Source organism: Annulohypoxylon maeteangense (assembly GCF_022496945.1).
Source record: "Annulohypoxylon maeteangense strain CBS 123835 unplaced genomic scaffold GGS22scaffold_26, whole genome shotgun sequence".
In the NCBI taxonomy this organism is placed as follows: Eukaryota; Fungi; Ascomycota; class Sordariomycetes; order Xylariales; family Hypoxylaceae; genus Annulohypoxylon; species Annulohypoxylon maeteangense.
Window position 1 is genome coordinate 1 of NW_025953273.1, and position 56,321 is coordinate 56,321.

Consider the following 56,321-nt stretch of genomic DNA (forward strand, 5'->3'; position numbering starts at 1 on the left):
ATATTATTATATATCGATATAATTATTATATAATTAAAAGCGTTATAAAATAAATATAATTATTATAATAATTTAAAATTAAATTTATTTTTAATATTAATAATAATATTAAAATTTAATATTATATTAAATTAACGAATTTAAAATACGTAATTAATTTTTTTAAATAAATTATATATTAAAATTCGAAAAAATCGAAATTAATAATTATATAATTATAATCGTAATTTCGTAATATAATAATAAATTTCGTAAATTAATAATAATTTAAATAATTATAATTATATAAAAAAAACTTAATTTTTTAAAATAATAAAAATACATTTAAAAACCTTAAAATAATAAATATTTAATTAATCGTAATAACTTTTTTTTTTTCCTTTTTTTTTTAAAAAAAAATATAAATTTAATAATAATTATTAATTTAATAATAATTACTAACTTAACATTTATTAAATTAATAATCGTTATAATAAAAAGTAAAGTTATTTTTAAAGTAATTATTTCCTTCGATATAACCCTTGCTAAGAAGTTACGATTGCCTTCGGAAGTAATACTATCCAATTAACAGCCAATCAAAAGGGTGACGGTAAGTTAACAATTACCAGTTGACATTATGTCCACCCCTAGTGACTATCCCTGTGACTATGACCAGATACCCCCCCCACACGTTAATGTACATACCTACTTTGTACGAGTCTACCTGCCTAGATATCTACCAACCAAAGGTACTTACCTAAGTAAGCACTCGCAACCGATCAATTATGCATACCGCGTAGGTATGTAGATATGTATGTGTATATGTACGAATAAAATCTGATGAAGAGTTTTTTTTTCACATTAGCTTATGCTAGAATCTCTACGGACATTATTACTCTGGTCCATAAGCACTCTATGCACATGACCCAAGTCGCAGTAAATGCAATAGAAACCCTTGTCATTATTGAACACCATCTCGTTTCCATTCAGAGATAGAAGAAAAAGAAAATAACCTGCAAATATTTATGCCCGAGACTCTACGACGAATGAAAAATACCATGTGCCATGCCGCCCTCTTGTAATCAATCAATACACGCAACACCTCAAGTACAGTCTCGCGAATATAACGCTAATTAGTACTCGGCCCAATTCCGTAAGCTGGTCGAGTAACCAGGAACTTTTATTCTTTATGGTACAGGTATGTCTTCAATGTTCATTAAACGAATCGGAACTTCGAGCCCGACTTGGACGTCGACGTTGCTGCCGCGGCCGATGTCATCGACGCCGTACCCGGACCAGAGTACCCAGGCGAGCCGGTCCCCGTCTCCGTGCGGTTCCTGGTGTCGTCATGCTTCTGATCCGGCCCAGGCTGTGCTAGAGGAATCGGGAGCTTCGCAAGATTCTTCTCCAGCGACGGTCCGATTTGCTTGCCTCCAACGGCAGGCGCGACGATCAGGGCTACGAAAAGGACAAGCATGACGAAGTAAAGGACAGCGTAGCGAATAACACGTCTTCTCCTGAGCTTCGACTGCTTCATCGAGTAGATAGGCGGTCGGATTTGTCGGCTAAGTTAACATGTTAGTAACTACTAGGACCAGAACTACGGGGTGAGTGAATAGCTTAACGTACCTTGGTCGGAGCCAGAACAGCATCATTGAATGTAGGGTGTCAACCTGGGGGATGAGGATAACTGGCAACATAATGAACAAGAGGATGTGGCCTAGAATAAAATCGGCGGCAAACATGCTCAGTTCCGTGATCTTGCAAAGATATTCACGCGCCGGCTGAGAGATCGAGTGCCAACCCATGGAGTACCACTTGCCCGTCCAGAACGCAATGTTAGACTGGTCCGTCTTGAACTCACGAGTGAGCGCTAGCGATACGATAAGCTTGAGGATAAACCTCTGCATCGCAATGGCTGTGATCATGCCCAAAAGCGTCTTCGTGAAATCGAAGCCCTCAAGGAAGAACATGACCTCGAAAAAGACCAGGAGAACAATGACGGCGACGGCGTGGGCAATTGCTGCCAGGACACTTCCAAACTTCTTGCAGCACATACTAAGTAGCGGACCCATACAGCAGGCCATACCAAAGAGAGCACCTAGTAGACCGGCGTTGATACCAACAGGCGCGAAAGCGACGACGGCCACACGGATAAGAGATGCGGTGGGCTTGGCACTGGAATCGTTAGCCTTGACGCCGGTTTGTGCGTTGATGAACAGGTAGGGGATAAGTGTTGTTGCCACGAAAAGAAGTGGTGCAATGATCTCTCCAAAAAGCAGGTTGGTGATGGCCGCGCGAGGCACGTCAGAAGACAATTTGCCGGACGGGTCTCCTAGAACCTTGCGCTTGTAGCCGGTAATTCTCGTACGCGACAGGCGACAGAAAGAGATCCATGACGATGAGTGACTGAGCGAGTTACCACGCGAGAGCCAGCGGAGGTAATCGCGGTAATCAATGAAGAAATCGTTCCACGCGAACTGGTGAGGATTGTAAAGGAATGGTGAGATGACCAAAGCGAGAAGCGAAACCCAGAAGTAGACCAGGGCAGCTTGCCACACCGTTAAGGTCGCGAATAGTAACATCATCAACAGACGAGCGCCGAAGTAGATGGAAGGACCGGCGAACCGAGAGTACAATACACCGAAGGGGATACGAGCCGTAGCAAAACCACGACCGGTACCAATGTAACGGGCACCGCCGAAAGACAAATCCTGTGTCACAGAGTTGGCGTAGATTTGACAGACGAACACCTCGAAGAATGGCGAGAAGGAGCAGAACTGCTTCGCTAGACGGGTGGCAGCACGTAGCACACCACGCTCGGTAAGTTCCTGGACAATCAGGGGTACGAAAGCCAAGAAGAAAACAACGAAGATAGAAATAACACAGCGGTATATCCAGTCCATGAGTGCATCCGTGTTCGCACATCCTGTAGGATACAACGGGTCCGTAATAGGGACGTTACGGTTGTAGTTGCAGGCAACGGTCTGGTTTCGAAGTGAGCCGATGTTGATAAGGACTATCATGAACATCTCGACAGACAACATAATGAAGATGTTGTTCAAGTGGAAACCAGCGTGGGCATAGTAGAATGATAGGAAACGGTCCAGTGGTAGCTGTGTGCCAAGGTAGTAGTACTCGCGAGATAACATCTGTTCACCCATACCAGTACCGATCTTGGTGGTGAAGTTCAGAATAGATCCAAAACCAAGATCACGACCCTTACCACACTGGTAGTATTCGCAGTGCTTGATACGTCCGCCGCGAAGGAGAGCATTCATACCAGCATAAATATCCTCGTTTAGATGTAGACCCTTCTGAGCTTTGGAAACACCACCACGGGTGTTCATGAATATACCGTTGAGGAAATCCGGGTGACCATAATGAAGCTTACCACCAATCTGGGATAGAGTTCTTGCGAAGAGCGTACCGAACGTTTGTTCCTTACCAGCAGCGACATCACCAAGAATACCGATGTTTTCAGAGAAAATGTACTCGCGAGCACCCAAAATAGCGACCGGAGCCTGGATCTCGTTCTTCACACCAGGCGTGTAGGGAGACACATTTTCAATCTTCATTTCCTCGAATTCGGCAAGGACAGACCGAATCTTTAAGCATTCTTCCAGGTAGTTGTCTTGGTTGGCATCGATAAGCTGTATGTATTCACCACGGTAGAAAATGATGGAATGGTTCTGGTTGTCTGACTTTCCATCACCAAGAACGGGGTTACCAGAAAGTTGAATGCGGAACTTGGGACGTCGCATCCCGTTCTCCATTAGTTCAGAGTGACCGTCAACCAAAGCAGAGTAGATACGAGGTTCTTCACCCTCAACTAGAGGCGGCTCTTCGTCTAGGTAGGCGATCTGTAAGTCGGGGTAGGCTCTAAGGAGGAATTCGGCATTTTCCATCTCTTCTTTCTTGAATTTGGCATATCGCTGCATGGAAACGACTAGCTTAAACTTGCGTCGAGCCATTCTCTCGAGTTCGCGCTCCAGCTTCTCGGAGCTGCCACCAAACATTTGGACGACTTCAGGATTCTCGACACGGTAAAGTAATTTGATAGCGCGGCTGTAGTTCATGAAACCGGAGATAGTACGGTAGAGAGTTTGCGAGCGAAGAGATGCCCAAATACGAGTTCGAAGAGTGTATTCAGGAGCAGAGGACTTGAAACCGATACAGTAGAATGGAAGGTCGTCGATTTTGCTCTTCGCCGTATCCTTTTCAGTCTTTTCTTCGTCTCCGTTGAATTGAGAGGTCTCATCGGCAAGAATTTTAGTGTCCTTGACAAAGCAGTCCCATTCGTGAGGGTGCAACTGCTTAAGGTATTCAAGCTGTGTGACACGAGAGTAAGGCTCGTCCTCGCGAATAATCTCTCGGAGAGTGAGTAGAATCTTCTCGCCATAATGAGGGATCAAAACAGTGAAGGTGGGCATGTTGTCAACAGGAAGAGGCTCGGGAATGGGCGTAGACAAGGACTGCGCGAAGAAAGAAATACGCCGCTCAGCTTCGCTGTGGTTCGGGAAAAATTCCGTCTTGAACGAATGGTCCTCCTGAGAGACGAAGAATGTCGGCGCACGCAAAGTACGCTTGCCCTCCTGCTCGGATGGGACCTGGTGGTACAGCAGTTTCTGAACATGGTCGATGGCTAGTAAATGCTCTCGGTACATAGATATAACGATGGCGTTCCAAATCTGCGAGATTAAGACCTTGGGCTTGTACTTGATTTCCATGTCCGTCGTGGCGAGAATCTTAGAGTAGATTCGCTTAGGAAGTCGCGAGAAAATGTTACGCCAGGGAGTCCAGATAGACGAACCAAGGTAAAATGATCTAGCGATAGAGAAGACAGTGTTAAGCAGGACGTACCACATGTACGTGTCGAGGAAGAAGAGGATCAAGTCGGTAAGGGTCATAAGAACCATGACAATAGTTGGCTGGTACGAGCACAATATGGCGCCGATCTGAGCATCTCCGAGACAAGAAGACACGTTCATGATTTGGAGGTAACGGACCGGATCTCGGAGCGACAGTGTGAGGTAAATGTACGATTCTCCAAATTTGGCGCCGAAAACCGCTGTCCAGAGAAAATACGAGAGAGCTCTATCATTGCCCTTCAGATGCGGCCAACTAGCAGTAAATGTCTGGCTAGCGACGTAACGGCGAGAGTTCTTCGTTAGATAGCTACCAAAGAGAGCACCAAGTGGCATAACCGCGAAGAAAATGAACGTAATCAGCGCAATGAAGAACCCAGCGATACCCAACGCTAACGCAGGGGTTGCATTCTGGTCCTTTGCAAAGCCGAAGACGTAAACACTAGGAGCAAGGTTGATTATGAAGACAACGATCAAGAAGAGCAGTCGCTTGCTAAGATGTTGAGCACCGGCCCATCGCCGTGGGACGTATGCCCACTCGGCACAGGTAGCTATGATTTGGATCAAGGAGGCGATGGCACCACCGGCACTCACGATGGCCCATTGTGCAGATGCTGGCGGCTGTTGGTTCACCTGCTGCTCGTAATCCTTACCAACCAGTAGCGTCGGAACGTTGTGTGCGGTGTAGAACCAGAACATGGTCAAGTGTATAACCCAAATACGATTGAAGTTAACAATCACGTGGAACCAGGACCGTGTCTCCTTGTAGGTCTTGAAGAAACACTTCTTCCAGTTCACCTCTTTCAGCTTGAGGTAACGCTCCGCTGGGGGAACATCAACCAATTTGCTCTTGTCGTTGAGAACGATGCGCTCAATGCCTTCGGGATACCAGAAGAGCTGGTTGCAGTCATCATAACCGATGATCTGGTTGTGATCACGTTCTCGGCGGACGTAGACCCCGTTATAGATCTCGTATCCTTGATCCCTACAGTATTGATATAGGGGTGTAATCACGTTGTTCAAGAAAGTGCCTTCTTCGACGGGCTCGACGAGGTTTTGGCAAGCGGGGGAGTTCAAGTAGTCGTCGGCACATTTAAAGATGAAGCAAAGACATTCGGCCATGAAACGGACCTGGTTTGCTTCACCCCAGCAGAGAAGAAACAGAGCAATTTGTCGAACCCTATCGTGCTGTGACATGCGGTTCATTCGTGTCTTCCATCGGTACTCAGCTGCTTCTAAGCTGTCGTCGCCTTCTAAGTCTTCGAGAACCTGATCCTCACTCTGATCACCCTTCTTGCCTTTGGACTTCTTTTTCGATTTGCGAGCTTTCTTGCCCATGTTCGCAAAGCCAACAGCATCGTCCAAATCGAGATGAGCCGCGAAGTACCACTTTCGATAGTTAGCGTTATCACCACCGATGTAATCGGCATGAAGAGAAAGCAGAGCTTGATTCGGTGTCATTCGAGAAGCTCGCGAATCAAGCAGCACCATCAGATGGTCATACATGTTTCGCATGCTATCTCTCTGAAATCCAAATTTGTTGGTAAGGTCCAGGAAAATGTCTTCGACTTCTTCCTTAGACAACGGAATCTGCGCGTCGGAAGTCCACGCTGGATATGGTTCGCGGGATCTTTGAATGCCTGGTACATTTCCGTAGTCCATTCCATAATTAGGAGTGGACGCGCCAGACGATCGGTTTCCGCCGTATGAGACCTGTGAGGACGGTGGCCTGTATCCTCGACCCTGTTGATCATAACCACTGTATCTCTCATCGCCGCGACCGTAGTAGTCCATATCAGTAGCACGAGCCATGTCGGATCTCATGGTGAAGTCGCTAAACGTCTCGGAATCCTCTTCGGAATCGCCCCGACGTCCGCCGTTGCCATTGTAGCCGCCGCCTTGGCCGTAGTGGTCATAGTAGCCATTCCCATCATCGTAGTAGTCTCCTCCTTGCTGGTACTGATCATGGTTATCATAGTAGCCGCCCTCTGCGGCGTAAGGGTTGTTGGCATCTGCATTATAGTAGCCACTTTACGTTAAGTTAGTAATCAGCTCAAAACCTGTCCAATATGTACTGCGCAAACTCACGATTCGTCGTAGTAGCCATCGTTTGCGTGGTGGCCCTGGCCCTGGGCTTGACCTTGTCCTTGGCCTTGACCTTGGTTTTGGCCTTGGCCATGTGCATCGTAGCCATTATTGTCGTAGTATTGACCATGTTGTTCATCTTGATAATAAGAATCGTGATTCTGCCCGTAGGCGTCGTTGTAGTCGTGATGACCACCTCCTGGATAGCCCGACATCTTGGGAATTCGGGACTAGGTAAAAGACGCGATCTGCGACAAGCAATTCAATTAGCACCAGAAGTACAAATTTAAATATGTTTGCATCGCGCACAAGGCGTAGGGAAGTGCCTAACAGATTAAAAATTGAAGATGCGAGGTATTACTTACAATTCAGAAACCCATTAGATTTTTATTCGTGGCGGTTAGCGAGCTTAATCAGGAGTGACTCTACTGTCAAGAGTGGGTTTGTCGTGATTAATATTATTAACTTGTAATATGGAGAATCAGTGTGGCCGGCCACAAGCAAGAGTTGGTCTTTGTGACAGGGTTGAGAGTAAAGAGTAGTGGGTAGTGAGTAGTGAGTAGTGAGAAGTCGACTGTTGTTTGTTGACTTGGAAAGGATTGGCCGGGCTGTGTATTGTCGTTTCTACGTTGGCTCCTAGCGCTACGCGGGATGGCGCAGGTGTCAGAAGTTGCGGGTGGGAAGTGCAAAGTTGTAAAAAAGTGAATGTTGACTTCCAAAAGTACTCCTAACAACGCGACCGGTAGGAGGGTAGGCGCTAATTGTAGTATCGATTTAGTGCCGTACTTAGCGTGCCGAGCCCCTGACAGGTTGGTGTGTAACTCGAGGTTGGGTCAAAAAACGCGTTTGATTGGATAATCTGACAAATTCCACAACCAAATTCTCTCCCTTTTTTCCTATTTCTTACGTGGCCAGTGACGGTGAGTTCCGATACCTCGGTGCCTCTACACCTCGTAATAATTCAGTCGATGGTTTTTTTTTATTCTCGAACGATTGACGGTGGAATATTTCTTCAAATTCGTTGGACGGGTACTTTGTTGGCGTCCTTTAACTTTTAGGTTTTCGCGGACCGTTAAAACGAGCGTGCGTTGACGATTCAACGGGAAAGCGGGAGCGAAACACAAAAGGGGTTGACCGAATTGTACGTGGAAGTAACGAAAGGATTCAACTCTCATAAAACTCTCTTCGATTCTCTTTTCCGAATTCTTTTCCTGCAAATCTTCACTCGTTTCCCCTGAGCACCAGAGACGAAGCGGCGAATTGGCACAAGAAAGAAACGAGGGAGAAAGGGGAAGCAAGAGAAGAAAGGAGAATTAAAAGTTCAATGGGTGAAAGCGAGTGTAAAACAAGTTTTGTCAAGGGCAGGAAGGGGGAAAGGGATTGGGAGTGATGGAACTTGGGATCGAGAATCAAGAAAAATGCCAGAAAGGAGAAATAAGGCCAGGGGGAATCGGGGCAAAGCTTAGCCCAGTCCCAACCAGCGATACCCGTGGTAAAGTGACACTCTCACCCCTTAAGCAAGGGTATGCTACAGTTGGCAACTTGGTACTGAGGTACCTACTTAAACCTAGCAGTTTACCTATTATACATAAGTACTCCGTACGTGTACATACTAGGTACATAAATACATTTAATCTGTTATCAGCACATCGAGCATTCAATATTAAGAGTGTACGAAGTATACATGCATGCATATTACAGTGTACAGAACTACTTCTGCGGGGCAAAATGTACTACCTGCATAGTGGTACGGTATCCGAAGTCTTCAATTCGTCACCGGCACATCCGGTGAAATCAACGACTAAACCGACTAGATTATTTGGGTACCTAAATAGCTAAAGCCCTCCCGGCTTTTTCAGCCCTTTTTTTTCTAACGCATAGTATCACAGTGCATTACAAAAAGGGAATGATCGAGATTGAAACCGGGGACATTACTACCTACGTACATAGCAAGCATAGAGAGAGACGAAAGATTGTAGGATGTGGCTGTGTACAGAGTTGGTGCTGGAGGCGAGAAGTGGACCTTGAAGTTTCCTGATTTCGCTTGGTAAAAGGTATCACACTATCAATTAAACTACAGGTTCGCATTGAAAACGCATTAGAAAAAAACTTATGGAGGAAGAATGACTGGTGGGGTGTGCAATTGCCCAAACGAGCCGTCTCTGATTCACCAGTAGCAAGACCGTGCCCTATTGGTTGGCATGGTCCAGCTCTGACAGGGATGATTAGGAGTAATTAATAGGAGTTGTAGGAGTAGGTACTAGGTACTAGGTAGGTAGGCTTGCTCAGACTTGTTCCAACCTCCTAGGTTAGTATCTCTAGCTGTAGGTACAGTGCTGATAGCACTGTATTTATACCCAGGCCGCGTAAGATATCTACCTACTAGGTACAATACAGAGTCCTCCAGGGCTACCTACATAATAGTAATAGTAGCCTTATTCTTTTCAATGTTCGATTTTCGTTATGTACCGCAGCAGAAGTAAAACCGCCGCGGACTTCAAAAATCTTGCAGCGCACCTACCTTGTATGTAGCCTGGAGTACGTCTTTTATCGAGCTGCCAAATTCTTGACAGAATCTTAGTTAAACACTTTGCACATTCCCACTTACATTAAGGTCGAAATGACAGTTGTCATCTGATGCTCGATTCTAGCTTCAGTTCTTTCCGGGCTGCAAGTGATGTAGGTGTGAATGTTTAAGTTTACCTGATCTTCTTTCTCCTATTTTATCTAGGTAGGTAAGTACTTGGTAGGTAGGTATTTTTACATATGCTTTACCGATCCGCCCGTTGTCTTTTTTTCCCACCTTCTCGTCAAACCTACTACTAGGTATAGTTATATCCGACGCTAATGCCGCACTTTGTACACATTGATCCCAAAATCAGTCCGCCTCCTTTTCCATACATACTATGGTACAAGTCTTAATAATTAAATACTAGCCTAAACCGACTTGGCCTTATCATCATCGATAATGCTGTCGATCAAGTCTTGAAGTATAAACCGGTTTCGAGGCTCATGATTAAAAAGCATAGGCTAGTTCCGTCACATCATGATACATATGCGTGGGCAATTTAAGGACCTTATCAATCATGAGCTGCTGTGGCATGAGCTATGGTATTGCACATAACTAATAGGGATGAGAAGAAAAGTTTCATCTCAACTCAATCTCCGCGGTAGAAAGAAAGAAAGAACATGGTAAGAAAGAGCCGAGTCAGTCTCTTTCTAGAAGAAGAGTGAGATTCGTATATAGTTTTAAGGCAAAGATCGTGTTATGTTCGTATTGCTGATCAATAGGTCGTTCTCAAGAAGCACTGTAACCCACCAAGCAGCTGAACTAGCCTTCCAAGACTTTTGCCACCAGTCCCCTCCTTGAATACGATGTAGTTTGGATGGCGTATGGCGAAAACAGCTAGACGATGCTACTGCGACGTAGTATGCAGGACACGTGCCGGCACCAACTTTGAGGATTCACTTCAATGTTCAACGAACCCTCGCATGTAATTGATGATGACATTGATACCTATTTTAAAGCACATACCTATTACTATTAGTATGAGGGTCCAATGTCGGTCATCTATACAAGAATATATACCTATGTAGAACAGACTTATCTGTTTGTGTATGTAGATAGGTATGTACCGAGTAGATTAGCAGATTAGAAAGTCGGGAGCATGCAAAGTTCAAGGTTCTATTGCCTCGTAATAGACGATCGATTGTGGTGGCGCCCAATGAAGAGACTAAGAGATGCACCTTCACTTTAGCGACTAGTCCTACTAGTCCAATAACCAACCCCGTCGTATGCAGGTACCGGCCATTGCCTCTTTTTGTGGCTTTCGATGACGAAATGGCCAAATCATATACGTGTACACACAGTACCAAGTATGTACATATATATAGTGCTACACACATACTGCGTATACACGTACATGTAGTGTAATTTGCTATGTCGCATGAAAAATTGCATCGAAAGAAACTATACACGCGTCCAGTTTTGCGATGGCCGGGTGGCTGGATGGATGGCTGGCTTCGGTTCCAACTAAGTGAGCTAATTAATGCTAGTGGTGAGCATTAAGCATTTCCTTCTATCCTCTCAGTCCTCTCTACCTCTTCACGATACCTACCTACATAGGTATCTTTGTACTGTTAAAATACGAGATTTAACCAGGTGCTAAACTCGTGGCTCTTGCCAAAAATTCTCGTCAATCGGCAACCTAATCCGAAGATATTAATAACTTATTATACTAGGCAGTGTGCTACATATGTAAGTATCAGGTACCTACTGTATATAATAGATTAACGTTTTACAGAGTAGAAAAGTTTTTCAGTCTGCTGGAAAATTGGCCGAACGAATAACTCACCACCAGAAGGCTATTAGGTAAAACCAGGAGATCCTAGTATAGATGAACTAGCAAGATTGAACTCAACCCAGATTTTATCTAGACTACTCGAATAGTCAATGACCAATCTATTCTAAGCTGCTTATTAGGACGTGGGTCAATCTTGAGATCCGGCGATGAACGGTAGCAGGGTAGGATTCAGCTGGCAAGTTTCAGGGGCACGCAGCACCAACGCCATCATCCTTGATTGGCTGCGCCTCTCTAGGGCACATAATAATAGTATGTACATATGTACAATACATAAGTCAAAGAAGGGGGTATTCGTATGGGGGGGGTATTCGGCAGCCCCATTTTTGTGGTGAGACCCTAATCATATATGGTATAGCGCGGTACAATTGGAGCTGAAAGATAAATTCTCAGCTATTCATTGGTTTATGAAACTTTTATTACTATTTTAGGTATAGCCTCTTCATAATAGCCAATCAGGTCCCACCAATATCCCCGCCAGGCTTAGTGCTTTTGCTCTTTTTTGCTTAGCGCGCATAATATCCTCGATTTGAATTAAATACTTATTTCGGTAACTGCTAACCTTCTTAGGTTTAGCGCATTTTGACTCGGACCTGGCCAATTAACTTGCGAGTACGTCATCCCGGATAAAGGTTTTTTGCAGTCCCGATCATGTCACGTGATACTTTTGGGAGTGGCGAACCAATCAACGAGCTTGATTGGGCGGAGATTGGCGTGCTAAAATAAAGTGTGGCCGAATAGTTTTATAGCAATCTATTGGCTCAACGCTTGCGCCAAGCCAAAATGGTTAAGGGTAAGGGCCAATTGTAATAAAGGTCCAAAAATCTAGATTTCCCGATTGGCATAGAATAATCAAAGCTAATTGGCTGTTACCTTTTTTGAGCTTTATAAGGCATAGCGTATTGAATTAAGCTTTTTAATTGGTTAAAGGTTTTTAAAAGAAAAAGGTACATCGAATAAAGTGGCCCGTGTGATGTATCGACTTCTCATTGGTTGAGGTCTCACCACAAAAATGGGGCTGCCGAATACCCCCCCCATACGAATACCCCCTTCTTTGACTTACATACTGTCTTTAAAACCGTGAATTCGGAATTCCGTTGTTCTACCAGGCCCGGATCCGTGAGTCCAAAAGCAAGGATGACAAATATGATGAATGAAATCAATCAACTCTGAGGTTCCCGTCCGTCTATTCAGATTAAAACTGCATACCTACATAGTAAATATGTACCTAAGTATGAGAAAGTATACATACATACCTATCTAGTCACCCACTCACCCGTTTAACTAGGTACTTATTATCTCAAAGTTTGCTAGCGTATGCTCATACAGATTGTTTGATTTCATAAGTTGATCTCTATACAGTCCCCTCTTAGAGCAAACAGGCAAAAAGTCGAACATCAGAACAGATGATGGTTCCAATTATAGCTCTCGGGTGTTCGCGAGTTTCCATGTGTTACCAAACATACGCAACTACCCGAAGCCACTACTATGTGCCTACCTACATGACCGTAAGTATGCAGACTCTGATATCTACATATACAGACCAGACGTTTCGCAGTTTTAGCATAATATACATGTATTAGTTAAAAGTATTGTTACCACTTTATAACCATTGGGTCTCGAATTGGGTTTCTTGTCGCAGGTGACTTCCATTTAACATATGTAAAATACTGGGGACGGAACATGCAAATCGATTAAAGATTAACCCCGCGTTGCCTGGCAACCACTAAAAGTAATTACAACCTATCAAACTTCAACCTCAACCTCAACCTCAACTTCAATTCTCTAATTTTGTTATTACCAATCAACGGCATTTCGCGATAAAAAATAATTATCAGCACGATTACTGGTAATGTGAATCACAGTATGATTATCATATAAGAAGGATAAGTCGGAAATATGCTAGGCGCGTTAGGAGATAGCAGCGAGGACGAATTTCCAGATGTCGACGTTGTTGTCCGACAGTATCGACACAAAGTAAAAGATGGACGAGAACAGGAGGATTGCGACAATGTGAATATTAGCTTACGGGATTCAAATGAACATACATCACGGAAAGGGCGTAATGTGAAAAATACGCCTGTAGCGAAAGCAACGCCTCTTCGGCGGCGAAAACTAGGCCAGACCCAGACTAACGACGAGTCTCTCCTAAAACCCTGGGGGAAGACTGTAGCTAGCAAAGATGAGAAGAGCCGAACATCCAATCCTAGGGGTTCCCGTACTCGCGTTCGAGTCAAGGAAGAAAGTGTCGAGCCCGATTTCTCTCCCTCTTCCAAAAATGTACCAGAAGCAATACCAGCAAGAGCTCGACAACAGGGTTATCGTGCCATTTCATCAGGCACAGACTTGAAACCGGTCTCAAGAAAGACTGAAAAGCCCCAGAGAGACAACGACATTGAATCTTCGAATATGAAGATCAGGCAAATTCCCAAGAAATCAGCCAAAAGTTCAATACCTTCAGATGAGTCTGATGACGAATCAGATATATCAAAGGATGTTCAGGAATCAAGCGAAGAAGAGGTATCCGAGTTCGTCTCCGGGTCAGGTTCAGAAACAGATGCCTCAGATTCAAATTCTGAACAGTTAGTGACACCACCCACAAGACGTTCAAGAAGCCCCGCTGTCTGGACAAAACCTCAAAGAACATTATTCAAAGACTCAGATAAGAAGTCGGCTCCTAGCAACAAACAGCCCCAGGCAACAATCATTGATCCAACAAATCGCCCATCCAAACAACGCGGGACACTTAACATATTAAAGGCGCCCCAATCAAGAAACTTGGAAGATGCTTTCCAGAAACTTAAGATGTAAGCCAACTTTAAGACATCTCTTATTCACTTCGATCATGGATAAGGAATCATTGGAAGATACTGACAAACATCCTAGCTTCAACGAGGACTCTGAGCCAGACGAGCCCTCGATAAAAATAGACAAAAAACTCATTCTGGAACCTACCACGCCCAGGAAGACACTCAAGGCAGTCCCTGCCTCTCCCCTTAAAACCCCCAGGATCCCCGCGTCGCCCTGGAAGCCCGAACACAAAGAGTTCTGGGACTCCGAAGTGCACTTCGGCTGGATTGACAAGCACTCGCCAGAGAAGAAGCCCGAGAGCCCGCAGAAGCCCAAGCCCAAACCCAAGCCCACGGCGCAGGAACTCAAGATGGAGGCGAAGCGTAAATACGGCGTCAGCCCAGAGAAGAAGGACGCCCGTAAGGCCTTCGACGCTATAAAAGAATCTCTTGCGCGTGTCTTCCTCCGGGAGCTCGACGATCGCATCACGGACGGCAAATTGGCAAAGCTGACCGAGGATACCGGCGGCCTGCGGATCGAGTGGTCCAACACCCTTCGCTCGACGGCTGGACGTGCACACTGGAAATGCAAGACGCAATCTACGACAACCAAGAACGCGGAGGGCGTCACTACTAGTGTCCGCGAGACGCGACAGCACACAGCATTCATCGAACTCGCAACCCGTGTCCTTTCCAACGAATCCGACCTCCTGAACACGGTAGCTCACGAGTTTTGCCATCTAGCCGTCTTCATCCTCAACGGCAAGCCCAAAGCTGCCCACGGCGCCGAGTTCAAGGCACTGGGGGCGCAGTGCGGACGTGCGTTCGCAGATCGCGGGATCATAGTTACCACGAAGCACGACTACGAGATCGAGTACAAGTACATCTGGGAGTGCGAGGGGTGCCAAGGCCAGATTAAGCGGCACTCGCGCAGCGTGAATGCGGAGCGCCAGAAATGCGGTCGGTGTCGCGGCGCTCTGAGGCAGGTCAAGCCTACACCCCGCGGCGGCGGCGGCGGCGGCACTGACGTAGGTGGCGGCCCGGCAACGGTGAAGAAGAAGTTGAGTCCGTGGAACGAATTTCTCAGCCTTGAGATGAAGGCGCTGAGCCAGAGCAACCCGCGCATGTCGTTCAAGGAGAAGATGGCGGTCGTGTCGACCAAATGGAACGAGATTCAGCGGCAGCAGAAGCAAGAGAAGATGGAGGTGAAGGAGGATAAGGAGGAGAAGAGGAAGAAGACGATCATAGAACTGCAAACTGCGGTAGAGATTCTGAATATTAATGACGGCGGTGATGACGACGACGACGGTGACGATGACAATGGCAATGACAATGACAATGACGAGAAGGAGTATGGGGAGATAAAGGACTAGTCTAGAGATTAAAGGGGAAGCTTGAGGTATTGGCACTTAGGGCGTCTCCTAATGCCTCCGAGGTAGTAGACTGGAGACGACATTATGATTACGGAAGGGCTACCACGTAGAGGGGCCTATTAGATTGTATCTACCAAGCTTACGGATGGACTGACGGATGAACATATTAACGGTTCTACACACCTAATCGGTTTCTAATTAGGGTAATAATCGCAGACGGGCTGCGTACATAAGGCATCATCTCAATCAACTGGGATGACAAAATAAGATTGTCACTTTTCAGAGAATGCACAGCTGCAAATTGATGCTGACCCTAGTCGTAGTCATAATTCCTCCCACGTCTAAGTAAGGACAGAGGCCACCGAAGTGATTCATAATTCATTCCTAGCACAAGGCCTCAAAAAGGAGAGCGCTCAACAGAAACACAAAGGAGACGTAGCTCTCAAAAGTCCGCCGCGGGATCTTGTCAGATTGTAATTTTCTTTCCACGCCCTCTCCATTCCATTATTCGAACCCCGATCCCAATTTCCTCATATATCACCCAACCCATATTATATCATCTCATATTTGGATCTACCCTCAGACCTCGTTGAATAGACCCCAGTCCTTAACCTTGAAAGTCTCCCAGATCTTAGCGGCGTAGTCGACGGCATCCCCGATAAGCTTGCCCTGCTTGCCGAGCTGGAGATCGACGTCCTCCTCGTCGTATTCGCCCTTGATATGCGGCACGTTGATGGTGATGAGTAAGTCGGTCTTCTCGCGCTCGAGTCGCACCAGGGTTAGGATGATGGCAGTGAAGTCGGTCTTGGTACCGGATCGCTCGTCGCTGGCCGAGTCTGACTTGTGCGGGGAAACGGTCGCGATCAGCGTGTAGGCAGGAATATCCTCGCTGTTTGGATTGCGACGACGCGCGCGTGTTAGTCTATTTATTATTCCTATTCCCGAGGCGCAATTTGGGATACAGCACGTACTCTAGTCGTGAGAATAAGGTAGGTGTGGTGTTCCAGACCTTGACGCGGTCGAGATCATCCCCCACCAGATCCTCTAAATGAGTCGTCAAGGCATTCCCGTCTATCTCGGGGCTAGAACCCGGACCGCCGACGCGCTCAGCTATGTCGAAGATGATGCTCGTGAAGCCATCCTTGTCGATATATACTTCTTCGTTGTCGGGGACTTGTCTTATAGCACTGGTTTGCGGGTAACCGGTTTGCGAATGTTAGTCGCATTGTCAATATTGGGCTAACAGCTAACATGATATATTTGCAATCTATGTGCGACGCATTTGCGACCTGGGAGGGAAGATATCCATATGCACACATACCTCACGTCGGCGAAGCTAGCTGGAAGGTCGCAGATAAGAGCCCCTCCATATAGCGGGGTGCTCTTGTAGGAAGTCATCGTGGGAGGAAGAAGGATTATGCTAGATGTATGGAAGCTGAATACACAGGTGTATGGGCTCAAATAATCACACGGGGAGATAGTCAGGGAATAACGGAAGACCTGTTTTTCTTAGTATCGCATTAAAGTGAAAAATATCAAGTTTAATCGGGCGATTGCTTTCCAGGTTGTACATCTGCTACTTTCCAGGTTTGGTGGGGCATCAGCCGATGATGTAACTACCTAGTAGTAGCTTTATGTACATCCATACATACAATGCATCTCTACCTACCTACACAGAGTCTCAGATCATTCCTTCCGTCTATTCTATTGGAGTTCATCCCATCTTGCCGCCTAAAATATGACCTAACTGTAACAGGCAGCATAAAAATTAAATTGCCTGGTCTAAGTTATCCGCCAACCAAATGTTATACTCATCAACCCAATCACCAATAGCCCTGTGAAATCTTGGAACTGACTAAGTCTGATTTTCTATATATCATTCTTTATTCAGAATCTTGTCTGTTCCTAGTGCCCCCTCCTCCCATAGCGTGTATCATAGCGTGTATCATAGCGTGTATTGATAACCACTAGCTCGGGATATTTGGAGAGGTACCTAGATCTCATGCTGTATCCGCCTTCCATCGAGTACGTCCTCCCGATAACTAGCGAGTTGGAGGTCCATGAACGCACGCTTCATTCTATATACTTGAATCTTCGTCTACAGGGTGTTACTGAAAGGGCTCTTGTCATCGAAACTATTCACGCCGCCCCGCAAACCCCTATGAACTTGGGAGGTCTCATGGAAATCGATCACTCGGAGTACTCGATAAAGATATCGAGAGACTAGTTTCTTAATGGGGACGGCTTTATTTAAAATCAATCGGTGACTGTTAAAGAAGACTATAATTTAATCTGAATTTTTTTTAAAAACCACTGTTAAACAGGTCGTGTGTGTAAAGAATATAACTTTCATAATCCTCATCCAGCTTATTACCCCTGCGAGGTTTGATTATCGAGTGAAGTAGAATAGGTACTCTCATAAAACAGTATTGTCCTCGATAACCCCCCTTCTACCGAAAAGGTACATGTCTAGGCGAATTGGACGAGGAGGAGGTTAATGATACTATGATGTGGAAATGAGGCACAATAAATTTACTCTTATAGTCGAGTTTTTCTAAGGAAGTCTTCAAAAATGCGCACACTGGATTCATGCTACATAATCTTGTAAAATGGCACCCATATCTCTTCAATGTAAGTTAAATTTCATCATTGATTCAAAGTCATTGAAAATCATGCTCTGACTAGTCATGTCATAGCAATCGCCCACCTCGCTGGTGAGTCGACACTCTTGCCATCCAATTCCTAATAGCTAACCCAAGCCGTAAAATCCACACCAAATCATGCTTTGTTTTCCCTAGGGGTATCATCAATAGTAATGAAAGACCAGAATGCTAAAAAGTTGTAAAAGGGGGAGTATCTTGGGTATATCGCAATCGACCACCCACATCTCCCAAATGCGCCGTAACCCAAGAATTTGATCTAACTATAACTATACCTCAGCAGGGCCACTGGTGGGCACCTACGCCGTTTCTTACGCAATGTATGATGTATCTTGTTCACTTGCCGAATTTGCGTTCGCCAGTCTCCTTAAACATGGGAAACCAAGGTCCAAGCTTTGGCAGGTCGGCTAGATTCTTTACGGACGGCCCAGCCTTTTAGAGCTAAGAGAACCACGACCCAAGCCATTATCAGACCGACAAATCCCATCGTGACCGTGTAGAAGAACATGGCATCTAGGTCGTAATGAATCATCCCATCAACAATATCACTAGCCTATTATAATTATCAGTAGCAACCCCTATAGAAGTAATTACGAGGTAACTTACGCTAGCCATGAAGATAGTGCCTCCTGCGATAAGTCCAAATGCAGTCAGGAGTTCTGTCGGAGGTCGAGAGGGTAAAATCGAACGCGGAGGCTTCAAGTATACAAGCACATACGTGAAACCTCGAGCAAACGAGGCACCAGTGAAGAGGTTGCCCCATTGCTTATGAACCATGCTGGAGACCATCGTCTTCTGTGTATGCGAGCTCATCATGATACCGAGGAGCAAAATTACAAGAGCAGGAATAGGATTGACGGAGAATTCATATTGCTTCGGTGTTTCTAACGCCTCGCGTTCCTCGTCATTGTGTGTGTGGCTCGGGTGTATGAGAGCCGCATCATATACCGTGGTATTTAAGAGTTCGCGAATCTTTGTCGACTCAATCAACATAGCAAGCTGCACAACTGTGTTAGTATGTATTACTTACTCCTTATTAGTAAGTAGAGCGAAAACAAACTAAAAAAAAACTTACCAGGCCACCTCCGATGAAAAGAACAGTGATGGAAACATGCTCGAGATCCTGAGGACTGAACTCCTTACCGGCATTGCCAAGATGCTCCAGGAAAATATTAGTCGACCCATAGGTGAAGATGAGAGCTCCCTCAACGAATTCCGCGGTGGGTCTCCACTTCTTTGAAGTGTGCTTCGGGCGAACATTCCACGACTATAAATTTGTCAGCGTATGAGGATGCGACGGATTTATCGGCGATGACTCCAACTCACCCAACCCAGCTCGCCGAAACTTCCGGACCATCTCCCGAGCGTCAAGATACCGTACCAGAAAAAGATACCGCCCTTGATCCAATGAGCAAGACCGCTGAAAATGCCACGACCCTCCTGAATTTATGAGTTAGTCTCTATACCGGGCCCACATAATTTTGCGCCGATGTTTACTTACAAAGAACCGACCAAATGTGACAATTCCGGTGCATAACGTGATGTAAGCTAGGATGAGGATTGTCCTGTCGATAAAGTTGTAACCAAACATTAAAATTCTCCATGCTCTACTTGACATTTTGCCAGTAAGTCTACCGATAAATGAATTGGTAGATTTCGAGGGTAGCAGCTCCGCAGGTTTGAAATGAAGATCATCCTCGTCATCCTCGTAGTGCGCTCGTCGGTCACCTAGTTCAATAGGAGATTCCTGACCCACGGCTGTCGACACCGAGTTGCTTCGCAGGGACTCGCTATTCGGTTCTGTGCCTTGTCCGCTGTCGTTCGAATGACGATATCGGTGCGGGAATAAGGTATCGTTAATGCGCTGGTGCTCGGCCATAGCTTCCGTCGAAACTGGGATAAATGCTTGCGCCTCCTCTTTGCCAAAATCCTGGGTACCGGCCTTGCCCATTACACCTGCCACGCGACTTATAAGACTCACAATCACTTGCGCGCTGACTACCCACGTAACTAGCCAACCTATCTTGTGATGCGCATTGTTGGGGTATAAGTCTGGGGTATTCGCATTGTAGGTGATGCCTAATAAGAGGCCTATCGCATTCGTACAGAGGAACAGAAACTGAATCGCGAGCGTATACCGCGACCGTGCAATCGAGAACATGACGGCTGCATACGCCAGTTAGAGATTGCTATGAATCCATATTAACATCTCCGAGACGGCGCACTTACCTAGTGGTAGCATCACGACCCAGCTGACGACCATCAAAGCGATATGTGCATATATTTCGGCTACGTGATCTGTATGTGAGAAGTAGGTTGGCGGGTAAGAGTCCGGATCAGGCTTCGGGGCCTCTTTGCTCATATCCATGCCCGCATCCATTGCGCCTTCGTCATCGTTGCCGTGGGCGAGAACCGTAGGAAGAGCTCCGGCTACGGCGACGAGCGCCAGAAGCTTGAGTGCTAACTGGGCAGTCGACCTCATGTCGCTGCAGATGTTTGGAATATGCTATTCAGAGATGTTGTGCGACCTAAATTACAGAGAATATTCACGTCCCCTTCTGCGAACTTGGCCCTTCGTGGGAATGTTGACTTTCAAAGAATCAGGCGGAAGAGGGTATCGTCGGTATAGTTGGTATAGTCGCTTATAAAGCTTAGTCTCACTGTGGCACTCGAGCTTTGTCCTGATGAGTAAGACAACTGCTAGCTACGGGGCTGGGTCAATGACATTACAACCATTGAAAGAGTAGACGGGCCGGTGGTATCCAATGGAAGAGACACTGTTACGTCGTGGGGTGGGAGGGCAAAATGCCACAGATGGAGGGGAGGGGGGGGGGGGGGAAGCTTTTCATAAAGAAACGTCGTGGTGGAAAGAAAGTACATGGCTTCGGAATATATTTATTTTGTTTTTATTTTATTTTCTTTACCAAGGCGGACAAAACGGGTAACGCTTTCTTCTACTTTTCTTGCCCTTGACTTGACGAGGCCGAAGTTGGGCAGGTGGGTATTGTGGATTCTAGCGTATTCTGTACTTTGGTAAAATATGGTAGAATACAGCTATTCGTATGTAAGTCATACTTTTGTCTTTATTGACAAGGCTCAACTTGAGCACTTTGAGTAAGAGCGAGCAGTGGGCGAGAAACCCGAACAAAAAGGCCGGATCCACCCGTCTGCGTTTCCAACCTTTCATCAGCTCGTGCCATCTGTTTCTGATCGGTGATGAGCCATCGAGCGATAGCGTGGGAAAATAGCACGATGGGATATCCGAGGGATCCGAGAAAAAATTAACTAAAACGGCGGTGGATGGGAAATATTGAAGCTGTCAAGGGCTTAAGGGTTCAAGATCAAGAAGCTTGCGGAACCTGAAGTGGATACAAAAATTGTAACTTTTGGCGGCCAGGAGTGGGTCGACCTTAAACAGCTACCCATGCTTAAACAGTCCAACCATGTTATTCCATTTAATCCTCTATCCATGTCATCCATGTTAAAGTTCGCGTACCATACGCTGTAGTACCATTTACGGAAGAGGATACTTAAGAATGACCACATCAATCATACAAAGATCCACTTCCCGTTAAGTACTGGGTACCCATATATATCTATTGATGTACGTACATCTAAGACATGCTTCATACAGAACGTCGCTACCGGTCGGAGTGTTCTTACGCTTGGATGCTTATCCATCCATGCTACATGATTACATTGTCACTACACGTGTAGAAGCTTCCCGACCAATAATGAATAGTCGTACAGCCTTGATCGGGTTGAGGAATAGAGAGAAGCAGATGAAGTTTTTAGCATACCTACTACCCATGGTGGACGAAAGAGCGAAGCATCCGAAAACCCCACCATCCGCAATCGGACCCGACATGCTGTATTAGGAACAAGATGCATTTTGATTGTTCTGTTTTAAATCCGCATCCGTTTCTATTTGGCTAGATACGTGCTTTCATTTATTCCACGCATATAGTCTCTTTTCCATCTGAATACATTCAGTGCTGTAATCTTTATATTTTTGGATATTTCGTAAATGATTTATAGTAATAGATATAATTGCGACGAATTCTTTGAGTCGATCGTGTAAGAACGTTTCTTGGTTGCTTGCACAGTTAATGACTTTCTCAGCCTTTCGAGTTTCTTAGGGAGCCGCGCTAGCAGGGATACAAGCTGGGGTTATCATAGTACATCTGAATTTCTCAGAAGCCGGCGTTTATGTAAAATATCCGTCACTAGTACCTACTCGGTATATTTAATTCTCTAAACGTTTCGATAACTGATATATGACGTTGGCATAAATTTTTCGTTTCTCAATACGTTGAACCTTACAATTTCGAAATAAGCTAATAACTGTTAAGGGATATTGAAAAAAAAACCAGCTCAAAAAATAGACGATAAGGTGAGGGTGAGATACAAAGGGGATACCAAGCCTAACTCCGAAAGAATGTTTCACCACTTAAATTAACCCTAACTGCTCCTCTTTGACCGACGTATCCAATGGGATACCTACTAATGTACTAGGTACCTATAAGCGACTGGGGGGACAACAGCTTACCCGGGCGCCATTCTGCTGCAACAGACGGCAGTAGTGTTACAACACGCCAATTGCCGCTCGCCAAATCCATCGGTCGACGGTGACGTGCGCATCCCTACAAAGTAGTAGAATGCGAGGATATTTGTAACCCGTACCGTCTGAACAAGATCTGGGCAGCTGGGGAAACTTGATAACGAGCCACAAGTGGTAAGATGGTAAGATATATACAGAGTATAGGCATGGAATGGGAATCTACTTAGGTACCTATCTTCGCTAAAGTCTGTGAGAGGGGGGGTAAACAGGATGGTAAGTTGTAACGCTGACGATAATGGTGTAGGTAGCGATGGTAGTATAGAAATGTTCTCTCGTCAACCCGATTTTAGTTGCATCTATACCGAGTACGAATCTCCGATTACCTGAAGCTACCACCTTACCCACATCCACATGCCAACGATGCCACTACCAAGACCCAATGATTCTTGGGTGGAACATACATACATACATATGTAGCCATGTTCTAGTGATTACTTAGGTACCTAGGTATATACCAATATATGTACCATACCTAGTAGTTGAATCCCGCCAGCTGGGTATCACTGGTCACACGTCCGCAGCACCAACAGTAACAAACTTGGTCGACAAGTCAGACGTTGCCAAGAAGAGTTCCAAGAATACCGAGAAACGAACCCAAGACGTTAAGAAGGACCGGCGTTTGTAGAACTAGAATACTTTACCATTTCGGTGCTCGCCGCGCGGAGCCATGTCCTACTTGGATCAAAATCCTTCAAGATGTCCACCCAATGCGGCGTCGGGGAAGGAGGTTGTGACGACGCCGGCGAGAGTCGGAGTCCGAGAAGAGGAGACACGCATTGCATCGTAAGGCTAGGCATTACGGCGTAGCCTGCATGGGCTGAGATACACCGGTCACTATCCCGTATTACTTCCATTTCACCCATATTCTCCATAAATCTAAGATGATTGATGTATCGCCAGCTATAGGGCTATAGGACCACGGCCGTAGTCATATGATTAAATTATTTCAAATTACCGGGCAGCTAGGTACTGCCAACCCCAAGTAATGTCGCCGACAACATATACATACCTAGCAGCTTAGGTAGGTTGCGCCGCTTACCTACCGGTAGGCACCTAGCAGTTAGGTATGCGTACATTTAAAAAGTCATACATCCATGTGTCCTTAGTTCCGAACATCCGAAAGCACCAACACCATCTGATTGAGTCATGAGAGTTGCAATGTAGTTTAATAAAGGTCTCCCTGCATATCCGCGTCTTACAAGTCTACCTACCTAGACCGTTGAAATGCGCCTCGCGGCGTTTATTCTCCGTGACACCCGATGAAAGAGGTACCTAGGTATGTAGGATCTTGGGGGCAGCGCCTCCCGATATGTTGGTACTACCCCAGATTGGTCTCAAGACCAGATCTGAGTCCCAAAGGGTGCTAGATGATAATCTAAACTACATAGATGCAGAAAACCGGGCTGAGGTAGGGCGGAAGCGTCGAGGATCGTTTACGTACTACCATGGCTTTGTACATAGGCAGTGACCGTTGGCAATTCTACCCACCTAGTACTAGTACTAAGTAGTGGTAAGTTTACAAAAGCACAAAACCGATGACTGTAGGTAGATAATATTACAGAAATATCTTTAAACTGAACCCCCGAAATAGCAGCCGCCGCTGAGTCAACCATCTCACCGTTCTACGGTAAATTGTCCGTAAAGCGTCATACGCATCATTATAAATTTGACCGATCTTTAAGACGCCATGAGTCCCCATCCTCTAGTATGACTCTATCTTCGTCCCGGAGCTTCCGTAGGATCTGGATTACCCCATGTGCGGCTGGTATGTGAAGACTTTCGGAAACGTCGCGATATATTATTTTCACCAGTTCCATGGGAGTCCATGTATCGTCGTCTCGAGTTGAAGCTAATGTTTGCAGTACTTGCTGTTCTCTTTGATGTCTGTGGGAGATATACTCGGAGATAGTGGCGCTCGCTTGCAGTAACACAGGGCCATGGCCTGGATATCCTCGGCCTGACACCAACTTTTCCATCTTCGCAAGGCTTTTAAGATAAGTACTAAGGTCCTCGAATACGGCTGTGCCCTGGCCTAAGACATTATCACCTGTAAACAGGGCGTCTTCCTCTCGCAGAACGAATGCTATGTGGTCTGTGGTATGGCCTGGTGTATGAATGGCCGTTAAGGTGACCCCCTCAACCTCAAATTTCTGCCCTTCTGAGATATTCAATTGACCTTCTGCCGGCGAGTTCTTGTAGATCACCGTTTGAGGTGAATGCTCTAGGAGTTGGCTGATGCCGCCGACGTGATCGTGATGCCAGTGTGTGATAAGAGCATACTGTACAGTGGCTTTCTCTTCTTTTAAAGTTCGTTGTAAGGCAGCAATCCACGAAGGTTTGCCCTCGCCAGTATCAATCAATAACCTATCAGGACCGGTCCCAAGTAGGTACGTGTTGGTACCCTGAAGTGTGAACTTGCTTGGATTGCCGCCGAGAATACGAATACAAGCGGGACTAAGCCGCTCCACCTCCGGCAGGTGAATCATGGGAGAAGCCATCCTGATTCTTGAAGCTATCCGGAAAGTTTTCATACCATGGCAATAATATGAGTAAATACCTACCAGGTATGTTGGAAGAAGTCAAGAGACGACGCCCAGCAGACAGGATAGCAGGCAAGAGGAAGAGGAAGAGAGAAGGTAAGTCTATACCGAAACACCACTATTCTAATGTTCGGTACAAGATTGAAATGGTGTTTGTAATAAGGTAGGTACTGTATGTTTAGTGCAACATACCAGCAACTTTAGCTTGGTATCTTTGGTATCTGATAATGAAGTCGAATTGCGATTGGATGCCAGCAATGAGGATAGGACAAGGTAAAATTATGCCATCAATTTGTATGCGAACGCTGGGTAATGACCTAATAGGTAAGTAAATATATGTGCACCCATTTGAATCTGTAAGATGCATGTAGAAAATAGCGTAGCGATAGATAAAATGCCGAGGTTCGACGTTAAATGTTCTATTAATGATATTAACATCCACATGATTGTGGGAATGAACGCTGCGATGAACGTACTAAGTATATCATACCGCAGCTGCCAATGTGTTAGCACGGTTAGCACGCATGTAGTAACTAACTACAGCAGTAGCTTCCTCCTAAATTACTGGTCGCTGACGATATTTTAAAGTTAACCCCTGGATCGCTGGGTGAGCGTGCTCGATAAGCAAGATAAGATCGCGGATCAGGTGCCGATAAGAATTTCCAGCGTGTTGCTTCACCTGTAATTTCGTAATCTTTCCTTGCGCACCTACCTACTACAATGACAATGATTCTGTAGATCTATCGTGGAGTTTTATTCTTTCTAATATTGGAACCTTGAGTCCAATATTTAATAACTTCACAAACTGGACTTGTAAGCCACTCCTAATCAATATGCACGTCATTAGTATGCGGCTAACCAATAGCTTTCGAAGCTGTATAAAGGCAACAGAAGAAAGGTTCCCAAGTTAGCGGTCGAATCGTCGAATCGCCAAATCGTGAAATCCCCGAATCGCATCTTTAGACGCTTCATCGCAGTTTCGCCTCGTCTATGCCAGCCAGAGCCTCATTTGTCCCTCTTTCTCTCCGTCCCTTTATCCCTCCAATTTAACTCTTACTTCTTCAATCTCGACCTTCCCAAACTACGAAAGACGCTCGTGGTTATTTAGTCAACACCTTCGTCCTCTTTTCCCGTACCGCTGACTATTGGCCATTGTCTATCGTCCATTTACCATTTACCGCATACCACCCGAATCTACCAACACTCCTGCCTTGAATCTCTCCTCCACTACCGTATCCATAGCAATTGGCGTGCATATCTCTTCATTTTAGAGAATAAGCTATACGATAAAGCCTCGATAAATCTACCAAAATCCTGGTTGCAACCATGGCTGCACGACCTACCACTCCGGCGTCGCCTAAGAATGCTAAGATCAATTCTCCGACTCCTGGAACACCCTTGTTTGGCTGTGGTCAGTACCGCAATCCTATCGTTGGACTGCTTGCTCTAGTACATATATGCTAATACCTCCCAGAGCATGTTCAACTACTCCTTTCTAACAGCACGGATGTGATGAATAGCACTGTGCAGTATTACAAGATGCTGTTGAGAGTCATATTTGATGGAAATCCCTTAGTACCACAGACGTGTAAGGGACCAGACGGACAGATAGTTACCTCTTTAACATCCAACTACCTCTGTTTGCAATGCTCGACCATCGCTTCGGAGGAAGAGCGCGTAAAGCATGGCCATAAGAAGAGCCACAGATTTTGTAAGCTTCGACAAAGCTTCATGCCCTTCCCCCGTCCCTTCTGCTGACCATTCATAGACGTTGATTCGAGAAGTGGTGCTCTTTTCTGCCAGTTCTGCGAGGACTTCGTATGGGACCCGACTCTAGAGGAACTTCGAGTGAGAAAGATAGGAACCGGATCTTTCTCGAGTACGTTTTACCATCAAGTATCGATTATTTTGCTAAGTTGGACTAATGTACCTAGGTCGCAAAAGGAAGCACGAGGAAATGTTCTCGGATGCCGTGAAGGACCCACTTAAGGATGATCCTAGGTATATCTCGACCAACACCACCATCGCCTCCTGTAGAGCAGACGGGCTTCGGGGAATTTACAATGCTGGCGCGACATGCTACCAGAACGTGGTCCTTCAGAGTTTCCTTCACAATCCTTTACTCAGAAACTTCTACCTGAGTGATGGACACCAGAGTAGCGATTGTCAGGTGGCTCACTGTTTGAGCTGTGCGATGGACGATATGTTTCAAGATTTCTATGCCCTCGAGAACACCAATGGCTATACGGCGGCTAATATCCTCTCCGGGTTTTGGATATCCGAAAAGAAGGCTTTCGAGAACCTGGTGACAACTAGGGAGCAGGATGCTCATGAGTTCTTCCAGTTCCTAGCCGAGGAGCTACATGAGAGGAACGGAGATGGCAAGAAGCCCGAGACGGGAAGTGAGCATAGCTGCAACTGCATCATACACCAGACTTTCTACGGAAAGCTCCAGAGCCAGACAACTTGTCAACATTGCGGGGGCGTTACTAACGCCATAGAGTCGTTTCTTGATCTAAGCTTGGGCCTAGACAATTTATCCCACAAGAGAGTCAAGAAGGCCCCTAAGGGTGGCCCATCCCTGACATTGCAAGATTGTCTAGACGAGGAGTACATCAAGTCTGATAAGTGTGAGTATCGTTGTAGGAACTGCAATTCATCGCAGCAGGCTCGACGAGACCACAGCATCAAGCTTCTACCGAACGTCCTCTCCATACAGCTCAAAGTGAGTACAGCTTCTGTCATCCTAATCTCCCGGAGGATAAGTGCTGACGGAGACGTGTAGCGATTCGAGTTCAAGCAAGGCAGCCGTGACCGAGTTGCATCTAAGATTAGTACTAAGGTCCAGTTTCCATTGCAGCTTAACATGCTTCCGTACACTACCCGTGGTAGAGCTTCAGATGCTAGAGACAGTCAGGAGCTGAGACGTTCGTGCACATACGACCTGTTGAGTGTCGTGGAACACGTTGGAGAGATCGACACCGGTGAGTTGTGTGAACTTGTACATTTATCTCTCCGACTGTAACTGACCAGGACAGGGCACTATGTGACTTATTCCCGAGTTGGAGACCAGGTGAGTTATATATACTCAGTATCCATCACGAACTCTCCCATAGGTGCTAATGTTGCTCTAGTGGTTTTCATTCAACGACCACAGGGTCGAGTTGGCTAAGAAGTCCGACGTATTAGGAAGCCAGGCATACCTACTATTCTACATCATCCGATCATTGACATAGGGGTGTGGTTTGTATTATTCGGCATCGGGATCGGACGGAGTTGTTCTGAAGCATTTGCATGGTTTGGGGGGTGATGACTCCAGTATGGCGTATTGACGTTTGCCTTTGAATAGAGAGGCGTTTTCACAAACGGAACTATCCTCATTTATGACTACTAAGGTGCCCTATATGATGTGACTCTAAGTCGTCGTTGTCTTAAGCCGGGTTGCCATTTCATCCTCCACTGAGTTCGGTTTCATCTACCTGGAAGTATCATTACATCACAGGCTCTATTTATGCGACTGCGCTTTTTAATTACATTGGACTTGGTGATGATCTGTCAAAGGATAAGGCAAAGTAGGATCGGTCATAAGCGCGAAGATTCGTAGGGTTAGAATATCAGAGGATGAGCAAGAAGTAGCTAAATAATGATTGAGCTATGCATCTATGAATGTGTTAGACGATGGGTATAAGTACTTTCAGTTCGCCCTCCTTAGGCGAACTCTCGAATTAGCCGTGTCTATATAGTTTCCTGGCCCTTGTCGGCCTTTTCTTTCTCGCCTATAAACTTCCATGCGTCACACTCGAAGTTAGCGTAGCAATAGAATTCGTTGCTTAGCCCGTGAGCATGAATTGGCTCGTACGTCGTGGTGCGTGCCCCTAAAGACCGGTATAGCTTCATGATGAGAGGCTCCATGCGCTCTCCCGTGCTGATTAATATCCGAGGGTGAGAGTGACCTTGGGCGCTTGTCCCTAAGGATGATCGAGACATCCAGCGCAACGTCAAAGCAACTGCATGCAGAGTTAGCCACTTAAATAACTTTATACATGCCGTGCGAGTTGCCAATAAGGTATGGATGTGTATAGCAGTAGGTAGAACACAGCAAAGTAGGGCTGGGTGAGATATACGCACTTTTTGTCTGACAGTCTTCGCTGAGGAAAGGGGGGTCGCATATGATACGGTCAACGGCACCTTTCAGATGAGCCGGGAGCTTAACGGGCTGCTGGAAATCGTAGAAGATAAATTCGGGGAAGACAGCAAAGCGTTGGTCGTGCTCGAGGAGGTAGACTTGCTTCGGCTTGGGATGAGTTGCATCTGCTGTGTTCTGTGAAGGAGGGAGGATAAGCATTAGTAGGGAACATTGTGCAATTATTATTCTTGCGTAGGCTGTAGATTTAGAGAAGGAATGCAGAGTTACTAAGATGCTATCCAACCATGGCAAAGATAAGTTGGGAGGAGTGTGAGGTTCGTCACTCCATCTTCAAGAGGGTGAAATGGTAGGTCGGACTCGGGTTTGGAAAGTTGACTACCTAGGTACAGAACTAATTCTCAGTTATAGCAATCAACAATCACTTACCAATAGATTCTTTAAGGCAATGAAAACACTCGGCGTCGACACCACGGCGATAACATCGTTTTCAGTTACGCCGTCTAATAGCTGTCTCGCATAAAGTATAGCCGTCTCGTCCGAATACTGACGTAGTCAAATCAGACACAAGTCTTAAATTAAATGCTAGAATGCATACCCAAAATTGGGACTTATTCCAATCCTCGGTGAAGAGATCCATGGATAAGGGTTGGGCGTCGACATGCTCGTCTTCGGCTGCTGTCTTCAGCTTCTCGAATTTTTCAGCATGCGCATCGCGCTCGCCGTAGAATTCCTGCAGCGCAGAAAGTGCATGGGAAGAGAGAGCTCTGTTGAAAAGTTAGCATGGCATCTATGGATACTTGTGTTGGGTAAAATAGTTGCTCACTTACATTGGTTCGTCGTCGCTATCAGCCATTTTTTGAGAAGACCTACTTTCCTAGTAGGTATATTCGATTGATTCTCGGTTATAAAATAATAATTTTCGGGTTGATGGTATGACCTGAGTTGAAGTTTTTGTCTTATTCTTCTTATTATTCTTATTTTTTACTTGATGTTGGGGCTCTGTCCTATGACATTGTAAGAATAAGTTTTCCGGTTTTTTTTCTTGGAGCACGAAAATCTTTACCGATTAACTAGTAGAACATGAAAACATAAAACATAAAGTACGTAAAATATACAACACGGAAAACATAGCTCAGTATTATAAATCACCCACGCTACAACATGGCAATAGATCATTTTGCAATATATAAAGTAAAGCTCTTGTAATACTCCTTGCGATTCTTAAATTAGCAGAAAGCTACCAAGTCTGGTATATATATATGTACAGTTGCAATAAGGCTTGCCTTTTCTAAGAATCGCGTCGACGTTATTGTTGCAGTGAAATTATATCTGTGGTTCGTCCATCACATGAAGGTATTTCTTGTTTTCCTCCTTCTCCTTCTCCGTCGATGGAGGGAGATCGTAGTGTGTGTTGCCACGCAATCCACGCTGTTGTAATTTGTCAGAATTGCATATTCATATAGATCATACATTCAAAGAAAGGTACACTTACTAGGTATTCATATGTGAAGTCGGAGATCTCGCCCGGTGTTATACCTAGATCGGCGAATGTCTTCGCCGTCTCGTCAATCTCCTGGTCGATGAATTCCCGGTCTACATCCTCGGCCGAGAGTACCGGGAACCAGATGAACCGGTTCATCAAGTGAGCTATCGGTCTTATGATCGCCTTAGGGATATTGATGTGTCTTCGCTTCTTGTGGATTTCCTTGTCAACCAACTCAGAGATCTCTTTTGTCGAGTAATTCTTAGGGCCATATAGCTCGAACGTCTGCCCGGCCGTGGTATCATCGTAGAGCATCACTTCTAGGGCTTTGCCGACATCGATGACCTGTCCATGTTAGTTGATCATATCAAATACCACAATATCCACCGTGGGGGAAGACATACGTGGACGGGCCAGTATCTTTCTTTCATGTGATTAGATGTAAATATGTTGGTAATGCCACCTAGTCGGAGAAGAAGTCTGTCCTCGTAACCGAATAAGGGTGACGGCCGTACGATGGTGGTTTCAGGGAAAATACTTCGGGCGACCTGCTCTCCTCGACCCTTGGAAGCGTAGAATTCGGAAGGAGAGTCGGGGTTGGCGTTGTAGGACGAAACATGGATGTAACGGTCGACATCGTACTTGGCGACAGCTTCGACGATGCGCTCGGTACCCTCGACATGGACATCGTCCAGCGTGAAGTTTTTGGTAGGGTATTCTCGTCCGATGAGATTGTACACAGCGTCAGAGTGACGAACGCTCGTCTCGATAGACTCTGTGTTGCGCAGATCGTATTCGACGAAGGTGATACGACCTAGATCACCGGCAACCTTGAGATGACGCTTCTCCATCTCCTCTCGGAAGGGGATGACAACTTGACATCCTTGACGTGCTGTGACTTGTTGTTAGGTATGTACAACTATGCCGGACTCCATGCACGCCTCGTACCTAATCGGTTGACGATATATCTCCCGAGCTGTCCCGTTGCGCCAAATACCGTCGCAGTGTGGCCTACGTAATTCGTTAGAATCGGAAGAGCGAGGAATGGCGTGTAGTAGTAAGAGAAGATTACCTCCGAGAGATGATCTGTTAGGAAAGATCACATTAGCGTTTATTCAAGTGGTAGAAGAGTAACAGCGACAACTAACCGTCCACCTTGAACGCGAATGATGGGCTTGCCGGTACGGGTTATGGTAAGGTCGGAAATGTGGGAAATGTGTCTGGCTTGGGTCAAGTTGAAGGCCAGCTTTCGACTAGACCGCACGGCGGTAGGAAAGGAAGCCATCCTTGCTCGAGTCCGAGTTGCGAAGAATGACGAGACCTTTCCAATTGCAACGGAGTGAGTTCGTGATTGTATCTTGGTGGTGGGATTGAAGCTCTACCTAGTAACCTTGAAATGTCGTAACGAGTCAAGCCACAGGAAAGTATTGGTCAAAGCTAATGCGCCTGGCAAGATTGGTTGATAATTGAGAACATGGAAAGTCAAGCCACATTATGATTATGTCATTATAATTAGGTAAGCGAGGGAAACGAAACCTTGAAATGGGCTAATAACTACCTAGGATGTCCTAGGTACGAAGGTACCTGATCAATTAGGTGAGGAAGGTACCAAGGACAGGCTACACACCAGCCGCGTATTGATTGAAGCTTGAGAAGCTTAGAAGCTTCCATCTTCCACTTTTAACAACTGCATCTTGAACAAACGAAACTACCACAACACCAATTCCGAATTAATCCCTGTCGACACCTCTAGACTGGACTCCTCTTATTACGACTACACCAAACCAAAAAAAAAGGGATATTCGAGAATAGCATCATACCATGAACGTCGACACTATCGCCGACTTCCTCGCTGATCAGCGGGACGAGACCCCGGACGAGCTCCAATATCTCATCATTCAGTTCGAAAATTACTGGGAGCGCAAGTTATGGCACCAACTTACAGATGCCCTGATCGAGTTCTTCGCCAACCCCAAGAGCGAACCTCAACGACTAAAGTTCTACAAGGTATTCATATCAAAGTTCGCGGACAGGATCAACCAACTCAAGCTCGTCGACTTGGGTCTGAAAGCTGCTACTCAATGTAGAGGTAAATATCCATAATATATGACTTTCTAAATATCTATGACTATCTAAATATCTAACCATATATACTCTACTAATATCTGAATAGATGACCAAGAACGTCTGACTTTCCTCACTTCCCTCGCTAAGAAGGTCGACAACGAAAACTCCCAAGACGCCTTCGTGTATGCCACCGCCGCTGTCGCCCGTGTCGAGTTGGATCTACGGGATCTCGAGGCCTCCCAGAAAAACCTCGAAAAGGCCGAGCGCATTCTTGACTCTTTCGACAGCGTTGAGACCAAGGTCCACGCTGCCTTCTATCATGTCAACGCCAACTACTATCAAGCCAAGGCCGACTTCGCCTCGTACTACCGCAACGCCCTCCTCTACCTTGCCTGCATAGACCTATCGTCGCTATCCCCCGAAGAACGCAAGGCCCGTGCCTACGACTTGGGTATCGCCGCCCTTGTTTCCGACTCCATCTACAATTTCGGCGAGCTACTACAGCATCCAATTTTGGCCGCCTTAACCGGCGAAGTTGCCTGGCTGCAAGAGCTGCTGCTAGCCTTCAACCGGGGAGACCTAGCGGCTTACGATGTGCTGTCGGGTCATATCTCAAGCAATCCGCTTCTGAAAGAGCACGTCGAGGATATCCGCCAGAAGATCTACCTCGCAGCCTTGACCGAGAGCGTGTTCCGACGGCCGCCGCATCAACGCGCCATGAGCTTCGGCACCATATCGGCCGATACCAAGGTGCGCAAGGACGAGATCGAGCACCTGGTTATGAAGGCCCTGAGCCTGGGTCTCGTGCGTGGCACCATCGACGAAGTCGACGAGCTCGTCAACTTCACCTGGGTGCAGCCGCGCATTCTCGACATGAGCCAGATCGCCAGCATGAACCAACGTCTGGGTGAGTGGGGCGAGAACGTGAACAAGCTGGGCAACTGGATTGAGGCTACCGGACAGGATATCTGGGCTCCTTGATCTTGCGTGCTGGTTCTTGGGCAAGAGCGGATGAATTCAAATGCTATGTAATAGGCAATGACTCAGGAAAGGGAGATGCGGTGGGAAAGCGATATCCCCTTTTCTGAACTACTCAGGTAGTAACGTCTCTGCATGCGGTCTGAGCCTTGTATGATAGATACTAATAGACGACATACGGTCCGAGTAAGATGACTGAACGTCTTGCTGTAATGCAATTGAATTCCTTGAGACGCTGACAGAGGCGTCAACTTCAATTTTGTGATGAAAATGAAAACTTCAAAAAAGGTAATGGTATCTTAATTCTTCGCCACGACTGGCCTTCTAAAAATTTCTAGCACCAAAAGTTTTAACTCTTGATTGTTAGGACAATACCCCCTTTGCCTTTGCCTTCGCTTCTAGTCCTTGTCTGCCTAACCTCGACGCTCTCTACCAACTCTGGTAGACGTGACATAACCTATACGCTATATGTAACTATGCTAATGACCTCCATCATACTCCCCATAAAATCAAATCAAGCTATGCCTATGCCTTTTTTTCCTTTCCTCCTATTCCCTCTCCCGGTTGTCCCAGCACAACAAGGCACCCGACAATCCACGCGGGCCACCAGACGCACCAGATGACGAGCGGGGTATACAGGCCCCAAACATGCCATCCGAACGCGGCCTCCTCTAGTACATTGCTCACACCCACACCTGCGACTGCACTCCCGACCAGTAACACCGCAGGCGGGCTTAGCACATGTAAAAGTAAAACCTGTGCGTACCGAGCCACGGGGCTGCCGGGCCAAGGGCGGGTGAACGATAACGGGGAAGATAGTAGCCCGATCAAGAAGGCCAAGGAAAAGTTGAGGGTGGCGAGGGAAGAGAGGAACATGCCTAGGAGGAGGAGGGAGAAGGATTTGATGAGCTGGTACTGCTGCGTCGTGGGTGGCTTGCTGGTGCTATTTGTGATGAAGTAGGAGGCGAGGTGGGGGAGAGCAACGTTGAATAAGGCGAATAAGACAAAGATTGGAGTGAGGAGCTGTAGTTACTGTTAGCGAGAGGCTGTGGAAAGTTGATGAAGGAATGAGAAGGGGTAGAGTAGAAGAAAAGGGGGAGAACGGTATGGACTTACGCTGGATGGTGTCTGGTTGAAAACGAAGAGCGGAATGACTCCTATGAACTGGCAGCCCGCAACAAGAGTAAGCGGAAGTAGAGTCTCTCGTTCGACAGTTTCTCGTTCGGCTGTCTTCGAGACTGGTGCTGCCTCCTTCCCCTTCACCACCTCGCCGCCCTTTGTCTTCCCATCCGTCTCGGATTTCTCGTTGATTTCTTTTTTCTTCTCAGTCTTCTCAACATATCCGCTCCTAACCCACAACGCAATAGCCATAATAGTAAAATTGGCCGCGATCAGCATTGCACTGGGGAGATACGTGCCGATGCTCACAAACCGGTGCTTATGAATGAGCAAATAGAAGAAGAAGCTCTGGTGTAGCTTCTCCAACAGATTATTCAGACTCCGAAACATGCCCTCGACTAGCCGTCCTAACCCCATCTCATCATGCCACCCGTTCCCTACCGGATGTAGCGTTATAGCGTCGACATGGTACGGGATGAACGAGCTATGGGGGCCAGATGCATGTCCCAGCGCCTGCCGCAACATCCCTCTTAGTACTGTCTTTAGGTTATCATCGTACTTCTGATTGTGTTTCCACATGCCCTGCAACGAGGACTCCATGCCCATCTGACCACTCGCAATATTAACGACCGAGTTGATTAGATCCAGGTTCGGCAACTGCCCGTTGACACCATCATACACGATATGCACCGACTCAAAGCGACTTTCTTGCGCATAATCGAGCGCGATGGCGCCCTGCAGAGCGCCGGACTTGATAGGCAGCGAAGCGACACTTGTCGGGTCATGGGCATCGTGGTATGCATCGACCCAGGCCTGGGGTCCGGCTCTACTGTCGGGCGGCACAACAAGAATGATGTCCTTAGACCATAACGACCAGCGTCTAAAGTACCTGGTCAGAGCAAGCGCCAGTGCCAGACCATTGCGATTGAACTCCTCCTTCACATTCTTCCAGGCGGCGACTAGGACAATTGCCTCTGTCGCGTCGCCTCTCGGTGCTTGGAGGATCGCATAGACGTTCTCGCCGCCGTACGTATTCCCTCCGGAGCTGTATGTGTAATTTTGCCTGCCGACTTTAAGTCCGACACCCTTGAAAATCTGCTCAAGCTCGTCATTGACCTCGATGTTAGTTTTGTTTGCCGTGTATAGCGCATCTACTTCGTGTCTATAGGCGCGGAACACGTTCTGGTCGCTTCCGCCGAAATAGGTATGAACCTGACCTGGTAGCAGGGCGTTCTCGCTGATGTAGGTTCGGCGCGAGTACTGGTCGAGGGGAAGGACTAGGAGCCATACGACACCGACGATGATGCATAAGAGCGAGATATATGGTGGGAGCTTGAGAAGTCGTGGGTCGCGGCGGAGGACCAACGCCGCAGCTGTATTGGAATTCTTATTAGCCAATATTCTAAATAGTCTAAATATTCCAAATATTCCAAATATTACAATTCAATGCAAATTCTTCATAGAGGTAATCAGAAATACAACTTACAAATTAAACGCGGCATGGCTTCTCCTCTAGTCTTTCGAGTTTTCTGTCGCGATGATGTGTGAATTGGCTACATTTATAAGTGATTAAGTTGTATTTGTATGTGACTATGTGTTAATATTATAGGCACAGTATGTACCTAAATAGCTAAGTCGAGCTAAGTAGATCGCGGTATGACACGACCTGGTAGGGTGGACCATAAGCCCGTATCCGCCAACCCGCCAATTCAATTAATGTATTAAAATGTACACAGTATGAATAAGCAGTATATATGGAACTTATACTGTGCTTTATAGTTTACAAAACGTTGCTAATGTTTAATGATAATATTTTTAATACTTAGGTAAATATATACTTATTATAAATAAGAATATTTTTTATTTTATAAAGTTTTTAATTTAATAAGTTAAAACGAGAAAACGACGTTAATTTTTATTGTTAAATTTTATAATTTATTAATAAGGAAAAAAATAAAGTGAAAGTTATATAAGTAAATATTTATTAAATTTAAGGAAGAATATAATTTATTTTTATTTTTTATTAAGTATATATTATATGTTATTTATTTTTTATTTTATTTTTTAGTTTTATGTTAATATTTAAATTTTATAATTTATTTATTTAGTTAATTTTTTTATTTTAATATTATATTTAAGTAATTATTTAAAGCTTAACGCGAATTAACGTTAATAAAGTTAATTATTTCGTTAGGAAAAAAATTATAAACTTTTAAAAAAAAAGTAAGTTATTTAGTTATTTATATTCGAATTTTTTTTCTTTTTTTAAATAAATATTATTAAGTATTAAAGTTATAAAACTTTTTATTTTAAATATTTAATTCGTAAAAAGTAATTAAAAAAAATCGATATTTATTATATTAAATTTTTAACTTATTTTAAGGTAAATATATTTCATTTTAATAATAAGTTTTATTTAAATATAAAGTATAATAATATTTAAAAAAGTTTATAAGTATAATAATATTTAAGTAAAAATTAAACGATTTTTATTAATTATTATTTATATTTTTATTTATTATTTAAATTCTTAATATTATTTTTTTTACGATTAATATTTAATCCTTAAAAAGGGTTATTTATTAATTTAACGTATTTAGTTTAATTTTTTCTTTTTATTAAACGAAATAATAATAATAATAATAATTAATATTAACGTTAAAAAACCATTACTTATATAATTATTTTAAAATCTTATTAAAGGTATATTAAACGTGTTAAACTAAGTTTTATATTTTATATTTAAATATAAAATCTTTATAATTTATTTAATAATTTATATTTTTAAACGTACGTTATAATAGTTTATATTATATTTTTTTTATTAAAAAACGGAAAAAAAAGAAGCGTAAAAAAAACGGTATTATTAATAAAATTAAGCACGTATTTATTTAATAAAAACTATGTTAAATATAAATTTAATTACTTTAAAATATTATTATTAATATATAATATCGTTTTTTAGGTTTATTAAAAATATTATTTTTTATATTTTTATAACTTTTTTATAATAATAATAATAACGATAATAAAAATCATAATAATTAACTTTATTACGAAACGAAATTAAAAAATTAAAAAATAATAACGTTATTACGTAAAAAGTTTTTAATTATTTTCTTTATAAAAAATACGGTATATATATAAGTGAAGTTTTTTATTTATTTTATTTTTAAGATTAATCGTAAATAAGATTTTTACGGGGATTTTACGAGCTTAATTTTAATTTTATAAACTTTTAATTATTAATTTAAAAAAAAATTAATATTTAATAAACTTTTTTTATATTTAAGATTTTACTTTTAAATAATAATTTAAGTTTACGTTTTTTTAACTTTAAATATTTATTAATAAAATAAATAATTTTTAAATATATAATTATTTAATAAGTAAATTATTATAAATAAATATTATAACTTATTTTTTTAAATAATAATTATTTACCGTTATATATTAAAATTATATATATACGTTTATTTAATAAATAAACCGGACTTAATATAAATATTAAAAAGTTAATTATATTAAAGGTATATATATTATTTATTATACGGGGATTAGTGTTAAATATTATTAATATTAAAATAAATATTATTAAATAATTATATATTATATTATTAAAAATATAATTAATTAAAAAAATATATTAATATATAAAAAAGTTATACATTAAAACTAATATAAAATTATTAAACGTTTAGGATTTAATGTAATTTTAACGTTTATTAAATAAATTATTATTAAATAAAAACGTAGTTTTTTTTTCGAAAAAAAAAAAAAGAAATTATAAATTTTAAAACCTTAAAAAATTATTATATTAATTTTAAAATATTATTTTAAACTTTTATATTAATTTTTATTACATTATTATTTATTTTATTTTATATTATTTAAGTTATAAAATGAAATTAAAAAACTTAAAAATAATAACGTTATTACGTAAAAAGTTTTTAATTATTTTTATTATAAAAAATACGATATATATATAAATAAAACTTTTTATTTATTTTATCCTTAAAATTAAAAGTTAATAGAATTTTTATAAACTTAACGAGAATTTTATAAGTTAAGTTTTAATTTTATAAATATTTAGTTATTAATTTTTCTTTCGATTAAATATAAAATAATTTTTATAAATAAAAATATAGTAAAAAAAGTAATAAAATAAATAAATATTTAATAAATATACGGCTTTTATAACCGTATTTAATAATGTAAAGTTATAATATTTTTTTAATTAATTAAAACTAAGCTTTTATAAAAGCTTTATTATTTTAATAATATAATTTAAATTCGAATATGTGTTTTTTAATTAGTTAAAATATTTATCGATAAACTTTTACGCTTTTAAAATTAAGCTTAAATAATTAAGTATATAAATATTATTTATGTTATATAAAACCGAAAAAATACTAATAAAACGTATATATATTATCCCATATATATTAAATAAAAGATTAAATACCGTAATTTAAGCTTTTAAACTTAATTTTAAAATTTATATTTTTTCGTAATGTTAAATTTTTAATTAATTATTTCGTATTTAAAACATTTTTAAAAATTTAATAATTAAAATAGTTTAATTATTTTTATAACACGTTTTTAAATAAGTTTAATTACATTAAAATTAATAAAAGATTAAATTAAAGTTTTATAATTAAAATTAAATTAAGTTAAAATTAACTCGAATTAATTAAAGTAATAACTAATTTTTAACTTTAAATATTATAATTAAATAAAAGTTTAAAAGTTAAAAAAAAAAATGGCATATAATTTAAATTAAACGTTTTCAATTAAACTAAATTAAAAAAATTAAAATGTTAAATTAATTAAGTTACAAATAGTTAAAGTTAATTAAGTATATAATAAAATTTTAATATAATTTAAAACGCGTTTAAATTAACGTTAAGCCCTTTTTCGATATAACGCGCGTATTAACTAAAATTATATAACGCGAATAATATTAATTATAAATATTTTAATATTTAACTATTTATTTTTTTTAATTTTTAACGAATATATAAAATTTATATTATTTTTAAAAAAAAGAAAAAAAACTTTATATTATACGAAGTAATTTATTTAGTTTAGTTTAATTTAATTTATAATAATATATTTTATTATATTATTATTAATTTATGACGTTATTTACGATGTTTAAAATAAAAATCGAAAATATTTATATAATAATTATAATTATATATATAATTTTAAACTTAATTTAATTTAATTTTAAACGGTATAACTTTTATTTATATAAAATTTCTTTTATTATATATATATTAAAAAATTTTAACTTAAATATTTAAAAATTTATTCGGTAATAATTTTTAAGATTATTTTTATTATGAAAATATTATTTATATAATAATTATTTTAAATTTATATATACTTTATATATTTTTTTAAATATATTAATTATATTAAATTTAAGTTATTTTTTTTTATAAATTAAAAATATAAAAACAAATATTTAAATATAATTAACATAATATAACGCGTAAAATTTTTATTATTTATTTTTATAAAAATATTTTCTTAAATAATTTTTTTTAAAACTTTATTTATTTAAATTATTAACTTAAATATTATTTTTTTAAATTTTCATTTTATATTTATTATATATATTATAAAATTAAGATTTTAATTTAATTTTTTAATTATAATAAAATATATATTTTAAGTTATAAATAAATTATTATTATATAATAACTTACTTATAATTAATTATAATTAATAAATTATAATTATTCTTTAAAAAATAAAAATAAATATTAACATTATTAAAAGTAATATTTATACGTTTAATATTAATTACTACGCTTAAAATTAATATAATAAAATTTAAAATTAACGTTATATTTTTAAAAACCAATATCGCGATTTTAAAAGAAAATATCGTAATTTTAAAAAAAAATGTTACTATTTTTAAAATAAATATTACCGTTTTTAAAATAAATATTATTACTTTTAAAATAAATATTATTATTTTTAAGGTTAATATTATTACCCTTAAAATAAATATTACCATTTTTAAGGTTAATATTATTACTTTTAAAATAAATATTATTAACATTAATATTTAATTTAATATTTTTAAATTTTATTTTATCGTTTCGTAAGTTTTTTTTTTTAATTATTATTTTTATATATTAAAATATTAATTATATATTTATTATAAAAATAAAAATATAATTTTACGTTTCGTTAATAATAATATTAAAAATTATATAATTACGTTATAACTTTTTAAAAATTTAAATAATATAATTATTAATAAATTTAAAGTAACAGTTAAAAAAATTAAAAATATATTAAATAAAAGTTTATATATTAATTTATAATTAATATTAACCATTTTTTTAAGTTATAAATTAAATATAATTTTCCGTAAATTAAATATAAATAATAATAAAATTTATAATAATAAATTATAAAAATTTTTATATACATATAATGTTATTTTATTGCGTAATTAATGCCTTAATAAAATTTAATAAAAGATAAGTTTTAAGTTTAATAAAAAATAAGTTTCAGGTTTAATAAAAAATGGGTTTTAGGTTTAGTAAGGGATAGTTTCGATTTTAAGTAATTTATAGGTGTTTAAATAAATTATAATTAAATATATTAATTAAATATTATTCTTTTTTTTTTTTATATATTTAAATAATATAAAATAGTTAATTTATAAAATTAAAAATTACTTTTTTAAAACATAATAATAATTTAATTATAAAAATTATTTTATTATAATAATTAATTAAAATTTATAATAAGTATTTTATTATATAAGTTAATTAATTATAAAAACAAAACGGGACTTTTATATAATGCTTTATTTTTTAACGAATTAACTTTATTAATATATTTATTTTAATCTTTTCTTATTTAAATAACATTTTTTCGAAACATAATATATTTATAAAATTATTTTATAATTAAAGTTTTTAATTTTATAATTTCGAATATTTAATTTTTAAGTTATTATAAGTTTTAAAAAAATAAGCGAGGGGTTAGAAAAATTTTAATTTATAAAATATAAGTATATATAAAAATTATTATATGATTTTTAAAATTTTTTTAATTTAAAATATTATTAAATTAAAACGTTTTAAATTAAATCGTAATATTATTTATTTAATTCGAATGTTTTATTTTAATTTACGATTATTATTTATTATTTTTTTATTATTTAATATTTTTAACGTTTTATCGTAATTAATTAATTTATTTATTTCGAATATATATAATAAAATTTAAAAAATTATTTTTAATTATAATCGTTCTTTTTATTTTTTTTTATTTTATAAATATAAATATTATAATATAAACCACGATTTTAAATATTAATATTTTTTATTTCAAATATTTTTAAAGTTATTTTTTATTATTATATTTTCTTATTTTAAATAATAATAACATTAATTATAATTTAATATATTTCGTATATTACATATTAATTAAAAATATATAACTTCGTAATAAAAATAATAAAAATTATTTATATTTAATTAAAAAGTTTAATTTAAATGCGCGTTACGTTATTTATTTTTTTAATAATATTTTACGTAAAAGTTTTTATTATTTTTTTATTTTTATATGTTTAAAAAATAAGCTTAATGTAATTTACAAAATTAAATAATTATTAATTTATTATAATTTAATACTTTATTACGTTAAATTTTAATAACTAGGTATTTTTTTATAATAATTTACTTAAAATTTAAAATAATATCGAAATTTTCCCCGTCTTTTAATATAAAGTTTAAATTTTATTATAAATAAACGTTAACGTTATTATTATACGTGACGAATGTTATTATATTATATAAGTATTTTACGAAAATTAATACGCTTATATTATCCTTTAATTCGTAAAAAATTAATATTTTATAAATAATATAACGTAATATTTTTATAATTTATTTATTCGAATATTATTAAATAATTTAATTAACGGTTTATTACTTTATTTTAACGTTCATTATATACTCGATTAAATGGAGTTATTTATATTTTCAAAATATATTAATAATAAGTATAAATTAATGTTATATATTTTATATTCGCGGTTTTATTATTTTTTCGAATAATAAGCGTTATATTATAATCGTAAATTATATACTTTTTACGGTGTTTTCCGCGAATTCTTATTCGTTTATTTTATTTAGTTTATATTTTAAAACGATATTTTTTACATTTTTTAAACTTAACGGAACTTGTTTAAACTTTTAATACGGGATTTATTAATTTTTAATATTAATTTAAAAATTATAACGAAACATATCGACTTAATAAATTAAGTTATAAAATTATTACTATTATTTATTAAAATTAATAATAAAAAGTGTTTTCGAAGTAAAATTAACGAAAAAAAATATTACTAAGTATATTTCGTTAAAAAAAAACGGATAATATATTTAATTAATAAAAAAAAAAAAGAAAAAAAAGAAAAAAAAAAAAACGATAATACCGATATCAATAAAGAAAAATTTAAACTTTTTAAATTTATTCGGCTTAATAACTTAAATACGTATATATTACCGTCATTATTTTCTTTTAACTTTAATTTTAACGATAATAACGTAAATAATAAACATTTAAATAAATTTTTTTTAATAAAAATTTTAAAACTTTATTATAATGTTTTTATAAAACGTTTTTTTCTTTTATAATATAAATATTAATTATTAAATAATAATAATTATAATAAGTATTTTTTATAAGTTATAAAAATAAATATAAAAATTTATATATTAAATTATTTAATTAGTTTAATATTTAATTAATATATTAATTTTAATTATTTACTTAAATAAATAAGTAATATATATATATTTTAATATAATTTTAATAATAATATTTAACTTAATATTTAATTTTTTAAACGAATATTATTTCTTTTTTTTTAATTTTTTATTTTTTTTTAAAGTTTATATAATACCCCGTTAAAATTAAATATACCTTTCCTTATATATAAATTACAATATAAATACATATATTAATAATAATTTAATTAATAATTTTCGAAATTTTAATTATACTTTATTATATTTATATATTTTTAATTTTAACTTATTTTCGTTTAATAAAATAAATTAATAAAAATATAAATTTTACATTAATCGAAAAAGCTTTTAAAAGAAATTCGATTAATATAAATTATAACCGTTAAAATTAAAAACTAATTAAGTTAAAAATAGTTAAAAATAAAGTTATACATTAATTATTTAATAAGTTTTTAATTAAAAATTTTTTAATTTTTTATATAAAATATATTAATAATTCCAAGCTTAAATAATTAATTAATAAAAAAATTTAATAACATATAATTAATATTATTCGATTTAACTTTTAACGGTTTTTTATATTAATTTAATTATAAATATTTAAGATTTAAATTAATTATAAAATAATAAATTAAACTAAAACGTATACTTTAATAATGGATTTAATAATTTTTAATTTTAAAAGAAATGTTAATCTTATTATTAAAATATGTTTTTTACTTTAATTATTTATATATTTACTAATTTATAAATAATATAAATATACTTTATATTAATCGAAAGATAATTAATTAAGTTTTTAATTAAATTAAGTTTTATATTTTTATTAATTTATTTTATTAAATTAAAATAAGTTAAAATTAAAAGTATATAAATGAAATAAAGTTTTAATTTTATGTTAATTAAGTTATCGCGAATATAAATAATTATACGGCGATTTATATGCGAGGAAAAGTACCTTTAATTCTTAATAAAATATTACGTGGAAAAATCCGTATTTTATACTACGCGGGTAATATCACTTAAAATTATTTTTATAATATTATTAAATAATTATATTATAATTATTTAAAATTTTATACGTAATAAAATATTATTTAATAAAAAATTATAAATATTTATTTTTTAAACATTATTATTTTATAGTAATATTTTTTTTAACAAAACGTTATAAAAAATTTTATAATATATTTTTTATACTTTATCGTTATTTTAAAATTAACTTTTAATATAAATATATAATTATTTAATTAGTAATTTTATATTTCTTATTTTTAATTTAATAACCGATTTAATTAAAAACATTTTATAATTTATATTAATAAATAATTATATAAAAATTCGCCATCGATTTTATATTAACGATTATTTTATATATATTCCCGTTAATTATTATTTAATATAAAAACATATTATTTATAATTATTTCATAAATTAATAACTCGTTTATTATAATAATTAAAAAAATATTATTTTTTTTTTTTTTTTTTTATATTTAAATTTTTTATATATTTTTTTTAACATATATCTTTAATATTTAAAATATATATATATAAATTAATTAAATATAATAAATAACGTTTTTACTATTAATGTTTCGAATTTATTAACGTTAAATCTTTATATAATAAATAATTTATATTAATTATATGTATTTATATTTTCCGTATTAAATAACTTTTTTCCTTTGTTAACGAAAAAACGTCGGGCTTTAAAATTAAGAAAAGAAGAAAGGTTAATTAAACGTTTTAAAAAAACGATAAATAATTTATTAGAAAATTTTCGTGTATTTATTAATTCTTATATTAAAATAATTAATATTATTATTTAATTAAGATTTAATTTTATTTTTTTTTAAAAATGTTTTATATAAATGTTCCCCGAAAATTCTTTTATAGTTTATAATTTAAAAATTTATATTAATTAATATATAAAGTTAGTAATTTACGTTAATGTTTTTTTTTAAGATTTTATTAATTTTATTAAATTTATATATAATTTTTTCGATTCAATTAAAGTTTAAAGTAATTTCGTTAATTATTTAAAACGTTTATACTTATTTATAAAATTTTAAATTAATAAAATAATAAATTTACGTGGTTAAATTTATATTTTCGATTTCTTAATAACCTTAATTAAAATACTTAAAAAAGTATAATTATTTAACGATATATATTTAAAATACTTTTATTATTTATTATTAAAAAATTATAATTAATTTTTAAAGTTTTTACTCGCTAATACCGTCAATTATAACCGTTAAAATTAATTAATATAAATTAAATAATTATATCGTATTAAAGCTTATAATTATGTTATTAAATATAATATTTAATTAGTTTTTATTTAAACGATTAAAAAATTCGATTTTTAAGAATTACTTAATAATAAGTTTAGTAATAATAAATTTAATTAACTTTTTAACGAAGAATTTATTATTACGGCTTAATTAAGCGAAATATAACGATGTTAATGTAATTATATTAAATATATATTTCTTTTTAATTATTTTCTTTTTTTAAATGTTTTTTTATTACGTGAAAATTATACGAATATTTCTACGTAATAAAAAAACATTTAAAAAAAAGAAATATTTAAAAAAAAATATTAATTAATATATTTAATATAATTAATATATAAAGTTTTTTAAATAAAAAAAACCTTACGGAAAAAGGTTAAGTTTAAATTAATATATTTATTTTTATAAAAATGTTTATATGAATTTAAGTATTTTTTTTTAAAAAAAAAAAATTATTAATTCCTTATTTCCCTACTTTTATTAAAAAAAACATTTTTAACATTTTTATAAAACTTATATGGTTTATACTTACTTAATTTCTTAAAATATAATCGTAATATTATAAAATAAATTAATAAAATTATTTTAATTATAAAATTATTAATTTAATTAACGAAATTATAAAAAATAATAACTATTTAATAAATTAAAATAATATTAATTATATTATATATAAATATAAGCTTTTTTTACAATGTATTTTAAATATAATAATTAAATAAAATATATAGAATTATTTAATAAAATTATTAATAAAAGTTAATTATTATATTAATTTACTTTTAAATTATTAAAAACGATAGGTTAAATTTAAAAACGGTTTAATATTTAAACGTTAAAAAAAGTAATAACTTTTTATCCGAATTTTAACGTTAATAAAACGGCGCTTTTTTGTTAACTTATAAAACAGCAAGCTTATTATTATAATCATTAAAATTAACAAAGTTTTTAAACTAAAATATACTTTCGAAAAAATTAAACTAAAATCGAGTAAATTAATTAAAAATATTATTTACTTAATAACTAATAAACTTGTCTTTATATTTAAATAATAACCGATAAAAATATTTTACTTATACTTTATTAATTATAAAAATATCATTAAATGTATTAAATATAATATTTAATATTTTAAGAATATTTTTATAGCGAAAGAATTTCCGCACCTTAATTTCCTAAAAATTAATAAGTAAATAAAATCGATTAAACCGCTTAAATAACTTACTTTAAATTTCGGTAATGCTAAAAAACAACTATAACTTAATTATAATAAGTGATAAATTAATAAAAAACTTTTTAATATAATATAAAAATTTATTAAAACGTTAAAAGTGGTTTTTTAAATCGTTTTCGTTAATAAACTCGTGTTTTAACATTTCTTTTACCCGTTTTAAAAAAGTTTTTATTATATATTATAAATTTTAAATTATATTACCAAATTTCCTTAAATTTAAAATGAAAATTAACGAGTTATTAAATAAATTAACTATATTTAATTTTACGCGTTTAGCCATTATAACTTTTACAACTTTATTTAAGATCCGTTATTTCTTTCCGATTATATAAGTTAACCCCTTTTTAATAACCTTTATTAAAAAGCTTAATAAAAAAAGAAATAACGATGCTAAAAATAAACGGTTATTATTATTATTAAATTTAAACATGATTATTTTAAGTTTTTAAATAATTAATTATAAATATTTATAATAATAATATATTTTTATTAAATAAATACAAGGAATAACCTTATTTTATAAACGAATTATAAATTATTATATTAATATATTTAAAAACGTTTATATTTATTAAAAACCAAACAAAATTAAAGTTTAATTCGTATAAAATTTATTAACGATTAATACTCGAATAACCCGGAAAACTATTTAAAATTTTTACATAATAATTTTAATATTTATTTTTTATATTCTTTTATTTTATCTTATAATAATATATAACGGTGCGGTTATTTTTAATAACTTACGTATAATTACACTTAACATCGTTTTTTAAATTAAACATAATAATAATTAATTACGTTTATTAATTTAATATAATAACTAAAGTTTAATAAAAAGTTTCGTGATAATATTAAATTATAAGTTTCAATTAAAAACCACATAAAAAAAAACATAATTAAACCTTAATAAATATACGACGTAATTTAAAATGAATGTATATAATATAAAATAATTATACGTAAATCTATAATATAAAATAAATATAATTTAATGTAATATTATTTTTAAATACGAGAATTTTTAATAAAAAATATTTAATATTAATATTATAAATAAATAAAATCTTATTAAACATTTTTTTTAAATACTTATTTATTTATTATTCATATATTTATTTAAATACTAAGTAAATAATAAAATAAATATCTATATATCTTTTTATAATTTATATAAAAAAATAATATTTAAAAAAAAAAAAAACTAATTATTATTATTTATTAATATTTATTTAAAAACCCTTTATATTACCAACCGTTTTAATTTTAAGTATAATTTAATAAAAAAAATAATATAAATTTTATAATAAAAACCTTAAAAAACCCTTATTAATCCTTAACGTTTATATTCTTTAATTTCGTTAATAATATTATATAATTTAACCTTAATGTTTTTTATTATTTTAAAAGCCATGTTAGCAATTAACTAAAATTTATTAACAGTAACGATATATATTAATAACGAAAAAAAAACATATATAAATATATTAATTATTTGAAAACGCTTGTTTTTATTTATTATAATTAAAATAATTAATTAAATTATAAAATTTAACTTTAATAAAAAAAAAACGTATTAAATTAGTATAAACATTTATTATTATTATTATTATAATAATATTTAATATAAACGCTTTAAAAATAACTTAGTACGACGATATAATTTTAAAAAAAGGTTTTATTTATTTTATAGTTTTTACAAATACGCTTTAAAAGCAAAATAATACTAATTATTACCGCGTATATAATTAAAATCCGTTAAAAATTATAACTATAATTAAAAATAAAAATATAAAAATATACTTTTATAATTAATAAAAAATAATTAAAACTAAATTAATTTTAACTTTTAATAATAACGTATTCGATAAAAATAATAATTATTTAAAAATATAACTTATTTAATTTTAAATTATAATAATAATTAATTAATTTTTTAAAATAGTTATAATATAATAAATTTAATTATATATTTAAATCTTTTATTATTAAAACGATGGTTTTATTTATAATTATTTTTTTTACTTTCGTTAATATTTAAAAAATATATTTAATTAAATTAATATTATTAATAATTTTTAATTAATTATTATCGTTATTAATAAAAGGGTTATTAATAAGCGGCGTGAATTAAGTAAGAAAATAACTTTTTCTTTTAAAATTTTAATCGAAAGTTTTTATTTAATTTTAATTAAGGCTTATGTTATTATCGATAAGGTTAATAAACTTTAAATTCCTTTTTAAAATATAAACGGGTTTACTCTTTTCGTTAAAAACGTTAATATTTTATTTTTAAAAATAAGTATTCCGTATTAAGTTAATTTACTACTAGTCCGATCTTTTCGAAGAAATTTTATTAGCTAACATAATAAAATATTCGCATACTTTTTATCGTTAAAAGTTAAAAATATGACTATAATGTATTAAATTTAAAAATTTTAAAAATTATTAAGTAAGTTAATATTTAATATTAAGTAATAAATTAAATATAAATACTTATATATTAAATATTTAATTACTTTATTAAAGGTTAATAGTAATTATTTACTTATTTACTTAATCTTTATTAACCACGTTTAATTCGAAATAATAATAATAATAATAATAATTTTTTATTTTTTTAATTAAATAAAGTATAACTAGATTTTATCTTATTATTATATATTTTAAAAAGGCTGTTTTTTTAATGTAAATAGCTTTATTAAAATTAATCGAGGTAAAATTTAAGCTTAAAGTAGAAAAGTTTTTAAGGCGGGTATATATTTATAATATAACGTAAAAATAAAACTAATAACGGTTTAGTTTTAAATTACGCGTTAAATTAATAAAAACGTAATTAACGGTAATAAATATTAATTTACTTAAATATTAAAATATATATTACTTAAATAAATATTTATTAAATAAATAAATAATTTAATAATAATATTTTCAAAATAAAATATTTTTTTTTAATAATTATTAAAGATTCTTATAAAAAATATTTATATATTTAAAAATATTATAAATATTAAGTTAATATTAATTAATATATAATATTTATAAATAAATAAGAAAGTTTTTTTAATAAAAAAAGAAAAATAAACATTTAATAAATATTTATTAAATATTAATTTATTAATAAATAAATAAATAAATAAATAAGTACTTAATAAATATTTAAATTACGTATATATATAACGTAAGTAATGTGCAATCTCATTAAAAGGGAAGAATAAAATATAATAATTTTATTTAAAAAAAAAGTAAAAAAAAAAATATAACCTTTTTTCGATTTTATTAGTGATTATTTTTTTATTTTTTTATTTTTTATCGTTCTTTTAACAATATAAATATTATTATTATTATTTACTTATATTTTTACCCGTTTTTATATTTAAAAAATATTATATATTTATACGACTTATTTTTTTAATTAAAGAAATATTTACTAGTTTAACTTAACCGCGAAAACATCCGACTTCGTTTAATTTAATAATAATATTCTTTTTTTTTTATAAACGATTTAAATGTTTTTTATTTTAAACATTTATTTACTAATTTAAATAAATATATTTAATATTTATATTATTAATAATGTAAATAACGTAAAAAAAAATAACACAACTATTAATAATATATTAAAAAAACTTAATATTTAAAAGGTAATATATTTAAGTAATTAATTAAAAAAAGTTAAATTAAAAAAGTAACGTTATTATTTATATTATTCATTTAATTAATAAATTATTATTATAAAATATATTATCTTTTTAACTTTTAATTTAGTTTAAACATTTTTAAATAACGACATTACGTTAATAATATTAATATATATTAATTAATTTATTTTAAAATTATTATTTTTACTCGTTTAAAGTTTTATATATTTTATTTAAACATAACATAAAAACTTTTTTTATTAATTATTTTCTTTTTTAGTAACGTTCGAAAATGATTTTTAATTACGAAGTTTTTTTAACGTTAAAAAGTAAAATTATTAATTTATTTAAATATTTAAATAAATATTTATTATTAACGAATTATATATTTCGTATTTAATATATTTAATTAATAATTTAATTTAAATTTTTTTAATAAAAATTATTAATATTTATTTAAATAAATATATATTTAATACAAAAGTTACGTTCCTCTTTAATATAAAATTTAATTAAATATTTAATATAAATAATTATTAATTACTCTTACCATAAACTTATAAGAAATATTATATTATTTAAAAATCGTTTTTAAAATAATAATGTTATTTTATTAAAATATTTAAGTAAATAATAAATACGATTTTTATTAAATTTTTATAATACTTTATAAAGTTATATAATATTATTATTAATATTTTTTATAAGTAAAATAAAACTTATTAATTACTTAGTTTAGATTTATTTATAATAAGAGATTTTTTTTTTCTTTTTTCACTTATTTATTTTTTTTAATAAAAGTGTAATAATATTAAGTATATTAATAAAAACGGTTAAATAAGTACTTAAATAAAATAATATTATTAATAATATTATAATATAATTATAATATAATAATAATATAATAACAATGTAACGTTATTATTTTATACTTTTAATAAGTATTTATAACTTAAATATTTAAATAAATAAATATATTTAATATTATCATTACTTTATCGTAATAAATTATTATTAAAAATAACGTATAATAATATTAATTAATTTAAAAATTATAATTATAACTTATTATATTTATTAAAAATATTTACTTACTTAAATAAACATATATTTAAATGGTTATAATTATAGTATATATAATAACGAAATATTTTAAACTTTTAAATATTTTAAAAAGTTTTTTAATTAATAAATTAATTAAGTAAAAAGTTAATAATTTATTTTTTAACGAATTTAAAATAAATATTTATACTTTTTATAAATATCTTTAATATTTTAAAGTTAATGTTTATTTAAGTATTTATATATAATATTATTAAATTTTTCTTACATATTACCTTTTTTACTTTTTATTATATAATAAATTAATAGCGTTTAATTTTTAATTTATATATAATTATTTTTATAAGAGATTAAACGATATATTATTATTAATCTTAAAGGGGAGGGGGGTTTTCTTATAATAATTATTATTATAACTTTATAATAAGGGAAAGTTATATATAAAAAAACACGTAAAAAATAAAAAAACTTTTTAATAACGATAAATATTAATAAAATTATTAATGTAAATTATTAAGTTATTTTAAATAATAAAAAAAGTTAATAAAAATAAAAAAAAAAATAACGAATAATTATTATATATTTTTATAAATAAAACCTTTTAAATATAAAATATAATTTTAATAAAAATATATATATTATTAAATTTATATTATATAAATTTAAGTTTAAGTTTTAAATATTAATTTTATAAAAAAATATATTCGTTTTTAACTTATTTTTATTAACATTCTTAAATTTACGTTAATTTTAATATTTTTCTTTAATTTAATATTTGTTTTTATTAAAAATTATATTAAATATATAAATTAAATCGAATTTTATTTTATAATTTAAAGTTTAAAGGGAATTATTTTTATCGGGTTTTAAAAGATTTAAGTTTTTTTACTTTTATTTCGTTAATTAATATCTTTTCTTCGTAAATTAATCCTTTATAAATTTATCCTTTATAACGCGAATAACCCGCGAAAATATAAAAACCGGTTTTCGAATATTATAGTTTTAAAAAAAAGGTGGGGATTATTTATATATACGTATATTTAATAGGTTTAAATAATAATAATTAATAAATAATGTTAATTTTATTAAATAAAAACTTAATAACGGTAATAAAATAAAATATTATTACCTTTATATGCTTTTTTAGCTAAATTATTTAATAATAATTACGACGAAAATGAAACTCGAAAATTTAGGTTTTATATACATTTATATATTATTATTAATACATTAAAAAGTATTTTTATATTACTTTTAAATTTCATAAAAAAAAACTAAGTTTTAATATTAAACGAAAGCTAAGGGAAACGATGATTAAAAAAATCTTACGATTTTTAAAATTTTAATATTTTTTTAAAGGTTTTATAAAAAATAATAAAAATTAATAATAATAAAAAAAATGGTTAATAATTAACATTATGATTTTATAAATTTCCGTTATTATTATTATTATTATTATTATTATTTTCTTCGTTTAATTTTTTTTAAAAAATGTTTTTTATTTTTTTTTTTACTTAATAAATTATACTTTTTTAAACTTTTAAGTTTATTTTTAAATATTAATAATATACTATAATAAATATTAAATAAATAATAAAATAAAAATATTAATAATAAATTAATAAAAAGGAAATTTAAGTTAAAAAATATAATATATAATATTATATAATACGTTTATAAATTTTATATATTTAAAATTAATTAAATAAAATATAAAACATTTAAAAATATGAAAATTTAAATTAAAAATTTAAATTATTAACCATATTTTTTACTTAATATTTAATTTAATAAATACTTATAATACTTAAATAATTATTTCATATTATATTTTATTAAAATTAAAACGAAAACTTAATAATAATTTATTTATTAAATTTTAACGGGTAATTATTATAATTTAAACTTATTTAAAAAGTTAAATTATTAAAAAATAACGTTATATAATTATAAAATATTTTAATTTATATAATTTTAAATAAAAATAATATTAACTATGTAATATTAAACCGAAAAAATATCGAAAAGTTAAGGTATTTTTTATTTTATTTAAATTAAATAAAAAGTCGTAAATAACTTTCGGATTTAACAATAATACGCGGTTAAAAAATCAAACCTCGTATTATATATTTAATATTATTTTTAAATAAAAACGTAAAAACTTAAATTTTTAATATATTAAATATATTATATTATAAATAATAAAAAATTATTAAAATATGAAAAAGTTAAATTTATATATAATAATTTTTTTTTTAATAATTATAATAAGTAATGTTACTTACGTTATATAAATTACGTTAATAATTACGTTAAAAAAGCTTAAAGAAACGACGGTGAAAAATGTATATATTATTTTATATAAATTATATTAAAATTTAAATACCGTAATTTAAATTTTTAAACTTTATTTTACTATTTATATTTTTCCATAACATTAAATTTTTAATTAATTATTTTAAAATTAAAACATTTTTAAAAATTTAATAATTATAATTATTTAATTATCTTTATAAAACGCTTTTAAATAAATTAATTTATATTAAAATCCACTTAAGTTTAAATCGAAAAAATGCGATTAAACTTAAAAAAAATTAAAATTAACTTAAATTAATTAAAATAAAAATCCTTTTTTAACGTTAAATTTTACAATTAAATTTAAACTTATAAATTAATAAAATTAATTAAAAATAATTTAAATTAAACATTTTTAATTAAACTTAATTATAAAAATTAAAACGTTAAATTAAAAAAATTAAAAAAAATTAAAATTAATTAAATATAAAATGGAATTTTAGTAGCTTTTTTTCGATATAATATATAAATTAACGTTAACTATATAATATAAATAATATTATTTATTATAATATTATTAATAAAATTTTTTACATTATTAAAATATAATAAAATAAATAAATAAATATAATAAAACTTTTATTTATATTATAAGAAACTTTTATTCTTTTAACTTAATTATAATTACTTTTTTCTCATTATATAAATATTTATTTATTAAAAAATTTTAAACTTATTTCGATTTAATTATAAAATTTAAAATTATACGCTTAAAAAATAATTTAATTTAACAATATATAATTAAAAGCTTAAAAGTTATATAATCGGTTATAAATTTATATTATTATAATAAATAATTTATTATATATTTTCTTAAAAAAAACGTATATTATTTTTTAAACTTTATATATTACCATTATAAAATCCTTTTTAACGATCACTTATTAATTAATAATAACTTAACGTGGAAATTTAAAATAAAAATACGTATATTAAATTATATAAATATTAATTTTATTATAATAAAAATTAAAAATAAAAATATGTTAAATATATTAATAAAAATATACCTAAAAATAACATTTAATATATTTATATTAAAAAATATATTATTATATTTTTTAATAATTATAAACGGTTTATTCTTAATTAATGACTTTATTTTAAAATAAAACGAAACGATACATTTTTAAAAAAAACCGACCATAATACGTTTAATTATAAAATCCAAAAAAATATATTTTAAATTTAAAATAATAATTAAATACGAAAATAAATTATAATATATAACGAAACGCGATGAATTTTTTCGTAAAATTTAACTTAACTACTTATTAATGTTTAAATTAAATCCCCTTTTTTTTAACCGTTATTATAAAATTAACGGAATTATTTTTTATAAGTTTCCGCTTAAAAACACCTTATTAAATCATATTTACTTTAATATAAAAAAAACAAGTAATAAATTAATAATTATTAAATAATTTAAAATCCTCGAATATAAAAATAATAAAAAATAAAAAGTCTCGTTAATATATAATAAAACCGAAATATCGACGAAAATTTATCACTTTAATATTATATTAATTAATTACATATAATATATATATAATAAACTAATTTACTTTAAACTAATTTAAAATTCATGCTTTTTCGTTATAAAAAAAACCGATTTTAATATTTTATCTTTTTTTAATTTAAAATAATTAAAAAAAAAAACAAACCGTATTAAACTTAAATATTAAATATTACTAATAATAATTAATCTTTATAAAAATAATATTTTTTATCGTAATATTTTTTCTAAAAATGTTTTTATTTACTATAAAAAAAATTTAAATAAAAAAATAACGTATTATTTAATATTTAACGATTTTAATTAAACGATTAAATTAACGATTAATAATAATTAAAATCTTAAACTTAATTAT

General features: G+C 34.0%; 10 protein-coding genes across 10 annotated transcripts; 3 read left to right on the top strand and 7 right to left on the bottom strand.

Moving 5' to 3' along the window:
* Positions 1–1,085: 1,085 nt before the first annotated feature.
* GGS22DRAFT_83694 (glycosyltransferase family 48 protein) lies at positions 1,086–7,570 on the bottom strand. The gene is made up of 4 exons (XM_047968232.1): positions 7,298–7,570; positions 6,936–7,180; positions 1,609–6,876; positions 1,086–1,544 (listed from the first exon to the last, which is right to left on the bottom strand). Exons 2-4 carry the CDS (start codon positions 7,145–7,147, stop codon positions 1,196–1,198), a joined length of 5,829 nt encoding a protein of 1,942 aa, XP_047814254.1. The 5' UTR covers positions 7,148–7,180; positions 7,298–7,570; the 3' UTR covers positions 1,086–1,195.
* A 5,495-nt stretch (positions 7,571–13,065) lies between these two features.
* Positions 13,066–15,967, top strand: GGS22DRAFT_197497 (SprT-like family-domain-containing protein). Its single transcript, XM_047965985.1, has 2 exons — positions 13,066–14,100; positions 14,180–15,967. Exons 1-2 carry the CDS (start codon positions 13,193–13,195, stop codon positions 15,453–15,455), a joined length of 2,184 nt encoding a protein of 727 aa, XP_047814255.1. The 5' UTR covers positions 13,066–13,192; the 3' UTR covers positions 15,456–15,967.
* On the bottom strand, positions 15,745–17,050 carry GGS22DRAFT_83710 (Mog1p/PsbP-like protein). Its single transcript, XM_047968233.1, has 3 exons — positions 16,777–17,050; positions 16,427–16,642; positions 15,745–16,344 (listed from the first exon to the last, which is right to left on the bottom strand). The coding sequence occupies exons 1-3, from the start codon at positions 16,851–16,853 to the stop codon at positions 16,035–16,037; spliced, it is 603 nt and encodes a 200-aa protein (XP_047814256.1). The 5' UTR covers positions 16,854–17,050; the 3' UTR covers positions 15,745–16,034.
* Positions 17,051–18,020: 970 nt separating this feature from the next.
* Positions 18,021–20,946, bottom strand: GGS22DRAFT_174814 (uncharacterized protein). Its single transcript, XM_047963159.1, has 6 exons — positions 20,345–20,946; positions 19,617–20,281; positions 19,442–19,555; positions 19,191–19,382; positions 18,722–19,114; positions 18,021–18,668 (listed from the first exon to the last, which is right to left on the bottom strand). The coding sequence occupies exons 1-6, from the start codon at positions 20,595–20,597 to the stop codon at positions 18,483–18,485; spliced, it is 1,803 nt and encodes a 600-aa protein (XP_047814257.1). The 5' UTR covers positions 20,598–20,946; the 3' UTR covers positions 18,021–18,482.
* A 3,216-nt stretch (positions 20,947–24,162) lies between these two features.
* On the bottom strand, positions 24,163–25,701 carry GGS22DRAFT_174817 (Metallo-hydrolase/oxidoreductase). The gene has a single exon (XM_047963160.1). It carries the CDS (start codon positions 25,265–25,267, stop codon positions 24,395–24,397), a length of 873 nt encoding a protein of 290 aa, XP_047814258.1. The 5' UTR covers positions 25,268–25,701; the 3' UTR covers positions 24,163–24,394.
* Positions 25,702–25,993: 292 nt separating this feature from the next.
* Positions 25,994–28,817, top strand: GGS22DRAFT_174818 (ubiquitin carboxyl-terminal hydrolase). Its single transcript, XM_047963161.1, has 8 exons — positions 25,994–26,089; positions 26,151–26,687; positions 26,751–26,987; positions 27,045–27,155; positions 27,211–28,001; positions 28,062–28,260; positions 28,315–28,349; positions 28,411–28,817. Exons 2-8 carry the CDS (start codon positions 26,603–26,605, stop codon positions 28,510–28,512), a joined length of 1,560 nt encoding a protein of 519 aa, XP_047814259.1. The 5' UTR covers positions 25,994–26,089; positions 26,151–26,602; the 3' UTR covers positions 28,513–28,817.
* An 81-nt stretch (positions 28,818–28,898) lies between these two features.
* On the bottom strand, positions 28,899–30,425 carry GGS22DRAFT_174820 (putative N6-adenine methyltransferase-domain-containing protein). The gene is made up of 5 exons (XM_047963162.1): positions 30,251–30,425; positions 30,019–30,187; positions 29,850–29,966; positions 29,405–29,597; positions 28,899–29,283 (listed from the first exon to the last, which is right to left on the bottom strand). The coding sequence occupies exons 1-5, from the start codon at positions 30,274–30,276 to the stop codon at positions 29,012–29,014; spliced, it is 777 nt and encodes a 258-aa protein (XP_047814260.1). The 5' UTR covers positions 30,277–30,425; the 3' UTR covers positions 28,899–29,011.
* Positions 30,426–30,472: 47 nt separating this feature from the next.
* Positions 30,473–32,315, bottom strand: GGS22DRAFT_174823 (NAD dependent epimerase/dehydratase). The gene is made up of 6 exons (XM_047963163.1): positions 32,055–32,315; positions 31,979–31,992; positions 31,855–31,917; positions 31,311–31,798; positions 30,916–31,251; positions 30,473–30,851 (listed from the first exon to the last, which is right to left on the bottom strand). The coding sequence occupies exons 1-6, from the start codon at positions 32,189–32,191 to the stop codon at positions 30,747–30,749; spliced, it is 1,143 nt and encodes a 380-aa protein (XP_047814261.1). The 5' UTR covers positions 32,192–32,315; the 3' UTR covers positions 30,473–30,746.
* A 191-nt stretch (positions 32,316–32,506) lies between these two features.
* Positions 32,507–34,184, top strand: GGS22DRAFT_174824 (uncharacterized protein). The gene is made up of 2 exons (XM_047963164.1): positions 32,507–32,995; positions 33,080–34,184. Exons 1-2 carry the CDS (start codon positions 32,728–32,730, stop codon positions 33,952–33,954), a joined length of 1,143 nt encoding a protein of 380 aa, XP_047814262.1. The 5' UTR covers positions 32,507–32,727; the 3' UTR covers positions 33,955–34,184.
* Positions 34,185–34,197: 13 nt separating this feature from the next.
* Positions 34,198–36,673, bottom strand: GGS22DRAFT_174825 (GPI transamidase component GAA1). Its single transcript, XM_047963165.1, has 3 exons — positions 36,557–36,673; positions 35,068–36,443; positions 34,198–34,974 (listed from the first exon to the last, which is right to left on the bottom strand). Exons 1-3 carry the CDS (start codon positions 36,570–36,572, stop codon positions 34,477–34,479), a joined length of 1,890 nt encoding a protein of 629 aa, XP_047814263.1. The 5' UTR covers positions 36,573–36,673; the 3' UTR covers positions 34,198–34,476.
* Positions 36,674–56,321: the final 19,648 nt, after the last annotated feature.

Coding starts and splice junctions, on each gene's coding strand:
- GGS22DRAFT_83694 (XM_047968232.1), bottom strand. CDS start 7,147: ATGTCGGGCTATCCAGGAGGTGGTCATCACGACTACAACGACGCCTAC. Junction 6,877..6,935: donor GATGGCTACTACGACGAATC/GTGAGTTTGCGC, acceptor CTTAACGTAAAG/TGGCTACTATAATGCAGATG. Junction 1,545..1,608: donor CTGTTCTGGCTCCGACCAAG/GTACGTTAAGCT, acceptor ATGTTAACTTAG/CCGACAAATCCGACCGCCTA.
- GGS22DRAFT_197497 (XM_047965985.1), top strand. CDS start 13,193: ATGCTAGGCGCGTTAGGAGATAGCAGCGAGGACGAATTTCCAGATGTC. Junction 14,101..14,179: donor GCTTTCCAGAAACTTAAGAT/GTAAGCCAACTT, acceptor CAAACATCCTAG/CTTCAACGAGGACTCTGAGC.
- GGS22DRAFT_83710 (XM_047968233.1), bottom strand. CDS start 16,853: ATGACTTCCTACAAGAGCACCCCGCTATATGGAGGGGCTCTTATCTGC. Junction 16,643..16,776: donor GCTAGCTTCGCCGACGTGAG/GTATGTGTGCAT, acceptor CCCGCAAACCAG/TGCTATAAGACAAGTCCCCG. Junction 16,345..16,426: donor ACCTTATTCTCACGACTAGA/GTACGTGCTGTA, acceptor CAATCCAAACAG/CGAGGATATTCCTGCCTACA.
- GGS22DRAFT_174814 (XM_047963159.1), bottom strand. CDS start 20,597: ATGAGGTCGACTGCCCAGTTAGCACTCAAGCTTCTGGCGCTCGTCGCC. Junction 19,556..19,616: donor TCACATTTGGTCGGTTCTTT/GTAAGTAAACAT, acceptor TCATAAATTCAG/GAGGGTCGTGGCATTTTCAG. Junction 18,669..18,721: donor GCACTATCTTCATGGCTAGC/GTAAGTTACCTC, acceptor TAATTATAATAG/GCTAGTGATATTGTTGATGG.
- GGS22DRAFT_174817 (XM_047963160.1), bottom strand. CDS start 25,267: ATGAAAACTTTCCGGATAGCTTCAAGAATCAGGATGGCTTCTCCCATG.
- GGS22DRAFT_174818 (XM_047963161.1), top strand. CDS start 26,603: ATGGCTGCACGACCTACCACTCCGGCGTCGCCTAAGAATGCTAAGATC. Junction 27,156..27,210: donor AGGAACCGGATCTTTCTCGA/GTACGTTTTACC, acceptor TAATGTACCTAG/GTCGCAAAAGGAAGCACGAG. Junction 28,002..28,061: donor TCCTCTCCATACAGCTCAAA/GTGAGTACAGCT, acceptor GGAGACGTGTAG/CGATTCGAGTTCAAGCAAGG.
- GGS22DRAFT_174820 (XM_047963162.1), bottom strand. CDS start 30,276: ATGGCTGATAGCGACGACGAACCAAT. Junction 30,188..30,250: donor GATAGCGACGACGAACCAAT/GTAAGTGAGCAA, acceptor ACTTTTCAACAG/AGCTCTCTCTTCCCATGCAC. Junction 29,284..29,404: donor CGAAGACTGTCAGACAAAAA/GTGCGTATATCT, acceptor CTCTGCATGCAG/TTGCTTTGACGTTGCGCTGG.
- GGS22DRAFT_174823 (XM_047963163.1), bottom strand. CDS start 32,191: ATGGCTTCCTTTCCTACCGCCGTGCGGTCTAGTCGAAAGCTGGCCTTC. Junction 31,252..31,310: donor AAAGATACTGGCCCGTCCAC/GTATGTCTTCCC, acceptor TAACATGGACAG/GTCATCGATGTCGGCAAAGC. Junction 30,852..30,915: donor ACTTCACATATGAATACCTA/GTAAGTGTACCT, acceptor AAATTACAACAG/CGTGGATTGCGTGGCAACAC.
- GGS22DRAFT_174824 (XM_047963164.1), top strand. CDS start 32,728: ATGAACGTCGACACTATCGCCGACTTCCTCGCTGATCAGCGGGACGAG. Junction 32,996..33,079: donor AGCTGCTACTCAATGTAGAG/GTAAATATCCAT, acceptor ATATCTGAATAG/ATGACCAAGAACGTCTGACT.
- GGS22DRAFT_174825 (XM_047963165.1), bottom strand. Junction 34,975..35,067: donor TCAACCAGACACCATCCAGC/GTAAGTCCATAC, acceptor CAGTAACTACAG/CTCCTCACTCCAATCTTTGT.